Raw genomic sequence first — 71008 nt, 5'->3', positions numbered from 1 at the left:
TAATAGAATGGGGCTGCCCTTTTGGGAGTCGCAACTTTGGACCCTCTGAATAAACTTCACCAAACCTGGCTAGTCTCATCAGGAGACTCTCCTGATGATACCAGCCAGGTTTGGTGAGGTTTGGGTCAGGGGATCCAAAGTTATTGATGCCCAAAGGGGTGCCCCATACGGCAATGTTTTGTGGAAGCTGATAGTAGGTGCCATTTCTGATAATATCCCTCTTAAAATCTAAGTTGGGTTACATTTGGACACACAGATGATGATGAGGAATCCAGTTTTGAAGGATTTTAACTCTTGTGTTTTAGCTTGGTTGCTGGTTGAGCTAAGGTTTTTGTACTTTTAAAGTTATTGTTGATACCATATTGTTCTTGTTGACCCTCTTTTCCACTTACAGAGCCAGTCTACTGTTTTTCATTGAAATAAATATTCAAAAACATTTAACCTACTGATGCCTCAATTGATGCTGCATTTCCCACCCTCGACTTATACGCGAATCATTAAGTTTTCCCAGTTTTCTGTGGTAAAATTAGGTGCCTCGACTTATATGCTTGAATGGAAACTTATACTGCAGTATATACGTTTTGCCTAAGGCAGGAACAATTGCATGAATACATGATAGATAAAAGGCCCCACGGGGAGCACAACAAATACATTCTACTGGGAACTCTCAACTATCTCCGCAATGAAATTGGCGACCTCTTCACAAAGACCGGGGTCCGAGTTGTTTAACGATAGAGGTAACCTAGTCAGATCAGGCAGCCCAGATTGGAAGAAAAAAAATGTAAGTTGGTATATTTAGATCTGATGTTATCAAATGTGGTGCAGTGCAAGAGTTGGTGAGTCAGGGTTTCGACCACATTAAGTTTGTAACTGCATAAGAAGAAGAAGAAGAGTTTGGATTTATATCCCCCCTTTCTCTCCTGCAGGAGACTCAAAGGGGCTGACAATCTCCTTGCCCTTCCCCCCTCACAACAAACACCCTGTGAGGTAGGTGGGGCCGAGAGAGCTCCGAGAAGCTGTGACTAGCCCAAGGTCACCCAGCTGGCGTGTGTGGGAGTGCACAGGCTAATCTGAATTCCCCAGATCAGCCTCCACAGCTCAGGCGGCAGAGCTGGGAATCAAACCTTAGATACATGAGCTCTTAACCTCCTACGCCACTGCCTCGGCCTTCCATCTTTCACAGGTTGTTAAAATGAGCACCCAGCTTACTGGGGGTAAAGCGTAGACAACAGGGGAAGGCCATGGTCAAACTACTCTATAAACCAAATCTGCCAAGTAAACGTTGTGATGTGACATCACCCCGTGGGTCCTTCACCTTTTTAGATTGTTGGTATTTACAAGTGTCTAAAAGTACTGCAATCAACAACACAACGCTGCATATATTGCTGCAATGGCCACGTGTATTTATGCAGTATTTGAAATAATTAAACTATCACCAATTGTGCAATCCTATATACAGATGTTTAAACAATAGATTACCCTCAATCCTGCTCAAATCAATATTAGCAATATGTATAACATCTATAACAAATATATTAGCACGTGTCGGTCACAATTCAGACATGAATTGTGTGCATGCTAATTAGCTACTGAGGTCAGAGTTTTATGACCTGTCCAGAGGTGGGATCCAGCAGGTTCTCACCAGTTCCCAGGAGTGGGCTACTAATTATTTGTCTGTGCCGAGAGGGGGTTGCTAATTGGGTCTGCTTTTTCCGTTAGAAATTCCATTAGGTCCAAAAATCATAAAGTCCTGTTGTTTCCTATATAGCTGGTTAGCGAAGGTAGAAAACGGGATAATTCTCCCTGTTGGGCTGTTTTAAAAACATGTTTTAGAAATATGGTAAAGTTCCTTGTTTAAGGAAAGTATCCTTCTTTTGATTTCTAGAAACAAAATTAAGTATTTGAAAGTATTAAGTATTCGACAGGCAGTCAATTAGAGGAGAAGTAGTTGTTTCTGTGGGCAGTAGACGATAGGACTTGCTATGATGAGTTTCAATTATGGACAGAAAGATACCAGCTGGAAATTAGGAACTTTTTTTTCAGTAAGAGTTTTTTACAGTAACAGAGAAATTATTAACGCCCCGCCCTGGAATGCCCGGCCACGCCCCCGTCGTGCCCCACCCAGCCCCATTGGCGCTACGCCACTGTTTGAATCCAATCACCATGGGAACCTGTTACTAAAATTTTTGGATCCCACCACTGGGCCTGTCCATTGATTAAGCTATCTGTCAGCTAACCCCGGCATCACCTATGTGAGACTAGTCATGTTGTCAGAAGTTATAAAGTATGTTTCTTTCTTTGAGTGCATTGCAGAAGTCATTGCATTGCTACACATTGCTTGGCTAAAACTATGTAACCAAGTTAGTGCTAGAATAGAAAGTTGTTCTTTATTTTCTTCCATGTAAACCCTCCCTAATAGATAGTAAACATTTATTAAAAAACCAGCAACTGTCTCTTGGTCTCTTGCCTGCTACTCTGCTAAATATATTAAGTTAAACAGTCCAACAAAGATCCAAGCTGTAAATGAAATCCATGACAACATGGTCAGCCCACATTTGATCCTGCCGTGTCTCCTGTCTCCCACCCAGGGTGTGATCTCCTTTCTCTCTCCTCCTCCTCCCTCCTCCCTCTTAATAGCTGTGGTTGTATTTTCTTACTCTTTGGCTCCTTCAGCACATGCAGAATAATGCACTTTCAAACTACTTTCGGTGCTCTTTGTAGCTGTGCGGGATAGCAAAATCCACTTGCAAACAGTTGTGAAAGTGGTTTGAAAACGCATTATTCTGTGTGTGCGGAAGGGGCCGTTGTACTTTGCTTATCAGTTTATTAGACACCTCCCGTTGTTGTTAGTAGTGTGGAATGTAGATTGTTTTGACCCTGGGTGAGGTTGTGTCATCTCTGGGTTGTGGGAGTGGAGGGGTGTCATCCCGTCTTGGGAACTGGTAGTCAGGGGTGGGGTGACTTGACATAGGGGGTGACATTGGGTATAAGAGAGGGTGCTTTGCTGCTTATGCTTTAGTTCTGGCAACAGAAGTCTACATCCCTGATGCTGTATAAAGAAATCATCATTTTATTTGGGAGGGGGCAATCTTCGAAGCATCGATTATACAAAGAGTATAGAATGTAGGCCACGGGTGACCGTCTCACCCCATATGTCCCGGGTAGGCCTCTGCGATCGGCAGAGGCAAATTTGCTGGTGGCCCCCAGCCCCTCCATGATGCGGCTGGCCTCTACCCGGGCCAGGGCTTTTACGGCCCTGGCCCCTGCCTGGTGGAACACTCTTCCATCAGAGGTGCGGGCCCTGTGGGATCTTGGTGAATTCTGCAGGGCCTGTAAAACAGTTCTGTTCCACCGGGCCTTTGGTTGAGGCCAGCCACGGATTCCCCCTCTAGGATGCCCCTGCTGCGTGCCACACCATCATTGGCACGCCTGATATACTATCTAATCAGCACTGTCCCCTCCCGGCTTTGGGATCGGGCGCCATATAATATAATATTGTTGCTGCTGTGTTTTTATGGTTATAGATTTGTGAATTGTTTTCAATTAACTTAGTTATTATTGTGTAAAATGTTGTTTTTAGCCTGCTGTGTTTAATGTTATTATGTATTGTTGTTGCAGGCCTGCTGTACGCCGCCCAGAGCCCTTTGGGGATGGGCGGCTTAAAATCTAATAATAGATAGATAGAAATGAAAATGGTTCACGATTGAAAATGGTTTACGAATGTTTTACAAACGTTTTAGGAGGTTTGTGCAGAAAGGGCCTGACAAATGCTAACCAAGGCTGACCTTGCTTGGCTGTAGAGCTCTGATGAGATCTGGGGCTTGCCTAAGCCACGCAGGTCTGGGCCTGTCACGTCCAGCTCCCCTTTTAAAATAAAGGCCCTCCAGGGTGTGTACATCGTTACAAACCTGAGCTGGGGGTGCAGGGGTGGGATCCAAACATTTTAGTAACAGGTTCCCATGGTGGTGGGATTCAAACTGTGGCGTAGCACCAATGGGGCTGGGCGGGGCATGATGGGGGCGTGGCCAGGCATTCTGGGGGCGGGGCATTCCTGGGCAGGATCACTGCGCCAGTCCTTGGGCAGGAAACGAATGCACGTAGGCTCAGGCTGCCACGCACGCCAGTGCACCCTCCTGCTAGACTGCTTCAAGTTCTGCGCGCTACTGCTGAGAGGAGGGGCCTAACTAAGGCAAAAATCACCCATTAGTAACCCCCTCTCGGCACACACAAATAATTAGTAACCGACTCTCGGGAACCTGTGAGAACCCGCTGGATCCCACCTCTGTGGGGGTGTATTAAAAGAAAAGGAACTAAGCCCAGGAAGGACAAGAAGCACAGAGAGGTCAGGTCGCCAGAGAGGAGCTTCAGGGTTTATTTGTGTATTAGACTTCGGACAACAAATTTTGCAGTGGTACGTCGCACCGCCTCACCTGCATGTCGGCAAGCAGGGGTTCTGAGATGGATTTCCAGCTTTTCAGTGAGGATCACAGCCCTTTCCTGCCACCATGGTCTGCACTGCCATGTTCTTGTGCTTAGCTTTGGGTAGTGCAGCGTCCACATATTCTTTGGTCAACTTCCAGTGACCTCCAGCCCATCTATACAACCGCCGATATAACACGCCATGGAAATCGTTGCATACAGGCTCCTTCGGGCTTCCCATCATTCCGACAAAGGCTCTCTCTCCTACAACACCCAATTAATATCATGCCTCTGAACGTCACAGACGGGCCACGCTCCTCTGCCGTGGCTTCTGCCTGGAGTTCCCCTTGGGCTACGTCACTCCAACATCCTCGCTTGAACGCTCCGACAGGTCACTGTGAGAACCGCACAATCTCGGCAATCTACCGAAGAGAGGATTCTTTGTTGACGAGTCCGCTTTTCAGCCAGCTGTTTTTGGCTACTTGCCCCACCCCAGGTCGGGATGCTGGACTGAACTGCAACAGCTGGGCGATCAGAGCTTTGCAGGGGTCAGGCAAGGCGGGGACCCCCTCCGGGTAGAAGACGCCCTTCTTTTGGTGGCGTGGCATGCTGTGGATGTGGGTGTCGTCGAAGGGCATGCAGCCGGTCACCATCACGTACAGCACCACTCCCAAGCTCCAGATATCATACTTCTTGGGGTCGTAGGGGATGCCCAGCAGCACCTCGGGGGAGGCATAGGCGGCTGATCCACAGTAGGTGGTGCTCAGGTCCGGATAGCCACGGGACTCCCTGCCAAAGCCAAAGTCGGTCAGCTTTGCCCTGCGGGTATCTGCGGAGAGCAACACATTCTCGCACTTGAGGTCACGATGCACCAGGTCGCGGTCGTGCAAGTAGCGGACAGCTCCCACGACCTGGGAGAAGATTTCCCGTGCTTCCGGGGTGCAGGGTAGGTTCCCCAGTTGCTGCACCAGTTGCAACAGGTCGGTGGAAGCGGCTTCCATCACTATGTACAGCTTCCCGTTGCAGACCTCAATGAACTCAAAGACCCGTACGATGTTGGGGTGGCGGATGGCCCGTAAGATGGAGAGCTCTCGCGGGAGAAACTTGTGGATGAAGTCCGGGGGCGCCCGGCGTCGGTCAACCACCTTGATGGCGAGTGGTCCTTTGTACTTGGCCGAAGTGGCCACCCTCACCTTCGAATAGCTGCCCTCGCCCAACGTCTGGCCCAGCTTGTAGCCGAGTTCGCTAAGCCATTTGTCCCCTCCCGAACTTTTCGACATGGTGCAGAGTGCCTTGGGGAGCTCCGAAGGGAATGACCGGGGCTTAGATATTAAAGTTGGGGGGGGGGGAGAGGCTTTAACCCATTGTGTGCGGTAGGTGTCGATCTTCACCCCCCATTTTCCCCCACTGAGTGCTTAAGGCAGGAGGCTCACACAGGCAACTGAGGTATTATGATGTCCAAGGGGTGTCACGGGTGACTCTCTTTTTGTGTTGCTAGGGATGTGCTGTCTCTTCATGTCATCTGCCATTAGGGGACTCCCAGGGATCACTTCTTTACATTTACCAATATATCTTTTTAATGTAGGACAGGGGTCTTCAAACTATGGCCCTCCAGATGTTCGTGGACTACAATTCTCCATCAACCCCTGCCAGCATGGCCAAGTAGGGCTCATGGGAATTGTAGTCTATGAACATCTGGAGGGCCATAGTTTGAAGACCCCTGATGCAGGACATGGGAGAAGGCAATTCAGCCATATGGGGCTGGTACCCTTCATGCTGAAATTCTCTTCCTGGCCTCTCCACTTGAAAGGTAGCCCTGTTGGAGAGAAAACTTTTCTGAGTTGCTGGAGATGGCAGGAGGAGGAAGACGATGGCAGGATGAGGAAGGGTGAGGTAGTAGAAAGCAGCTTCTTGGATTCAGGTGGACATCAGAATCTTCCAAGAGGAATGACTTTATGCCCAGCAAAACCACAGGGACTTTAAGTGTTTTTCACTTCGCTTGCACCCACCTTAGCAGTCTGAAAATTCACAGCAAGGAGTGATTATTTACTGATAGCTTTAAAAGTTGGAACTTGGGGATATGGAAATGCATCTGTATGAGCAGTGGTGGGATCCAAAAATTTTAGTAACAGGTTCCCATGGTGGTGGGATTCAAACTGTGGCGTAGCGCCAATGGGGCTGGGTGGGGTACGATGGGGGTGTGGCCGGGCATTCCGGGGGTGGGGCATTCCTGAGCGGGGCTGTGGCAAGGACGCAGCCGCTGTGCCGGTCCTTGGGCGGGAAACAAATGCACGCAGGCGCAGGCTGCCACACACACCGGTGCACCTCCTGCTAGACTGCTTCAAGTTCTGCGCACTACTGCTGAGAGGAGGGGCGTAACTAAGGCAAAAATCACGTGGCAAAATCACAAATTAGTAACCCCCTCTCGGCACACACAAATCATTAGTAACCTACTCTCGGGAACCTGTGAGAACCTGCTGGATCCCACCTTTGTGTATGAGGTTGTTAAGTTTCATGCTGTGTTTAAATGGAAAGAAGCAATGCAGGACGATGACAGGCAAAAACTGATTGGAAGACAATCCTATCCCAAGAGATAAATAAAATAAAATTTAAAAATACAGGGCCCGGCTTCACCAGCTTCAAAGAAAGCCAACAAAGGTTTTGCAAATTTAAGAGAAATGTGTTGGCTATAACCTTTGAGGATACCGCAAGATGGTTGCAATGCATGAGCCGAAATAGAATTTGAAATCTCCACACCTGTTTGTTTGTTTGTTTGTTTGTTTGTTTGTTTGTTTGCTGTTTTTTTAGTGGTGGGCTGCTTAAGCCTGAAGATCAGGAGAAGTTCCCTTCTCCACAACATTGCCCTTCTGAGGGCCTAGAGGAGTGATGGCGAACCTTTTTGAGACCGAGCTCCCAAACTGCAACCCCAAACCCACTTATTTATCGCAAAGTGCCAACACGGCAATTTAACCTGAATACTGAGGTTTTAGTTTAGAAAAAAATGGTTGGCTCCGAGACGTGCGTTACTCAGGAGGAAGCTTGGTGGTTGTCGGTGGCTTTGCTTTGAAGCAAGCGTGCAACTCTTCGAACAGGTGACTCACGACCCTAGGAGGGTTTACACAGAAGCAACTGAGCTTACTTCCAGGTAAAGGATTGGGCTTAAGTTCTTCACATGAAAATCAGTGGGGTTTAACAGTGCTTAACAGGGTTACCTACACTGCTTCCCCAAAACTAGGTCTTCGGTTTAATGCTAATAATCGAGCCCTATGGCCCAGGCCAGCCTAGATGTGTGTGTGTGTGGGGGGGGGGCAATTCCCCCCCCACATGACTAACTCTGTTTGTGCGTGCCCACAGAGAAGGCTCTGAGTGCCACCTCTGGCACCCATGCCGTAGGTTCACCACCATGGCCTAGAGGACAATCTACGCATGCTGGAAACTGGGATTTCTTCAGACCCGCTGAACTTAGAATCTGCAAACTGAGCGTATGAAAAGATCTAGACCAGGTAGCTTCATAATTTTTCCCGGTTAACAAATCTACAACAGCAAGCAGCTTTCATGCTTGCTAGGTGAAATGTCCTATCCTCAGGGAGATATCTTGAAATCCCCCACTTAAGCAGCAGTGGCGTAGTGGCTGAGAGCAGTGGCTAAGAGCAGGTGCACTCTGATCTGGAGGAACCGGGTTTGATTCCCAGCTCTGCCGCTTGAGTTGTAGAGGCTTATCTGAGGAATTCAGATTAGCCTGTACACTCCCACACATGCCAGCTGGGTGACCTTGGGCTAGTCACAGCTTCTCAGAGCTCTCTCAGCCCCACCTACCTCACAGGGTGTTTGTTGTGAGGGGGGACAGGCAAGGAGATTGTAAGCCCCTTTGAGTCTCCTACAGGAGAGAAAGGGGGGATATAAATCCAAACTCTTCTTCTTCTTAAATAGATGCTGTCCTTGTGACCATGGTAGTGGCGTAATGCCAAGGGGACAGGTGGGGTGCAATACACTGGGTATGTGCCGGTGCAGGGGCGGGATGGGGGCGTGGTGGGGCGTTTCAGGGCACGGCGGGTGGGGATGTGGCAGGGGCGCAGGATGCAGGCATGCCCCGAGCACAGCTCCCCCTCGCTCCGCCCCTGGATCATGGGTGTGTTGATTCTGTTTCGCATGTTTTGTTCAATTTCCTGTTTCATGAAGACATGTGAGTCACCTTTTTACTTCTGCTTTTAAGGAGGAAGAATTTTGTCCATTAAGCATAAGATACTGTTTTTTTTAATTGAATAGCCAGAATCCAGTCCTACATAAAGGTTGCAAAATCTTCGCAATACCCTATAAACCTCCAGAAACTGACTCTGCAAGTTTAAATTTTGCATTAGCAAAATTTTGCATTAGTCTTCAGGTTTTGTTTTGTTTTCTTTTTTTCTTTTTTTTTTTGCAAGCCTTTATTGGCATAGACAGCAGTACAACAATAATAAAAAAAACAGATTAAAAAGCATATACAATACAGGATATACATGTTAGGACGAAGGAAATCTACTGGCATTTAGTAATTTCCAGGAGAAAATCTGCCACTATCATACAGAGAGAAGGATCAGGGTGGTCCAACAAGTAGTGTAATCTAATTAAATCGGGGAGATCGGGTAAATGTAAAGGAGTGAGATTCACATACTTGGATCTGATTTCCTTGAATCTGAGACAGTGAAGTAATTGGTGGGCCAGAGATTCAACTGAGCCATCGTTACATGGGCACAATTTTTTAGCCTTTTCTTGCTTGTTAAATCTGCCATGTAACAATTTATTTTATTTTATTTTATTTCATTAGGCTTTTATACTGCCCCATCCCCGGAGGGCTCTGGGCGGTGCACAGCATGTAAAAATAACAGTATAAAACAATCAAACATTAAAAGCAGCAATGAAGCTAAAATTTAAATTATGCAATATATTGGCGTCCAATTTCCAGATTAAAATTCCCCCTCCCCCGAAAAAGGGAGGCATGGTGAGTCTCGGCAGATGGTAGTGGCCTAGATGACAGGCCATAGAAAGGGGGGGGCACCATTAGCGGTCGGCTCCTCCAAAGGCCCGGTGGAACAGCTCCGTCTTACAGGCCCTGCGGAACTCGCCAAGGTCCCGTAGGGCCCGGACAGCTGGAGGGAGAGCGTTCCACCAGGCCGGGGCCAGGGCTGTAAAGGCCCTGGCCCGTGTGGAGGCCAACCGCATCGCTGAGGGGCTGGGGACCCACCAGTAGGTTGGCCTCCATCAACCGAAGAGGCCGTGCAGGGACATATGGGGTGATGCGGTCTCGAAGATATGATGGTCCCAGGCCGCGTAGGGCCTTAAAGGTCAACACCAACACGTTGAAGGTGATCCGGAACTCTACTGGGAACCAGTGCAGCTGGCGCAAGACAGGCTGGATATGTTCCCAAGTGGCGCTGCCTGTTAGTAAGCGTGCCGCTGCATGCTGGACCAGTTTTAATCTCCAGATCAGACGCAAGGGAAGGCCCGCGTAGAGCGAGTTACAATAGTCCAGTGATGGCGAACCTTTTTGAGACCGAGTGCCCAAACTGCAACTCAAAACCCATTTATGTATCGCAAAGTGCCAATAAGGCAATTTAACCCAAATACTAAAGTTTTTGTTTAGAAAAAACAACTCATACATTACCATTTTTTGTCTTAAAAGATAAACACAATGACAGAGCTTTCAATGATATAAACAACTTTATATCAACAACTTTTATGATCCGCTCCCTAATTTCTACCTTTATGGAAACTTTTTTGGAAATTTTTCAGAAATCAGCCCCGCCATTCCGAACAGGTTCCAGGCATGTTTGTGAATGTTGTCAATGCCCAGACAGCTAATTGTTGCATATAAATGCAGATGTTATTATCAAATTGCAGACGTGGGGAATGGAAATAATTATGCACATGTGTCCTGCTCTAGTGATTTTGTGGCCCCTCTGAAAGATGACCAAATCCCCTTTGCCATCACAGCAGAGTAAGGGAATTTCTGCAAAGGGCAACCTAGCCAAAGAAAAGTCTCCCTACATTTTTCCAGGGGAAGGGATGCAATTAAGAACAGCTATTGTTGCACAATATGTGCAGTTACCAACCTCCAGGTAGTGGCTAGAGATCTCCTGGGATTACAACTGATCTCCAGGTGACAGAGATCAGTTCACTTGGAGAAAATGGCTTCTTTGGAAAGTGGCCTCTTTGCCAGCTTTCTCTACTGAAGTCCCCACCTGCTCCAAACCCTGTCCCTGCTGCTCCTTTCTCCAAATCTCCAGGGATTTTCCAACCTGGGGCTGCTTAATATAAACACAGAACTGATGCAACTTACTAAACTGGTTCCTTTCTCCACACACATGCTTTATTTGTGGTGTTTTTTATGTTTTGGAAAAGCCAAACCAACAGGTGTGGAAGTCTGTTTGTCTCAAGTGGAGTTGAGGGGCACTTTCTTGCTCAACAAGGTAGATATGAACTAGACTTGCAGTTTCCACTGCAGACCTTGGGAAAACCACCCACCTCCAGCAATCTTAGGCCCCTTCCGCTTTTACATAAAATAATGCGTTTTGCAAAACCACTTTCACAACTGTTTGCAAGTGGATTTTGCCATTCTCTGCACTGCTTCAAAGAGCACTGAAAGCAGTTTGAAAGTGCATTATTCTGCATGCTTGAATGAGCCTTAGGTAAACCCCAACAACTGCTATCTAGCAGAAACTTTCAAAAGTACTCTCTCTACAAAGCCTATTTCCTGTTGTCTTATTTTCTCTCACTTGTACCTTCTACTTACAATAAAGCTGGTTTTGTCTAGCAAGCACACAAAGCATTTGTAATGAGCCCAGCTTTTTCTGCCCATGAGTGCTTCAACAAATACCTATATTACGTACTTTTTAACTGCTGCAAACTGGCTAACTTTGGCCAAATTTATCCAGGGATAAGTTTCTTACATGGGTTACTTGTGCAAAGTTGTACTCAACAGATCAATGTATGCACAGAAGACATTGGAAGAGCAGACAAACACACTGATCAGTCTCCTCCCACACTGCTGCTTAAGATATCCAAATGTACATACTTATCATTTACAAAAATGCTTTTTCAAAGGTGAACAGTTTTGTAAAAAAGGGGCAGGGAGAGAGAAGAGAACAACGCATGCAACAAGTAGTACTTGTGAACTTCCTACTATTTTTTCAGCAAGAAGCAAAGGGGCTGGGGCTAGTTGTCCAATTAACACACATGAGGATTAAAATCTCAAAGAAAAGTCAGTTTTTTCAAAAGACTGTTTTCATCTACACTCTTACTAGTGTGGAAATTGTTTTCATATCTACTAAATTTCACCCTTTAATGTAGCCATACTCAAGGACTTCGAAGATAATTAGCAATATACTGCAGAAAGAATATGCTATACTTAAATGACCAACCTGGACATATCAGCCATCGAGTCAGAGTTAAAAAGGTATTAAGACATCCCTTTAACAAAAATCAAGGTACACCTAAGCATCACTGTGTATAACACAATTACAATTCTAGAGGCTCTGTACACTACAGAATTGCACAATACTGCCCTAAGACTGCAGGTGGAATTCTGCCGCAGCAATTCTTTTACAAAGTAGCCCAAGTACAGTACATTTGACTTCTGCCTCTCGTGCTTACCCCTCACTGCTTAGCTGCTTCCAGCCACGGGGAACCATCCTGCCCCCATGGCTACCTCCGTCTCCCCGGAGAGGCAGCTCTTTATGCCGTCGCTTGCAGGATGCACCAGGGGGGGCCTGCAAAGGGGAGAAGACAGGCAAAAAAAAGCCCTCCAAAAGCGCCCAGTTGGAAGAGCAAGCCCAGGCACAGACAGAGCAGCAGCTGAAAAGCAGCGGCAGAGAGAGAAAGGAGGCCGGATGGCACTGGTGGCCCCAGCAAGGGCATGCCTGGAAAGCTGAGAATGCGCGCCGCTGGCCCCTGCATGGGAACACTCAGCGCAGGAGCAGGAGCCCACTGGCCGGCCCCAGAAGTAGCTCACCCGGAGCAGAGAATGGAGGTCGCAGCAGCCCCTCGCGAGAATGGCAGCACAGTATGGAAGGAGAGCTCAGGGATGCAGCGCGGCCAAGCGACAGCCCCCTCAGGGGCCACTTCATGAACTTCCCTCCAGAGAGAAGCCACCCTTGGCGAGCCCACCTGTTTGAAACAGCAGCCTGGAAACAGCAGCTGCAGAAGAGGGAGGCGTTCCTGAGGCAAGCCGCCTGGGAGAGCGCCCCATGGGCACCACGCGGGAGGGGAGCAACCTTTCTCAGAGAGCCCTTTCTGAAGCCTCTGAGAGACCGATGCCAGCTGAGGGGGGAAGAGGGAGGGGGAGAGTCGGGCACTTGCGTGCCCGGCGAGAGGCCTCCGCGTGCCACACCTGTGTACACGCGATGCCATAGGATTAGCCATCACCACGGCAATAGTCTAATCTGGGAGATGACCGTTGCATGGATCACAGTGGCTAAGTCCCGTTCGGGAGAGGAAGGGAGCCATGCCGCCGGGCCTGACAAAGATGAAAAAAAGGCAGCCCGGGTTGTATGGAGCCTGGGTCTCCATTGAAAGTGACAAATCCAGGTGGACCCCCAGGCTGCGAGCGGAGGGTGTCGGCGCCAATGTGACCCCCTCCCACACCAGCAGCTGGGAGAGTCACGCCCTCCCCCTCCCGGCCAAGCCAGAGGATCTCCGTCTTTGAAGTGGAGTTCGAGCACAGCCTGCTCATATGTCGCCAACCAACCCAGCGACCGCCTCCAAACAGTGCTGTAGAGCTGAAGGGGCAACGGTTGCTCCCCCCTCCATCAACAGAATGAGCTGCGTGTCATCAGCGTACTGATGACAAAGCAGCCCAAAACTCCGTACCAGCTGAGCAAGGGGTCGCATGTAGATGTTAAATAACAAGCGGGGATAGTAAAGACTGACCCCTGGGAGTACGCCCAGCATTGAAGTGGAAAGGCACTTCCCGGGAGGCCTGATCCCAGCACCTCACTTGCACTAGTTCCCGGCCCGGAGAAGCGAGGCTATCCACTGAAGGACAGTGCCTCGCACTCCGGAGGCAGCCAGATGGTGGGTCAAAAGGTCATAGTCCAGCACAGCCAGCGCTTTCGCGGTGAGATCTAACAGCACCAGCAGCGCCTGATCCGCCTCGATTCGGCTGAATACGGAGTGTGTCTGTAGCTTGGCGACTAGAACAGTCTCCGTCCCATGCCTTACGGAGGCTTGGACTGGAAGGGTCCAAAAGCCGATGCGTCATCCAGAAAACCTTGGAAGCTGCTCCAGCGCACTCTCTCAATTACCCTCCCCAGAAGCGAAAGATTCGAGGCAGGCGGTGAGTAGCCAGATCCCTCGGATCTAGCGATGAGTCTTTTTAAGAGTGGGTGGACCACTGCCTCCTTCAACCCATCCGGGGAATACTCCTTGCTCAAGGGAGTCGTGATTGCCCTCAACAGATGGGGTGCAGTAGCTCCGCCCGACAAGTTTTTACCAGCCAGGGCCAGACGCGGATCCAGAGGACAGGTAGTAGGTCTAACAGCAGCTAAGGCTCTGTCGACAGCGGCTTCAGAGAGCAGGGAAAACTGGGCCAAACAAAGGGCCTGAAGAGCCGGCAAGGGGAGTCTCCAGTTCACACAGTTGTAGCTTCGCGTGGATGGAAGGTGCATTGGCGGAGCTTGATGCGATCTTATCTGCAAAAAAGCTCATAAATGCCTCACAGCTGATACTCAATTGAGAATTTAAGGATCTCTCCGATAAGGAGGTCAAAGATCGAAGTGTCTGAAATAAATTGTGCCGGGCGTGAGCTAGCAGGCGCTTGAGAGGAGGAGAAAAAAGCCCTCTGCCGCCTCCTTCGCGCCATGCATCATAGGCTTTCATAAAGCGTCCTATAAGATGTTGTGCGCAGCTTCGTCACGAGATTTCCTCCATGCACTTGCTCTAGAGCGTCCCTAAGTCCCCGTTTCATAAGAGCGCAGCTCCTCCATTGTACCATGGAAGCGCTGTCCGGGGAGCAGGGACGTGAAAGAACGCCGGGGAGCCACAACTTCGATGGCATCAGAGAGTCGGGAATTCCAATCCTCCACCTGCTCATCGAGTGTGCCGGCAGGTTCAGGGTCCCGCAGGGCATTCAGGAAACCAAGTGGATCCATGAGTCTCTGCGGGCGGGCATAAATAAGCCCGTCGCCTAGACTGGGGTGGTGCGGCAGGTCCACCTGAACCTTCAGGGCATAGTGGTCGGACCATGGCACTCTATCCGTAGAGGATACGACCAAGTTTATCCCCGACCCGAAGATCAAATCCAGCATGTGCCCAGCCTCATGAGTGGGGCCCGAGTTTATTAAGGAGAGGCCTAGCGTCGCCATGGATGACACTAGATCCGCGGCCGCCGTACACGAGGCGATATCGGCGTGGACGTTGAAGTCACCCAAGACAATAAGTCTGGGGAACTGCAACGCCCAGTCCGATACCACCTCAAGCAGCCGCGGCAGGCTGTCTCCCGGTGCGCTAGGCGGCCGGTACACCAGGAGGACAGCCAACCTCTCCGAGGCCAACCACTCTAGGCCAACACATTCTATGCCGGCGACCTCTGGGACGGGGACAGCCCTAAAGGGAATGGACTCTCGGATGAACACTGCCACCCCGCCCCCCGGCCCTGTGTTCGCGATCGGTGGAGACACGCGAAACCCGGGGGCGCGACTTCGCCCAGGGCGACGGTCTGCCAGCGCACCCAGGTTTCGGTGATGCATGCCAGGTCCACCTGCTGGGCTCCAATGAAATCTCGGAGCACCTCGGTCTTATTATTGATGGACCTGGCATTAATTAACACCAAAGATGAAGCAGAGTGTCCCTGATCCCGGCCACCATCGTTCCTCGGGATAGGACGGAGGTCAGAAGACAAACGAGCATAATTATATCTCGTGTGTCTTCTATCATATGGCCGCCGCCTACCGCCGCCTACCGCAATATCTACCCAGGCAGAAGGCATAACATTAAACCTGGCGAGCATTATGGCTCTCCTTTGAACAGGGTTTATTAAGCAGTACAGGTAGTGTGCCAAGTGGCCCCTTTCAAATGGGAGAGAAAAATACAGGGGGAGGTTTTCTTTTATTAGCTGTCATGTATACTAGTTTTCACTGGCCTGGTGGAGGTTCTCCAACAGCCTCAGCTTCATTTTTTTCATTGCTAGACGTTTCTGTCCAACTCCCCATAAGCTCTGTTGCCAGGCATTGGCGCATTCTATCAGCAGAGTTTAAAGCGGAGTCACTCTGGCAAGATGAGAAGGTCTAGCAGTCTTCTTGCACTCACTGCAAACTTCTACCCCTCTTGAAAAAGAATACTCTTCACGCAAGATGTTCTTTCCATAGGAAGGTTTTTACTTTAGCAGTTGCAAGGTTACACAAGTCTATTCTACATATGACTATAAAGACTATACAGAACTCTTCAGCAAGAACAAAGTTCAACACACACAGAACTTAGTTCTACCTCTGTATCTCAGTCTCTATCAATCTAAACTGAGCATATAATACACAAAGCATTGCTTATGCATCCAACAGGGATACTTTCCCCCACCCAGGCAACAGCCTCTCATTGGTCTAGAGTTACAGTTGAATTCACCAATCATGTAAAAGGTCAATTGTGGCTACTTCTTGCCCCTAGACTAGTGATGGCGAACCTTTTCGAGACCGAGTGCCCAAATTGAAACCCAAAACCCACTTATTTATCGCAAAGTGCCAACACGGCAATTTAACCCGAATACTGAGGTTTTCGTTTAGAAAAAATGGTTGGCTCCGAGGCGTGTGTTTCTCAGGAACAAGCTTGGTGGTAGTCTGTGGCTTTGCTCTGAAGCAACCGTGCAACTCTTCCAATGGGTGAAACATGACCCTAGGAGGGTTTACTCAGAAGCAAGCCCCATTGCCAGCAACCGAGCTTACTCCCAGGTAAAGGATCACATTTTAGTTCTTCGCATGAAAATCAGTGGGGTTTAACAGCTCTTAACAGGGTTACCTACGCTGCTTCCCCAAAACTAGGTCTTAGGTTTAATGCTAATAATCGAGCCCAGCGGCCCAGGCCAGCCTAGATGTGTGTGTGGGGGCACTCTGTTTGCGCGTGCCCAAAGAGAGGGCTCTGAGTGCCACCTCTGGCACCCGTGCCATAGGTTCGCCACCACTGCCCTAGACTGACTGTCTCCGTCCTCTGGGTTGGCAAACTTCTGCTAACTTAGAAGATGACTTTTTTTGTGAACCTTTACTCTCTTTTTTATGTATCATGACACATTCTCCATCTTGTCTAGAGCGCAGCATCTTACCCTTGGCAATTGCAGAGGAACAGGAAGGACTGAATAGAACTTTGCTATCTGCACAGGATTGAGAGCAGAGATGAGTTCTCATGCCCTGCCCCTTTCTAGGGCCAGACCCGCAGAATCATGGAGTTTTTATTGAAGACATTTTATTGAGTCAGGAATGTCTCTTCAGAGGAATTCCTCCAACTTCTGGGCTTGACTAGGAGATGGGAAAGGAGGGGGAAGACTTGGGAGGCAGAGTGGAAACGTGGAAGAAACAGGAGGTCATGGTAGCTCAAGCCGATAATTAAAACCAAAGCAAAGGAGAAGAAGACTATGTCCAAAATCTGAGGTCGGGGGAGATAGTCCAGCTTGGATCTGAATGATGCCACAATGCATGTTCTTATTTTAGTATGGGGGGAAAATCCAGTATTTGGCCAGCTGTAGGAAGCTCTTGACTTTTGAGGGTAGCTTATTAATTCCAGCTGCTTCCTGCGAATCATAGCCCCAGTGACTTTAGACGAGCTCTGGGAGAGATGTGCTTTTTAAAGACAACAAAAGATCAATAAGAGACATTTCAAATAATGCAAAGAATGCAGCTTTAATTCATTCCAAAACTTAAGGAATTTAGATTGCGGCAGATACTTCGAATTACAAAGAAATACATAACTTCACGAACCTACTTTTCTGTCCCTAGTACAACTTTTTCCTATCTAACTTATAAAGAAATAAAAACATAACTTCACCTTTATTAAAAAAACAAGATCAGAAATGGAATAAATCATTTCTGACTCCGCTATCAGTATCCCAACGAAGCATCCATGGAGCTACCCAACCACAGTTTTGCTTTTATCCCAGAACCAGGTTCTGGAATTGCCTGGCCACATATAAGCACAGACCACATATTAGTCCTTATGCTAAAGCCAAAAGCCAGTCAAAAACTGGGAAAATAGGCAAGCCGGAAGCTGGAGACACAGAGTTCTATTGCCTAAAAAAAAGTTCAAGAGAAATTTTACTCCTTCTAGCCAGGGCTGAGCCACAGTAATCCAGGCTACATGTTTGTCTGCTTGGGTGGCGAACTCTTTGGCACTCCAGGATAGTTGTGGATTACAATTCCATGTCAAGCCCCTGCCAGCATGGGCCTACAATTGAAAGCCCATGCTGGTAAGGAAACTGGGATGAGAGAATTCAGTAGTCCCACAACATCCTGGAAGTGCCATAAGGTTCGTCTCTCCCCTGCCATTTAAGTCCCTGAGGAGCTTCTCAAACCGATGGCAGGAAAATCTCTTTCGCTTCCCGGCAATGCTTTATCAGCTCATTAGATACCTGCTGTTGTTGTTCTGTCAGTAGTGTGGAATGTGGGTTGTTTTGACCTTGAGGGTGCTGCTTCATCTCTGGGCTGTGGGACTGGAGCGGTGCCATTGCCCCTTTCTGGGGGGGACTGTGGCAGGTAAGTAGCCAGGGCAAAGAGGTGCAGTGTTGTGGCGTGGAAGGTATCAATCATTAGAGGTGGGATCCAGCTGGTTTCTGCACCCAGTTCCGAGAGAGGGGTTACTACTTATTTATTATTGTAGCTGGAGAGGGGGTGACTTAATTGGGTCCGCTTTCTCTCCGCTAGGAAATTCCATTAGGGTCCAAAAAATCATCAAAGTCCCTGTTGTTTCCCTATGTGGCTGGTTAAGGTAGAAAACGGGGATCATTCTCTCCCCTGTTAGACTGTTTAAAAGTATGTTTTAGAGAAGCTGTATATATATATATATGTAATATGGTAGGAGTTCCCTTGTTTTAAGGAAAGTCTCCCTTCTTTTGATTTCTAGGAAACAAAATTCAAGTGCATTTGAAAAGTGCATGAAGTATTTGACAGGCCAGTCAATTAGGAGGAGAAGGCGGTAGTTATTTCTGTTGCAGCAGTAGGCGATAGGATCATTGCTATATAAATGAGAGTTTAAAATTATGGACAGAAAGACATTACCAGCTGGAAATTAGGAACCTTCCTGTTCTTTCACGGTGCAAGGAGTTTTTTTACAGTAACAGAGAAATTATTAATGCCCCACTCTTGAATGTTTTGAGCTGTGCAATACGCCTCGCCGTGGTGGCCTCGCTCCAGCCCCATTGGCGCTACGCCACTGTTTGAATCCCACCACCATGGGAACCTGTTACTAAATTTTTTGGATCCCACCGCTGGGTATAATGGAGGGTGCTTTGCTGCTAATGCTTGAGTTCTGGCAATAGAAGTCTACATGCTTATTCCTGGAGCTGTTTCATAATAAAGACATCATCTGAACACAGAGTCTCTTTACTGAACTGTCCAGGGTAGGGGTCTTCAAACTATGGCCCTCCAGATGTTCATAGACTACAATTCCCATGAGTCCTACCACTTGGCCATGCTGGCAGGGGCTGATGGGAATTGTAGTCCATGAACATCTGGAGGGCCGTAGTTTGAAGACCCCTGGTCCAGGGGCACAACAGTAGTCCAGGTGCAGGTTACTCAGTATGCTTTTCGACAAGCACGCGACAACAACATCCAGTCTTGGGGGTCGTTAGCTGTTGAAACGACACCCCAGGGCAGAACAAAGAGTACTCCGTCTCCAGGGCCCTGCTGCTGGTGGTAAAAGTCAACAGAACTAGATAGAAGCAATGTACTGCAGCTTGCTCAGGGTAAGCATGGCTTTCCCTTTGCTCTAGAGTATCCCGCCTCGGCAGAAACAGGAACTCAAGCAAGACCGACAAGGCTCGGATATATATATAAAGAGGTTTTCTATTGAGATGCTGACCTAAGTGTCAGCTGTCCCTCCCGCGACCAACACTTTCGCTGCTTGCCTAGCAGCCTGCTACAATCCACTTAAGTACACTTTCTCCCGCTGTATCTCGGGGCAGATGAATCCAAAAGACAAGCCCACCATGCCTATCTAAAACAACTAATCATTCATTTGCAAACATGCAGGAAAATCCAATCAGTGTCCCGGATAGGCATCCTCTTCTCAAGGTTTCCTCGTGCCAAGTTATAACGGGGCGAGGCGATGACATTGTCCACTGGACAGAGGGACACACAAAGGTTTTCTCCCAGGGTGCGTCCGAGGTTCAGGAAGCAAGAAGGCGATGACGGTAGGTCCCTCTTTATCTGCCTGCTGACGAAGATTAGGGCAGGGCAAGGCGCTTCTGGCTGAGGTTTCCCTTTGTCCCGTGTGCATCAGGGGACTTTTACACGTGAATGGAGATAAGTTCAGGTGGGGCAGTAGATGGCCTCTCTCGCCCTGGAGCCAAGGAGGAGGTATTCCATAAGCAAGCAGGCCACAAATACAGGGGAAACTATACCCACCGTCTATTTCTACTCTATGGCATCACAAATCACAGGGTTTTCTACTCTAAACAAATACAAGACCAGAATCAATTTTTCCAATCGTTTTGTAGTTCAGACATATTCCAGGGAGCAGGATTCTCTCCTGGTCTCACGCTATCAGAAGTGGGGAGAGGGCTTCTAATAAGACCCTGAGGTTGCTGTTTAGCTGAACATGTCCAAGCTTGTCCCTGGCAGGCGACGAAGAGATAAGACAGCAACAATGAAGAGAGCAGCAACAAGCACAAGTCCCGCCCAGCAGCTCAAAACAAACATCTCTTAACTCCGTCCAGAAAACTCCGTCCAGCAGTTTCCAGACTGCGACCCTGAAGGCCCTGGCAGAAGATGACGCCAGACGCGGTAACGAAGGAAGGGGGAATATGAGACTGGCAAAGATGACAAGTCCGGACACATAAAACAAATAACACTGCTCCGGCATTTCACGGACTACATAACTTCGGCAAACTCAGCTCCCAGACGACAAGGGCAGAAAGTTGCCATTCCGGGAAATCTCCAAGCTAGGAACCAACAAGGTTGAGAAGTCTAATGGAGAGCTGTTAAAATATATGAAATGTACCTTTTATTGCACCATGCTTTGCTCTGAACAATAAAAAGCTGCCCACAAGCAATGGCATAGGAGGTTAAGAGCTCGTGTATCTAATCTGGAGGAACCGGGTTTGATTCCCAGCTCTGCCGCCTGAGCTGTGGAGGCTTATCTGGGGAATTCAGATTAGCCTGTACACTCCCACACACGCCAGCTGGGTGACCTTGGGCTAGCTCACAGCTACCGAGACTCCTCTCAGCCTCTCACTCCTCCACCTCTCACAGGGTGTTTGTTGTGAGCAGGAGGGGGGAAATGGTAGGAAAGGAGATTGTAAGCCCCTTTGAGTCTCCTGCAGGAGAGAACGGGGGGGATATAAATCCAAACTCCTCCTCCTCCTCCTCCTCCCTCCCTCCTCCCTCCCTCCTCCCTCCTCCCTCCCTCCTTTCTTCCTCTTTCCTTCCTTCCCTTTCCTTCCTTCTCTTCTTCTTCTTCTTCTTCTTCTTCTTCTTCTTCTTCTTCTTCTTCTTCTTCTTCTTCTTCTTCTTCTTCTTCTTCTTCTTCTTCTTCTTCACAAACATCTCAATTGAAAATAGGCACCCATATCTAAAAACACGAAAAGTATCACAACATCTCCACAGCCTCTCCTCAAATTGCACTGGAAGCAACTACTAGCACAAGCCAAAAACACTTGTCTGGGACTTAAACCCCATGGGATAAACCTGGGTGGAATCCTGCAATCTGTTTGGGATCACGCTCTACACAGCACGAGGTTCTCTGAGCCAGAGGGGTGGTGGGGTGGTCATGAGTAGAAACGTGTAGCTTTTGTGTATCTATCTTGCATCCATTCCAAGGACTTGGATACCTACAGAAATGAGTTTCCACGGGATCCCTGATGCCTGTAATGTGGGAAGTGTAGCGTAGGGAGGTCGGGATGCCACCTGCAGGGGACATCTGGGGATTCCCCAGAGTTACAGCTCTTCTCCGGACTACAGAGATTAGTTCACTTCACCTGGAAAAAGTGGTGGCCGTGGAGGTTGGATGCTCCGGGGTACAATATTTATACATTACTTGAGACAAGAAAAAAAACTACCTGTGCAATAAGCAACAAATAAGTCATATTAAAACATGGCCCCCTCAGATTCAGGAAAGAGAAACAGAATAATAATATTAGGCTCATTCCGCACATGCAGAATAATGCACTTTCAAACTGCTTTCAGGGCTCTTTGAAGCTGTGCGGAGTGGCAAAATCCACTTGCAAACAGTTGTGAAAGTGGTTTGAAAACGCATTATTTTGCGTGTGTGGAAGGGCAGTTTTTGACATGTCTGCATTCCTGACCTTTGCCCCAACCAATCCTGGCAAAAGGTGAGAGCACTTGAGGATTTGTAGGCAGCTCCCTTCACAGAACTACATTTCCCAGAGTTCCCTGGAACCAGGTAAGGCCCAGAAAGGTTAACTGTAGATCTGCCCTTACCCAATTCAGGCACGGGTAGGAAGTGTAGTGTCTCACTGGATGCTGCAGATGGCACTGCTCAGATCTTATTCAGACTGGAAGGTGTAAAAAAAGAACACGCAGAAGGATAGAAGACCTGGCCCTTATCCCTGCCCCCATATAGTCGCCCCACCTCCCCTTCTGCCATTTTCTTCTCCCCATCATCATCCATTTTCAAAAGGATTTACTTTTTTTCCCCACTAACAACTTAGTGATGTAACATAAGGGCACAAACCAGTTCGAGTGTATCAGCTTTGTCAATTTCACCTCTGAAAGACCAATGTCACATGGAGGTGAAGATAGGTGTCTGTAGTTAGGAGAGAGTGAAATTGACCAGGGAAGTTACTTTTGCAGGAGGAAATTGACAAGGAACTGTCTCTTGTCCAATTCCCTCCTGCAAAAACACCTTCTCTTGTCAATTCCACTCCCAACTGCGAGCAGAGTGCTTCTTTGCCACAACTTTATATTTGCTAATTTGAGATGAAATTGACAAAGCAGCATTTTCTCCTGATGTTTCGCCTGCAACTGTGGCTGGCATCTTCACAGATGCAGGCGAAACGTCAGGAGAAAAGGCTACTGGAACATGGCCACGCAACCCGGAAACCCCACAACACCCCAGTAATGCTGGCTGTGAAAGCCTTCAACGTTATATTGAAATTGACAAAGCTGATACCATCGACCTTGCATTGCTAATTCGATGGAGGACAAGAGGGAGGAGCTGAAAGGGAGGCATGCTATTCTGCGTCATGGATGACATCCCATCGCCGTTAGGAATAATATGTTTTCAGCAGTAGCGTGTGGAATAAATGCAGCTGAAAAGATGGGGAAAATAGCGGGGAGAAGGGAGGTGAGCTGAATGATCGCACAGAAAACATTTTGAAGACAAAAGGTTTGGCTACTGGAAAAATCCTTGGTAAGTTGTACATGTGGAAAAGCTTGTCCCATGAGGGTGGGAACTGGTTTTTCCACAATATTGTGGGTGAGGAGGGGGGAGAGTTCGAAGCAAGCTTTCGTAAGGCCAGAGAAAGCATTAGCAATATGCTTGATTTTGCACTATTATGTATCATAAGAACATAAGAACAAGCCAGCTGGATCAGACCAGAGTCCATCTAGTCCAGCTCTCTGCCACTCGCAGTGACCCACCAGGTGCCTTTGGGAGCTCGCCTGCAGGATGTGCAAGCAATGGCCTTCTGCGGCTGTTGCTCCCGATCACCTGGTCTGTTTGGGATCTCACCTGCAGGATGTGAAAGCAAGGGCCTTCTGCGGCTGTTGCTCCCGATCACCTGGTCTGTTTGGGATCTCACCTGCAGGATGTGAAAGCAAGGGCCTTCTGCGGCTGTTGCTCCCGATCACCTGGTCTGTTTGGGATCTCACCTGCAGGATGTGAAAGCAAGGGCCTTCTGCGGCTGTTGCTCCCGATCACCTGGTCTGTTTGGGAGCTCACATGCAGGATGGGAAGGCAAGGGCCTTCTGTGGCTGTTGCTCCCGATCACCTGGTCTGTTAAGGCATTTGCAATCTCAGATCAAAGAGGATCCAGATTGGTAGCCATAAATGGACTTCTCCTCCATAAATCTGTCCAAGCCCCCTTTAAAGCTATCCAGGTTAGTGGCCATCACCACCTCCTGTGGCAGCATATTCCTGTGGCAGCATATTCCATATCTCTGTGAGCTGTCCTAACCACAAAGGAAAAGAAAGGAAAAAAGCACCATTTATTCCAGCGTTTAAGAGAGTTGTTGATCATGTAAGCATAAGCATAAGCATTTTATTGTCATTGTGCACGCACAACGAAATTTACAGCAGCATTCCTCGATGCACACAATTCCAGACTCATACCCCACCCTCCCTTTCCCCTTCCTCCACCCATCCCTACACAGCCCCAAACACATCAACATGAAGCCGCAGAGTTCAGCATAGCCACAGCTCTCTGTACGTATATTACATACGTTGATTATACACATCTATTTTAAGAAAATATATATATAAAGAAAAAATTTGTAGAAGATATGGGGTGTCATTTTGTGATTTTTTTTCCCCCACCTTAAAAATGTAGACCTCTCACTCTGCTCAGGGCCCACTTGAGGAGAATTAAGTTCCTAAATCAGTCAAGAGAGGTCAAAAAGGTGTCCCATTAGATCTTTCTGTGTATTTCATTGTGATACTGTATGTATGAGATAGGCCAGTGATGGCGAACCTTTTCAAGACCGAGTGCCCAGATTGCAACCCAAAACCCACTTATTTATCGCCAAGTGCCAACACGGCAATTGAACCTGAATACTGAGGTCTTAGTCTAGAAAAAACGGTTGGCTCCGAGGTGTGCGTTACTCAGGAGTAAGCTTGGTGGTAGTCGATGGCTTTGCTTTGAAGCAACCGTGCAACTCTTCGAATGGGTGAATCAGGACCCTAAGAGGGTTTATTCAGAAGCAAGCCCCATTGCCAGCAACCGAGCTTACTCCCAGGTAAAGGATCGCGCTTTAGTTCTTCGCATGAAAATCAGTGGGGTTTAACAGCGGTTAACAGGTAACCTACACTGCTTCCCCAAAACTAGGTCTAAGGTTTAATGTTAATAATCAAGCCCAGTGGCCCAGGCCAGCCTAGATGTGTGGGGGAGGGGAGGGCAACTCTGTTTGCTCGTGCCCACAGAGAGGGCTAGGAGTGCCACCTCTGGCACCCGTGCCATAGGTTCGCCATCCCTGAGATAGGCTATTATATGGGCCTTTTACAAGTGTGGATGATTTTAATGTGTAATAAATACGTATGGGTTTTTGACATTTAGTAGTTTTATATTTAGTGGCTCCTTACTATAATTTCCTGACCCTGAGGTGCTTAATTCTAGTTTTGTTGGGTTTGCTTTTCTCTTTTGTTTGTGCCCAGTGGAGGAATAACAGAAAGTGGCTGTTATGTTATGTTTGCCTCTGCCCGTCCCGTCCCAGGGATGACAGCACAACTTTTTTCGACATTGATAGACCTGCTACCATTTTACAGCTGAGTCTGAATGTTTAGCGACCGTCCCCTCCAGCCGGCTTTTTAAATAGCAGAAACAGTTTGCATCAGCGTTCTTTTTTACGACTGTGTGCGAGGGATTGGACCGATTGTCATAGCAACAAGAGGCAACCCGCACAGGGATGGAAATGTTCTGGAAATTAGGACGGAGGGAAACGCCGTGTTCGCTCTGAGATCTGCATTTAATCAAGGGACCGTGGGCAATGAACCGTCCTGTGACTTGAGGGTCAAATTTCACTATTTGAATTTACATCCTGCCCTAACCCAGGCTCAGGGTGGCTTACACACAGTCAATATATACTACACACAGTCAGTATATAACACACACAATCGGTATATAATATGGCTAGTCAATCTATAATACAATAAAAATCAACTTTAAAAAAATCCAGGATCCAAATCGAACAAAATAGTTAAGACTAAAAATGTTGGTGCCCATGTACTCTCCGTTTCACTCTCTAATGGGGGAATAACAAATTTAACAAAACCTAGCTGAACTACACTAGACCCTCGGGGATGGGGCGGTATAAAAGTCTAAATAATAAATAAATAAATAAATAAATAAATGAATGAATGAATGAATGAATGAATGAATGAATGAATGAATGAATGTCTTGTGGTCGCCATGAGAACTTGGGGTCATATGCCAGCTGCAAGTTTCCATCGGAACGGTTTCATTAACGGGGGTCCCCGACTTTTTTGAGCATGTGAGCGCCATTGGAATTCAGACACTGTATAGCACCGTGGTGGCGAACCTTTGGCACTTCAGATGTTATGGACTACAATGCCCATCAGCCCCTGCCAGCATGGCCAATTGGGAATTGTAGTCCATAACATCTGGAGTGCCAAAGGTTCGCCACCACTGGTATAGCAGGAGCAGCCACAAAATGGCTACCATAAAATGGCTGCCACAGTAGGTGAAGCCAGGCACAAAATGGCCGCTGCAGTTTCCCTTCAGTCATGCAGTGAAAATCCCGGTGTTGTGGCGGCAGCTGTTGCCAAAGCAATGTTTTTTTTAAAAAAAACCTGCACACAGCCGATCAAATCTCCAGTGACCTATCAGAAGTCTTGTTGGGCGAAAGCCCCGTGTGGCTTTACCCACTTTCTACAAACACGCCACATTTTTAAGAAGAGTCCCTGGCTCTAAAGCAAGTCGATTTTCAGCATGTTGCACCTCACTTTGTATGCAATTGCAGTGTTGTTTTACTAAGATCGTTTCTCTCCCTTTTCGTTGGGCACAGTGACCGTGTAGCAACGTCTGCTCCTAATTGTGCAACCCAACTCAACTGGGAAACGGCTCTGGGTGCCCTCATGAGCATTTATGAACAGGGCTTCAAAATGCTCTCACCACCATGGCAACCCTGTTTATCACACAGAAGACGGTAAGGTTGTTTAGTCGCTCTGGGCAGGTTCAGCGGCCTTCCTTCTACCAAAGCAAACAGCCCTTGGTTTGCCAACGATGATTTCACTGTCAGTTCTGGAAACGGCCAGACTCCCTGTTAAGAGGAGCGTCCTCGGAAAAGATTAACTGTGAGAACGCCATGGTTTAAGTTGAAGGAAGCTAGGTTTTTTTGTTTTGTTTTGTTCAGTCCATGTGTAAACTTTTTTTCGGGGGGGGGGGGGCAGATTTTCACTTGGCCCACAATAGGCCTAACATAGATGAGAGCAACATTTTCTCCTGTTTTGCCCTGCCCTTCCAAATCCAGACTGAATCTCTCTCTGCCATCTAGTCAATTTGCAACTTCTCCTGCCTTTAAAGCGTGGTTGCCAACTCTGGGTTGAGAAATTCCCGGAGATTTTGGGGGAAAGGATCTCGACAGGGTATAATGCCACAGAGTTCACCCTCCAAAGGAGCTCTGTAGCCTGGAGATCAGTCGTAATTCCAGGAGAACTCCAGGCTTCCCCTGCAGGTTGGCAACCTACATTTAAGAACCAGATGTTAAACTAAACATTCAACTGACGTGGCTTTTTCTAGGATGGCAGTGCAACTGGGGGGGAATCTTTGCTTGTTGGATTTTTGGCTATTACATGTGTTGGGGAACAAAAACACAAAATGATGTATCCTTACCAACTGGCTACCATTTTAATATCATTTGAGTTCAGGTTTGGTGAGTTTAAACAACTTCATTCTGAGTTTTAATGCTGATAAACAAGGAAGTGTCACCTTCAGCCACATAAAAAGACTCTGCTGGGGACTGTGGGGAAACTTCATGGGTGAAAGCAAGACTGTAATAGGAGGAAATTACTTAAAATTGAAAAAGTTGGCAGAGGAACGCTTACTATTTATATTATCCTTGAAAAATGAAGTTGTTGAGAATATTGTACATCAACTCTTAAATATCCCCATGATATACTAAATATTGGAAAAGAGGCTAAAGGGAAGAAGACATAGAAAAAAACATTTGAATATATTGTGAATAGATGATAGCAATATGTATACCCAGTGTTTAATATGTGAGAATTCTTCTTGGAAACCCAAAATAGCAATCCCTTATTCTTTTTATCGATTTCGTCTATCTGCATTTGCATAATGACAGTGTCTAATATTATTATCAAGTTTATGATTTAATACACAAGACACTCTGGAATTTTTGTGATTGTGCACCACCACAACATGACTTCCACAGGATAAAAGGGTCAACCGCAAAATATAGGGAGGTTACAACTGATTGGCAATTTCTGTCACCAACTATAGACAGGTAGTCAGTGGTGGGATCCAAAAATGTTAGTAACAGGTTCCCATGGTGGTGAGATTCAAACTGTGGCGTAGCGCCAATGGGGCTGGGCGGGGCACGACGGGGGCATGGCCGGGCATTCCGGGGCAGGGCATTCCTGGGCGGGGCTGTGGAAAGGACGTAGCCGCTGCGCCAGTCCTTGGGCGGGAAACCAATGCACGCAGGCACAGGCTGCCACGCACGCCGGTGCACCTCCTGCTAGACTGCTTCAAGTTCTGCGCGCTACTGCTGAGAGGAGGGGTGAAATTAAGGCAAAAATCACGTGGCAAAATCACCAACTAGTAACCCCCTCTCGGCATACACGAATAATTAGTAACCCCCTCTTGGGAACCTGTGAGAACCTGCTGGATCCCACCTCTGCAGGTAGTACCAAGTCTATATTTTGGCCTAGGTTACCTCAGGCTCAGGCTCACAAGTCCTCAGGTGTACCTGTTGAGATATCCTTCAAGGTTGGAATTGGACCAGATAAGGTTGAACATGCCTAATCCAGCAAACCACTTGTTTGCTCTTGCTCTGTGATTCACCTTCGGCAGAAATGCCCAAGTAGTCATGAAATTGTTAGGAACAGGTAAAACTGGTTGCTAGGTCTTACCCGAACCAGAGCCGTACCACCTCTGACAAAAAAAACAACAACCCAGATGTATCTGTATAAAATTCATCAACATTTTTTTTAATTTTCCACAACATTATAATAATATAAAAACAAGTATACAATTGAAATAAAAAAATAAAACAGATAAAATAAAACTTAACTTAGTTACACAATTCTTATTATATCGAGAGAACCAGCAGAGTTGTACAAATATGTATTCTATGAGGGATAAATTGATCAGCTAGAGATATGATCTGACGTACAACACTGTTACGGCTGTTTCTTCACAAAATTATGAAACCTATCAAAATATAAATGTCAGTCCCCCACCACAATTATTGTTGTATTCAACATTTCTGCTATGTACATTTTATTTCATGGCTTATGTTTAAAAACACTGTTAGAAATGCATTTTTAATTGGAATTCTTGATGAGGCCATTTACCAACCAAGCTTATTAATTTTGCCATTGGTTGCGCATTCCCTACAATTCATCGACTTGACTACATTTTCCTTGACGCTTGAGGAATTTTGTGATGTTTGGCTGTTACGCGTCCAGGCACCATTTTCTGTTGACGCGATTTCATTGTGCTGTATAAATTGTGTTTGCGAGCGGCTTTGATTTATTTGAGGTGACCAGCAGGGGACAGGAACACTTTCACAAAGAAACAAACATTTCAGCAGAACGCGCGTGGCACGCTGGCGCTAGCGGCTTAGCTGGTTTGTGGTGACCCCAGCCAAACATTTGTGGCGACAAAATTGCAAAGGGCTCCGGAGACAAACTTTTAACAGTGAACAGGTGGGGATAATTGGGGATAATTAGGAAAGGAGTTGATAATAAAACTGCAAGGATTGTCATGCCCTTATATAAAGCCGTGGTGCGACCGCACTTGGAGTCCTGTGTTCAGTTCTGGTCGCCACATCTCAAAAAGGATATCGAAGAGATAGAAAAAGTGCCGAGAAGGGCAACGAGGATGATTGAGGGACTGGAGCACCTTCCTTATGAGGAGAGGCTGCAGCGTTTGGGACTCTTTAGTTTGGAGAGGAGACGTCTGAGGGGGGATATGATTGAAGTCTATAAAATTATGCATGGGGTAGAAAATGTTGACAGAGAGACATTTTTCTTTCTTTCTCACAATACTAGAACCAGGGGGCATCCATTGAAAATGCTGGGGGGAAGAATTAGGACTAATAAAAGGAAACACTTCTTCACGCAACGTGTGATTGGTGTTTGGAATATGCTACTGCCACAGCGAGGTGCAGTGATATGGCCACTCAACCTGGATAGCTTTAAAAGGGGCTTGGACAGATTTATGGAGGAGAAGTGTCGATCTATGGCTACCAATCTTGATCCTCCTTGATCTTCAGATTGCAAATGCCTTAGCAGACCAGGTAAGCTCAGGAGCAGCAGCAGCAGCAGCTGCCATTGCTTTCCACCTCCCAAGGCGTGCCCAGGCCTCCCAAAGGGACACCTTGGTGGAGGCCATTGCGAGAAGCAGAATGCTGGACTAGATGGACTCTGGTCTGATCCAGCTGGCTAGTTCTTACGTTCTTAGGTGGCCACCCTGCCCTGTTACTTTAGCAGTATGGAAGTTTGTAAGCCCCTTTGAGTCTCCTTACAGGAGAGAAAGGGAGGTATAAATCCAAACGCTTCTCCTTTCTGCCACGAAGCTCACATTGAAATAAACGGGGCCAGCCATCCCGTTTGGTTTTCATAACAATCCTGAATGGAATGGAAAGCTGAGAAGCAAAGATGTCCCAAGTCACTTTGTCTAGACTGGGCAATACCTGGAGATTTGGGGGATATGGAGCCTGAGGGCAAGATTTTGGGAGAAGAAAGACTTCAGAAATGGACAATGCCAGACAGTCCGCCCTATGAAACTGCCATTTTTTTTCCTAGGGGAAGTGATCTCTGTTGCCTGGAGATCAGATATAATCCCAGAAGATCTCCAGTCACCATGATAGGCACAGGGCAAGGCCCTGTCCTCAGAGCTAAGGCTCTGTCCGGTTGTAAAAATAACCATCCCAAAAGCTTCTTCAGTGTTCAGAGATTTATTGTTTCAATTCTGCGCAGAAGAGGGAACTCTCCTCTGTTAGCAACAGGGAGGAGGTTCAAAGGGGCTGTTGCTTGTGCAACATAATTTATACCCTCTTACAAACATCCCTCCTTGTCTTCTCACCATTGGCTAGATTTGGAATACGTACACATTGCCATTTGAATCTTCACTCTTCTCCAAGGCCCACTTTGCTTTCTACAATTGGTCGTGTATTCTCTATGTCATCTCTGCCCGTTCAGAGATCTCGGCTGCTATAGTACTTTGCCCTTATCTGTGTTTTTCTGTATGCTTTATCTTTCTGGTGAGAGGCCGTACCCAAATTCCACAACATGTGCATCAGACTTTACTGAAAAGTGCAGAAATCTCCCCCCCTTCTGCTAAGCAAAGCCTCTCTACTAATGAAATTACAGGTCTTTGTTTAACAGCATCTTACTGATCTTTTATAAATTACCTCTAATATACTTTATATGATTAAATATATGGCTTAAAACATTAATGTTCATATCAACCACCTGGAGGATGGCGACTCTAGTGTGGCTGAGCATGGGTTTGAATCCAAATATTCCCTGGACCAGGTCTAACATTCTGCCTGCCCAAGACTAGACTGAGTTCAAAGAACTCACAGTCCAAGAACTCAAAATACCAGTGTGCACACAGCAATTAAACTGGCTATTCAAGATGCATGGACATCAGCTTCGCTTCGGTTAGCAAGTGTGAACTCCCCTTCCTGTCCACAGGAGCCAAAGGATTGAAGGGTGTAATAAAATAAAACAGAATGGAAAGGCGCTGCTTGGGCTGATAAATCTCCCAGGATGTTTCCCTGATCCTGTAATCTTTTGCCTGATCTCAGAAGCTAAGCAGGGTCGACCCTGGATAGCCTCTGGATGGGAGACCACAATGAAGATCAGGGCTGCTCCGTAGAAGAAGGCAATGGCAAACTACCTCTGCTTCTTACTTGCCTTGAAAACCCTACAGGGTTGTCGTAAATCAGCTGGATGACATTTTCCTTCACTCGCAGTCCTACTGATGACGAGAGATTATACGATGTGATGGACAGATTTTTTGGGGGGGAGGGGAAAGCAGATATAGATATGACACATACTTTCTACCACCAAAATATCCTACCATTTGACTATTGGATTTCCAGTGTTCAATAATGTTTTCATCTTTTTTTGTGTTTTTTCCTCTCCTGTTAACTTGTGGGACATCCTAACAAAATCTGGGGACATGGTAACCTTTAGTGAAAGGGGATTTATGAAACAGGCTGAATTTAAGAATCTCTGTAAGTATCTTTTTTTTTTAAAAAAAAAGGAACAGAAAAGGGATTACATTTTGAGTTGTATGGCCACAGTTGTGCCCGTGAGTTCACTAGTCCAATTTAATTTTTAAAAAAACGGTCATGCTGTCTGATCCTGGATACGTTCGGTCACAAATTAAACCTTGTCTGCAGTGAAAACTTACTTCCGCATCAGTGTGCATCGGACTGCAGCCGACAGAACTCTGGCTTTTCACCACCTGGTATCCCTGGACATTCAGGTTATACCGCGTCCTCTTCTGGAAGGACATTTGTTGTTCTTTCATACACAGTATTTGAATGTCATAAGGGATTACTCCTCCTCCAAGTCACCATTAAGAGAACAATACCTTAAAAGCCAATGGGAATCCTTAGGGGTGAATTGTCTGATGACGGTAGCCTGAAACATTTTGCAGGAATGGCACAACGCCTGTTATTAGTGACCTCGTTGCCTGCCAACTGTTCACTGAAGAATCTTGGCTTGAACAGAAGCTACATGGCTATAAAGCAGGCCTGCGTGGATATAGTGCATTTTAAATAAACACATTTCTTTTGTGAACATTTCGACCTGAAATTCTAGGGTAAACCTGTTCTATTTTCTCCATTGAATAGTAGTAGTAGTAGTAGTAGAAGAAGAAGGAGGAGGAGGAGGAGGAGGAGGAGGAGGAGGAGGAGTTTGGATTTATATCCCCCCTTTCTCTCCCGCAGGGGAGATCTCCCTAAAAGGGCTTTATAATCTCCTTGCCCGGTTCTTTCCCCTCACAACAAACAACACCCTGTGAGGTAGGTGGGGCTAGAGAGAGCTCCGAGAAGCTTCTGTGTGATTAGCTCCAAGGTCACCCAGCTAGGCGTGTGTGGGGGTGCACAGGCTCATCCTTGAATTCCCCAGATAAGCACTTCCACAGCTCAGGGCGGCAGAGCTGGGAATCAAACCCGGGTTCCTCCAGATTAGATACACGTCATTTTAACCTCCTAATGCCACTGCAGTAGTAGTAGTAGTAGGTGTAGTAGTAGTAGTAGAAGAAGAAGAAGAGAGCAAGAAGAAGAAGAGTTTGGATTTATATCCCCCCTTTCTCTCCTGTAGGAGACTCAAAGGGGCTGACAATCTGCTTGCCCTTCCCCCCTCACAACAAACACCCTGTGAGGTGGGTGGGGCTGAGAGAGCTCCGAGAAGCTGTGACTAGCCCAAGGTCACCCAGCTGGCGTGTGTGGGAGTGCACAGGCTAATCTGAATTCCCCAGATAAGCCTCCACAGATCAGGCGGCAGAGCTGGGAATCAAACCCAGTTCCTCCAGATTAGCTACAGGAGCTCTTAACCTCCTACGCCACTGCAGTAGTAGTAGTAGTAGTAGTAGTAGTAGTAGTAGTTTGGATTCATATCCCACTTTTCTCAGCTGTAAGGAGTCTCAAAATGTCTTAGAAACTCCTTTCCTTCCTCAGCCCCAAACAGACTCCTTGTAAGGTAGGTGGTGTTGAGAGAGTTCTGAGAGAACTGTGACTGGCCACCGTCACCCAGCAGGCGTCATGCATTGGAGTGGGGAAACAAAATCCAGTTTGCCGGATAAGGATCTTCCGCTCAGCTGGAGGAGTGGGGAATCAAACCTGGTTCTTTACATTAAAGTCTGCCGCTCTTAACCACTACACCATACTGGTTCTCAGCATGGACGAAGAAGAGTAGATCTATTTACTTGTGGAAGTAACAACTCGTTCCCTTCCCCTCTCCACAACAGACACCTTGTGAGGTAGGAGGGGCTGAGAGAGTTCTGAGAGGACTGCGACTGGTCCAAAGTCACCCGGCAGGCTTCGTGTGAAGGAGCAGGGAAACAAATCCAGTTCCCCAGATAAGAGTCTGTCGCTCACGTGAAGGAGTGGGGGATCGAACCCGGTGCTCCAGATCAGAGCCCACCTGCTCTTAACCACTACACCACCCTTGCTCAAACTGGAGGCACTCCTCTGTGGCGTAGGAGGTTAAGAGCTCGTGTATCTAATCTGGAGGAACTGGGTTTGATTCCCAGCTCTGCCGCCTGATCTGTGGAGGCTTATCTGGGGAATTCAGATTAGCCTGTGCACTCCCACACACGCCAGCTGGGTGACCTTGGGCTAGTCACAGCTTCTCGGAGCTCTCTCAGTCCCACCTACATCACAGGGTGTTTGTTGTGAGGGGGGGAGGGCAAACCCCTTTGAGTCTCCTACAGGAGAGAAAGGGGGGATATAAATCCAAACTCTTCTTCTTCTTTTTCTATTTGCTTCATTTTTACAGCCTTCTTTTCTTCCCTTTTCCTCAACGAGGACCCAAACCGACTGACAATGTTGGCCTTTCCCCCATTTTATCCTCACCACGCCTTTGTGAGGTAGGTTAGGCTGAGTGCAGGTGATTGGCCCGAGGTCACCCAGCAACCGTCCACGGCAGAGTCAGGATTTGAACCGGGGTCTTCTTTATCACTACACCAGACTGGCTCTGACCCAACAGGGAACACCTGATTGTATAAATGAACAAGGCAGCTGCTCAGATTCACACAAAATCAGTTGGCACCGTGTCGAATCCAGTAAGGTTGTCTTCCTACGCAACCTTTCCGCCCTTTAGAATCCGCAGGAATATTTCAGATGTCTGAGGCCACGTTCTCTGCTGTTGAAAGATTCTCTCGTCTTCTCTCAAGCTCTGGTCAACTGTGGCAAAGTGGTTAAGAGTGGCGGACGATAATCTGGAGAACTGGATTTGTTTCCCCGCTCCTGCCCATGAAGCCTGCTGGGGTGACCTTGGGTCAGTCACAGTTCTCTCCCTACTCTATCCACCCCACCTACCTCACAAGATATCTCATGGGGGACAAGAAAGGAAAGAAGAAGAAGAAGAGTTTGAATTCCCCAGATAAGCCTCCACAGCTCAGGCGGCAGAGCTGGGAATCCAACCCGGTTCCTCCAGATTAGATACACGAGCTCTTTACCTCCTATGCCACTGCTGCTCCAAGTTTGTAAGCCACTTGGAGACTCCTTACAGGAGAGAAAACTGGGATGTAAATCCAAACTCCTCTTCTGCCACATGACCTTGGGCTAGTCACAGTTTTCTCAGAACTCTCTCAGCCCCACCTACCTCACAAGGTGTCTGTTGTGGGGAGAGACCGGGAAAGGAGCTTGTGAGCCACCTATAAATCCAAATTCTTCTTCTCTTCTTGTTATGATTTTGGCACTGTTAACAGCCGGCACGGTATGACGGTTCAAATGTCAGGACACAGAAGATCCAAGTTTGAATCCCCACTCAGCCCCACTGCGTAACCTTGGGTTGTCAGTTATTTCAGCATTCTCAAGGGGTGCAGAGTCAGACCAAAGATAAAGCAGCTTTTGGCACCCTGCGTCCCTGCCACGCCCCCAGAATGGCCCCGCCCCACCCCTGGAATGGCCCCTACACACCCCGCCCCCATAGCTGGGCGCTGCGTCTCCGGCGCACCCCCATTTGCCCACTTCGCCCCCTTGGTGCTTCGCCACTGGCTTCTGGCTGGTCCAGAGGCCGAGAAAGTTATTGAGTGCCTAAGGCTGAGAATTAAAACCAGGCAAGGCCTCCCAGGCTACCAGCTGCCCCCAGCCCACTCAGAAGTCTTACAGCAGGAATCAAGGGAAAGCTGAGATGCCAACTGATCTTTCTCAGGCCTCGACACGCATGTTCTCTGCCTAGCCTACCTCACTGCGTTGTTGTTGCAGGGGTCTTCAAACTATGGCCCTCCAGATGTTCATAGACTACAATCCCCATGAGCCCTACCACTTGGCCATGCTGGCAGGGGCTGATGGGAACTGTAGCCCATGAACATCTGGAGGGCCATAGTTTGAAGACCCCTGCTAAAGATTCAGCTGAGAGGAAAATGATGTCAGCTGCTCTGGGCCCCTATTGAGGAGAATAGCCGAGGGTAAATGAAGTAAATGAACTCTGTGCAAGGGAATATTACAATACACACAGTCCCCTTGACACACGCCGCCCTCATTTGATGTGAACGTTTCCCAGCTTCGGCACGTGCAACTCCATATCCAGACTTTTGGGGAGAGTCTTTGGTTGCATGTATTTGTTTACTGGCAGCCAATTTAAGTGTGGTATTTCTTATTTGTATAATAAGGAACAATGCTCATAACATACAATAATATAATTCACTGTTGTATCATCACATGAATTATTTTTCTCTTTTTTCATTCAATAATCTAAACTAAACCTTTTCTCTTTTTTCATTCAATAGTCCTTTCAAAGGTGTATCCACATTCATATAAATCCAAATTCATATAAATCCAAGTTCTTGCAATTGATAACAAAGTTCAGTCATAAATATTGCAGTCTTCAATTCATTGCTGGCAGGAACGCATCGCACGAAATTGCGCTCTTCGGTGCCTTCATCAGTGCCAATTTGCCATTTACTTGTACATGAGGTGTTCTATAGGTAATCTGTCAATGGATATTACATCATATCAATTCATAGCTCTGCCTAGCCTAGATGTAGGCTGTGCGGAATGGCAAAATCCACTTGCAAACAGTTGTGACAGTGGTTTGAAAATGCATTATTTTGCCTGTGCGGAAGGGGCCGCAGATTGAGTTAGCACTGCTTCCTAACATGTATGGGGATTTAACGTTTTGGGCTGGAAGGGGCCGTCTCCCTATTTATCTAATATTACTTTGCCTCGTTTCTGATGGGCTTTTTCCAAAACCCAATTCTGCTGTCCTCTCTGGTAGATTTCAGCGTCAACCAAACAAGATGCACGAAAGTGCATGCACCGCGGAAGCGGTGGAGTCTCTGTTCCACATTCTCCTGGATTATGAGCTATATTCTGAAATTAGAAGGATTGCCTTCAATCCCTGGATACAATCACTTTGGCCATTTAAATCACTCTGATGCCACTGAAACTTTTATAGCTCCAGTAATAGCTCCAGTAATATATATAGCTCCAGTAATATATATCCTGGAGCTATATACATTACTGGAGCTATATATATATGTATATATATTACTGGAGCTATATATATTACTGGAGCTATATATAATATATATTAATATATAATATACAATATAATATATATATATTATAATATACAATATAATATGTAATATATAATATAATATATTATATATATATAGCTCCAGTAATATATATATTAGTAAAATATATCCAGTAAATATATATCTATATAGCTCCAGTAATATATATAGAATAGAATAGAATAGAATCTTTATTGGCCAAGTGTGATTGGACACACAAGGAATTTGTCTCCGGTGCATATGCTCTCAGTGTACATAAAAGAAAATACATTTGTCAAGAATCATAAGGTACAGCACTTAATGATTGTCATATAGGTCTAGTAAGCAATCAGGAAACAATCAATAGTAATAAAAACTTAACATGTAATATCATAAAATAAAATGAAATGTCGGCACAGGCTATAGCCATACACAGTCCTTAATTGGGAGGAGGATGGGTATTAGAAATTATTTTAGGTGAGTGCAGTAATTATATAATAAATATATAATAAATAGTTTGACATTAATTGAGGGAATTATTTGTTTAACAGAGTGATGGCATTCGGGAAAAAACTGTTCTTATGTCTAGTTGTCTAGTTGTCTATATATATATATATATAGCTCCAGTAAAATTCTGCTTTACAGCCTCCAAGAAAAGGAATTCTTTGTGGAATATGGGTCATGTTAATAGCTCTGTAAATACATAGCCGATATATGATGATATATGATGTTACATAACATGGCATTTGGTATTTTTCCATGCTGAATGTTGGGGTGACATTGCATGTGTATTCCTTTTTATAATGTGTACAGTTATAGTTGCATATGTGTTTTTTTCCCTTTTTTAAAAAAGGCTGGGCAAAGGCCATAACAAACAAAAAGTTGAAGTAACCACTGAACAGCGTTCTTTTGTTGGTCCTACACAAACCAACCTTGGATGATCCCTCCGCTTTCTTTAAAAGAAAACGCCTCGGGCCCAAAACAATTGAAAAAAGCAGAAACAGAATCAAAGCCTAATATTGAAGACACAGTGGTGGGGTTCGAAAAGATCCCCATTGGAACTCCAAACTTCAATACATTTGCTCAGAAGCAAGTCCCCTTTAATTCCCGAGAGGAACTTGTGTCAAAAGTCATCTTTTCCCCCTAAAGCGATTTGCTTACTTACTTCCCATGTTCGACATCTTAAAAACCCCTTTTCCAGCAACTCTACATTTCTGGTAACATGTTCCTCCTTGAAGAGACTTCCTGTGATAGGAGTCTTGGTTGACCCCGGGAGTAGGGCCGGCTGTCCCATTTAGAGGTCCCCCTTCAGCCAATGGCCGCCATGCGACGTGCGTCTCACGCTAGCCGGATCTAGGGACTGAACTGACAGCACACCCACGAAAGCATTTTGCAGGGCCTCGGCTAAATTGGCTGGGCTCTTCGAAAACACGGGCCCTCTCTTCTGGTGACAGGGCATGCTGTGGATATGGGTGTCGTCAAAGGGCATGGATCCAGTAATCATGACGTAGAGCATTATGCCCAGGCTCCACACGTCGTATTTTTTGGCATCGTAGGGGATGCCCATAAGAACCTCGGGGGATGCATACGCCATACCCTTAAGGCGATGGTGCCTTAGTTCCGGTATCCACGCCAATCCTTACAAAGCCAAAATCGGGCTCGCTCTGACCGTGCCGGGCCGCCGGGAAGTGAGCAACACGCCTTCTACCGCACTTGAGGTCCACACGGTGCACCAGAGTGCGATTCTGCGGAGGTTTATCGCCACGGCCGACGACCGGGCGGCGAATGTCCCGCGCTTCTGGGGCGCAGGGCAGCTTCCCTTCTCGCTGTACCAGTTGCAGCAGGTCCGTCGAGGCCGCTTCCATGATGATGTAGAGCATCCCGTTGCAGACCTGCGGCTGAACTGCGAGGAGCTCTCCACGAATGATGCGCGGTGCCGGAGATCCAGCGCCATGAGGGATGGACAGCTCCAGCGGTAGCAGAAACTTGTCGGACGAAGTCTCGGGGCTCGGCGTCGTCCACGGTTTTCATCAGCCAGGGGAGCCCTTGTACTGGGTGGAAATTGGTACACCTGACCCTGGACCACGCTGCAGCCATGGGGTTTGGCAGCTGCTTGAACCCCAGGTCAGCTTGTGTTCTTCTGTCTCCCTGGACCTCTTGGATGCATGGTGACCAGGGTGAGGGCCGTAAGGTGTCTCTAGCTTGCTTTTCCTTTCTTCTGGGACTCAGTGCTTCAACCCATTGTAATATGCATCTCCAGACCTTCACTCCCCATGTGCCTACCAAGACTCCGGCGTCATTCTACTACTGTACAGGTACTCCATGTAGTGCTTCAATGGGTGCCGGGTGGCTGATGTCTTCCTATGCGCACTTAATCAGTGGTGCCGTAATGCTCTTAACCCATATAGTGCCAAACCTCAAGGACCCTCCAGATGTTATGGACTACAGTTCCCATCATCCTGTTCCCAAAGGGGTTAGGTCACAGGTGTCAAACTCGTGGCCCTCCAGATGTTATGGACTATGGTTCCCATCATCCCAAAGGGCATCATGCTGGCAGGGGATGATGGGAACTTAGAATATGTTGTCCCCACAAATGTACACCTTGTGAGGTAGGTGGGTGTATGAGAAAGTTCCGAAGGGAGAACTGCGGGATCGGGTTCAAGGTCCAACTAGCAGGCTTCTATGAGTAGTGGAGCTGGGAAGTCAAAACCTGGTCTCCAATCTGATCCAAAACCTTTATTAGGTATAAAACCAGAAGTACTCATACATTCCAAGTACAAAAACAGGATCATTGTTATGTATCATGTAGAACATGGATTAAAAATGTAGCAACTGCTTCAGAAACCCCTTTGGGAACGGAGCAGATAATTTCAGTTTGGCCACAACCACAACGAGGTTTGAAGACCTTTCACCAATTCTGGACGATCTCTCGGCCTTTTCAGTTCTTATTAGCTCCAATTCTCTTTGAAGAAGAAGACAGGTTGGGACTTATATCCCGCTTTTCTCAGCTGTAAGGAGTCTCAAGGTGGCTGACAAACTCCTTTCCCATTCTTGTCCCCACAACAGACACCTTGTGAGGTAGGTGGGTATGAGAAAGTTCAGGGAGAACTGTGATTGGTTCAAGGTCAACCAGCAGGCTTCATAGGAGTAGGGATGGGAAATAAACCTTGGCCTAACTAACTGATCCAAAAAACCTTTTGGCTAGGCATAAAGTCCAGAAGTCCTGGCTACATTCCAAGTACAAAAACAGGATCATTGGTACATATCATGTAGAACATGGATTAGAAATGTAGCAACTGCTTCAGAAATTTCGACATGAGGGCTGTTCAATAACTTAGACATTTCTAGTTTGTCTGAGAGAAACATAAATTCTAGAGGTAGTAAAGCTCCCAGATCGGTTCCAATATCATTATACTCCTCAAACAGTAAAGCAGGATTCCATAAGCTGCTGGGACAGCACTTACCGACAATAACTCTCGCTTTGTAGGATGTTAAGGAAACTACCTTGAAGATAGATAGACGGGGAATGAGTTGCACCTTGGTTTTGTCATGACCTATCTGCACTTTATAATTAATAAGCTGTTCTAAGCATACAGAAAGTAGGGCTTAGATTTGAGTGGGGTCCCCAAAGTTATAGAAGAGGAACATAGGAGCTTTGTGCAGCACCTAGGAGAGATTAGTATTCCCTGGTATTTACAGTCTGATCTTTAGATGATGAGTAAATTTCCGTATGGCGGTAAGCATATGAAGAGACTCCCATGAGAAAACCTGGCGAGGAAGTGATTTTTTCTAATATGGAGCCACCCACTAAAACCCTGAAGTTCCCTCTATATTTCTAGCAAAATAATCTGGCCTACCAGGATTAGGAGTCTGGTAGCCTCGTGTGGAGGAGCGGGGACTCAAACCTGATTCTCCGGCTTACACTGCACCGGTCTTAACCACTACACCACTAATTATGCACAGGGACACATAACACTCAACACCCTCAGCACTTCACAATGGCTTTATGAGTTGTGATGCCTTTGAGAGGTCGACAATCTGCCTCCAGATTCTGAAAGCGGGCTCACTGAATTCCTGGGCTTGATGGATGGAGCTTGTCAACTCCAGGCTGGAGGAAAAGATCTGGAGGATTTGGGGCTTGGAGGCAAAGGGGAGGGAATTTGGGAAGCGAGCACCTCAGTGGAATGCCCTAGAGTCCCCCCCCCCTCCCAAAGTAGTCATTTTCTCCAAGGGAACTGATCTTGATCTAAAGGTCAGCTCATAGAAGTGCCACCTGGAAACTGGCAATCATTGCAGGGGGTGGACTTGATGGCCCTTGGGGGTCTCTTCCAACTCTATGATTCCATGATTTATCTTGCAATCAAAAAATCCCCTTCATATATAAGTTGGGGAGAAGGATCCTATTTTTCTTCCTGCAAGCATGACTTGTTCTATTTCACGAGGAAGTGGTCCAAAGGAGCAGAAGTGGCATAGTGGTTAAGAGCAGGTGCACTCTGGATCTGGAGGAACCCGGGCTTGATTCCCCTGCTCTGCCGCTTAAGCTGTGGAGGCTTATCTGGGGAATCTTAGATTAGCCTGTGCACTCCAACACCACGCTAGCCAAGTGACCTTGGGCTACCTACAGTTCCTTCTGAGCTCCTCCTCAGCCCCACCCACTTCACAGGGGTGCTTGCTGTGAGGGGAAGGGAGAAAGAGCCTTGTAAAGACCATTTGAGTCTCCTATAGGAAAGAAAGGGGGGATATAAATCCAACTCTTCTTCTTCAAATCTGCCTTTCCAAATTATTTGTGACTACAGAATCAATTTACACCATGAATATTCTACAGAGAGTCCAGATTATGGAAACAGGCCTTTAATTTGAAGGTACGGAGGCTCTTGAACCTTTATCGCTAAAAAATACATATATATATATATATGATATATATATATATATATATATATATATATATATATATATATATATATATATATATATAGAAGAAAAGAGTATATATATATATATATATATATATATATATATATATATATATATATTAGCATCACCATTTATTCTAATGTGTGCTATTTATAAAGGCCACTGATTTTATCGCAACAAAACCTAAAAGACATCTCTGTGGGTCCTCCAGATCAAACGTCCAGCAAGTAAAAGGAAGAACTTTAATTCGTTCTGAAGGAAATCGGACAAATAAACGTTTTACTCTTCCATTAAAGGATGCCTTGATTAGATATCTCCTTCAGTCTTTTAGGAGATGGGACATCTGAGTAGCTTAATCCTTTGTGGTGATAAGAGTCTAAATTAGATGTACAGCTGGTGCATTTGACATCTTTCAGCTTCGCTTTGCAAGATCTCACTGTAAAATCACAACTATTCATCAAGAGTTCAAAATGATTTTTTTAAAAAAGAAACCTTTACCATTTCCAAAGGAAGAAATACTTCTAGAACCCATTCATTCTAATTCTAATATGGTATTTCCCATTTGGATTTTTCCATGAAAAAAGAAGAATTGGATTTGAAAAACGCACGCCATTGCATGAAGAAAACGTGTCCTTTTCTGTTTTTGGCGAAGGGAAGTAAATGTTTTTCTCTGACATTTCCTAGCTGGTTGTTTGGTTATTTGACTTGTACACAAAGGCCCTTTCCTGACAGAAGTCAGGCTGAACCAACAACCAACAAATAATATACAATTAAAATGATACGCTATACAATGTGTAGACGTGACATTTAGAATTGTGACCAACATTAAAATTCTAGATAATAACCAGTCAGGAATTAATATAATTCTAACTGCAGTTAATATTTATTCCGAGAAAAATGTATCACTCAAGACAGACTTAGTTCCGTGCTGTTTAACAGGACAGGCACATGAAAAAATGGGTCATAAACACAAAATGCTACAGCAATTTTGGATACTTTATGCATATTTGCAAAGACGCATGACTTAAATTCCTTGGGATACCCTGGACCTCTTCTTTCCACATTCCATATTCCAGAAGTTGCTACTGCAACCTTGCAGTTTCCAGCGCATTAGTGCAGTGGCGTAGCAGTGGCGTAGTCGCTAAGTGGCTAAGCAGTGGCGTAGTGGCTAAGAGCAGTGGCTAAGAGCAGGTGCACTCTGATCTGGAGGAACTGGGTTTGATTCCCAGCTCTGCCGCTTGAATTGTGGGAAGCTTATCTGGGGAATCTAGATTAGCCTGTGTGCACTTGTCACACCTAAAGCTGGGTGACCTGGGGCTAATTAAAGCAGAGTTGAGCTCTCAGCCCTTGCACCCACCCTTACAGGGTGGTGTTTTGTTGTGGGAAGGGCAAGGAGATTGTAAGCCCCTTTGAGTCTCTTATAGGAGAGAAAGAGGGGATATAAATCCAAACTCCTCCTCCTCCTCCTCTTCCTCCTCCTCCTCCTCTTCTTCTTCTTCTTCTTCTTCTTCTTCTTCTTCATACCAAAATTGACATTTAGCTATTAAAGTAGTTGTTTTGAAAATGCTGGAAAGCATACTATGTCATGGGTAAAATGATCTTTAAGAAGCCTCCCATAGTATAATTATTATAGTAAAAGTACTGTTAATGGTTTTGTTATTATTTGGTGTTAGAACACTAGAATATAGTGTTCGTATAGTTTTCTACATGTGGGCAGGCCAGCAAAACACTGTGGAGGTAGTGGATTAAATTCACGAAAACAGAACTGCTCGGGAAACTCTGTCCCTACCATACCGCTAAGGATTTTATGGAATGTCATTGCTTTCTAATACTAAGTGACTCGGTGACATTTAGAATGCTGCTAAGTATATTAGAGATCGAAGCTCTATTATCCCTTGGCTTGGATGGGGAGGCGATTATACAAATCTAAACAATAGATAAATAAATAAATTTAAATCCCTGTTAAAGGATTTACTGCTCAATCTGGGGGGGCGGGGGTGGACCCACCTCCGGATCCGGCACAGCTCTGCCCCCAGTGGTGGGATCCAAAAATTTTAGTAACAGGTTCCCATGGTGGTGGGATTCAAACTGTAAGCATAGTGCCAATATGGGGATGTGGGTGGGGCATGACCAGGGGCGTACCGGCATTCCAAGCGGGTACACATTAATAATTTCTCTGTTACCAAAAAAAAAAACTCTTTTGAAAAGATCCTAATTTTCAGCAGTGCTTCGGTATCTTTCTGTTTTATAATTTAAAACTCATTATAGCAAGTCCTATCGCCTCTACTGCCAACAGAAACAAATCTTACTTCTCCTCGACCACTGCCTGTCAAATACTTTACATAATTTCAAATACTCTAATTTTGTTTCCTTCTAGAAATCCAAAGAAGGATACTTTCCTTAAACAAGGGAACTTTACTCATATTACTAAAACATGTTCCTTTAAACTAGCCCAACAGGAGAGAATTATCCCGCTTTCTACCTTCGCTAACCAAGCCAAGCATAGGAAACAACAGGACTTGAGGATTTTTTTGGACCTAATTGAATTTCCTAACGGAAAAGCAGACCCAATTAGGTGGTAACCCTCTCCCTGCACACACACAAATAATTAGTCACCCACTTTCCGAACTGGTGAGAACTCCTGCCGGATCCCACCTCTGCTGCCCACCCTACCAGGGCTAGGCAAATGTATTCGCACAAGTAGAGCCTGCTGATAATACGAACAGGCACTACATGGTTGGCTGCGCTTGGTGCTCAGAAATGGACACCTCAGTGCAGGGGTGAGTGAGGCTGGAGCCAGGACTCGGGTCCCGACCCCCCGGGCAGAGCCCTCATTAGTTGTAGCTATTCCCATCCTCAGATTTGAGGTCAGCTGTGGTTATTGCCGCAGCCTCGCCCTGGACTTGGTCCCCCAATAGAGGAGCTTTCTCTGTAGAGGCAGGAGTCCCCATTTTTCCCCATTTTCTCCTCCCTCCCCTCTCCATGCCTCTGGAAAGTCCTCTGGCGGCCACAAGGCAACAGCTTGTCCCCTTAGCTGCCTCCACAGTCCATACATTAGCCGTTAATATTCTTTTTTTGTATTGAGTATTTTTCTCTTGTATTTGTAAATGGGGGTTCTTTCTTTCTCTTTCTTTCTTTCTTTCTTTCTTTCTTTCTTTCTTTCTGTCTGTCTGTCTGTCTGTCTGTCTGTCTGCTTTTACCCTGCCCTTTTCCTGACATAAGTCAGTGTCTCATGGTGGCTAATGACCAGCAAATAACATACAATTAAAATAATGCCCCATACAACGTATAGGTGTGGCACTGATAATTGGGACTGGCATTACAATTCAAGGTCGTGCCCCTATAATGACCTAGAATAATTTATTTTACCATTATTTTTTTTTTCGGCCACTCCAGCACAAACATCTTGAAATCTCAGCCTGCCCAAAGTTTTTGACGGCCTGTTTGCAAAATGTTGCACCGACAAGCAAATCTCTAGACAGTCAAGCTGGGGGCGGAGGGCTAAAACTGTGCCCTAGATTGACAGCTTCTAGGGGGCAGCAAAGGCGGCTGGGCGGGGGAAGGGCAGAGGGAGAGACAAATAAAAGATGCGTTTTCTAATCCACGTTGGGGGAAGGGAGAGGAAATAAGAGATGCAGTTTTTAATCCGCATTGGGGGCAAAGAGAAAACAAAAGATGCCTTTTGTAATTCACATGGGGGTGGGGGGGAAGAGCAAATAAAAGATGCAGTTTTTAATCCGTGTAGAGAGGAAAGAGAAAATAATAGGTGCGTTTCCTAATTCGCTTCTGGGGCGGAGGGAAACTGCATTTTCTAATTCGCATTTTTTGGGGGGAAGGGGGGGGGGATACTGAGAGAGGAAGTCGGGGCTCCAGGGCTTTGCATTAAAAAAAATAAAATAACAATAGTCGAGCATCACGATGACTCCGCACCTGGACTGACTCCCACTTGCTCGAAAAAGCCGGGGAGGGTGGGGGGAAGGGGGCGGGCCGTGAAGATTCCAGGCCAGAGGACAAAAGCGGCCGCGCCAGCCAATCAGCGCCTCTCACGGGGTGCTTTGTCACACTCGGTTCCATTCTGGTGTCTCCGCGTTCCAAAGGGCGCGTCCATTCCGCCCCGCGGGGGGGGTGCCCCACCACTTCGGGCCGCTCCAACTGCAAAGCGGGTCCAACCCGGACACAAGGGGAATCCCAGAGTGGAAATCACGTGGCTCATGCCTCCCCTCTGCACAGATTTCCCGTCCCCCCAAAAAATTCTTGGCCTCCTCCCCCCCAACCCTGCCCGCTCTCCCCTCAGCGCCGATGAAATGGTCCGGCCCGCCTGCTTTAAAAGCCCCGCGCAGCCACATGCTGCCTGGAGAGAGGCAGGGGCGAGCGGGCTGCGTGCGCGTGTCGGGGGCGCACGTGTGAACGCGGCGTCGCTGCGGTTCAACCAGGGAGTGGCGCGTGTGTGGGAAAGGGGGGCCACAAGCGAGACCCCAGCCCCAGTTGCTGTCAAAGAATAAGGGCGAGAGCTGCGGATCCGGAAGGTGCCGGCTCCTTCCTTGTCTAAGCAGCCCCGAATCACCCCCCTCCCGTGGCCGTGCCTACTCGCGAGGAGAACCTTTGCTGGCCCCCCCCCCCACCCCCTTGTTCCCCGGGCTGGTCCCGATCCGCTCCTGGCAGCGTGGTCGCGCGGCCCTCTTTCCCGCACCTGTGCGCTCCTCCTCGCGAGTAAGCCGCAGCGCCATGGCTCACGACACGTACCACTTCATAAAAGACATAAAGCCCGGGCTGAAAAATCTCAATGTCGTCTTTATAGTGCTGGAGATCGGTAAGTGGGAGCCGGTAAGCGAGTGGCTCTTAACCCACCCCCCCTCCCCTTGTATAGGTTTCCTTGGGAGCAAAGTGGTGTGTAAAAGAGAAATCGGGACACGTGGTCTGTTGCCGTGGGGAGGGGCGAGGGAGATCCCCCAGGTTGGGCTGCTTTCTTGGCCCCAAGCTGGCAGCCAAGAGCGGGTTTTAATGGCTGCAAATATCCATCTTTAATATTTTTATTATATTTTAGATAAGTATATTTAGTTCCATATATTTGATAAATATATATATCTATTTAATATACGTGTATTCTGTTTCCCTGAATATAAGACATCCCCGGAAAATAAGACGTCGTAGAGGTTTTGCTGAAGTGCGAAATATAAGGCATCCCCCAAAAGTAAGACATAGCAAAATTTTTGTTTGGAAGCATGCCCGACGAACAGAACACAGAAAAATAAGACATCCCCTGAAAATAAGACATAGCGCATCTTTGGGAGCAAAAATTAATATAAGACACTGTCTTATATTCGGGGAAACACGGTATATATATTTAATGGCTGCAAATATATTTATGTATGCAGCTATCAAATCTTATCTGTCTAAAAATGCATCTTATTTGCACCCATTGAATCCTGTTTGCTGCCAACTTGGGACCAAGAAGGGGAAAGCGGCCTCCAGCTTACCCCCAAGTTGCTGGGGGGAGAGTAAATATATATTCCCTATATATGCTGGGAATATATATAAGGATTTCTCTTGACCCAATCGTTCTTTTAACAAAAATGTTCCTGGATTTTAAGCAAACTTTTAATTTTTTTTGAAAAGGTGTTCATGTTAAGCTCTACGAGACCCATTCATTTTCTGCTTTTCTCTGCCCTTCCACTCAACTTTCCCCCCCTGCAGGGCGGGTCACTAAGACCAAAGATGGGCACGAGGTGCGATCCTGCAAAGTGGCCGACAAGACAGGCAGCGTCACCGTCTCGGTGTGGGACGAGTTGGGCGGCTTGATCCAGCCGGGTGACATCATCCGGCTGACCAAAGGGTATGTGGCGGACTTTTTTACTTTTAAGAACCGTGTTTTTATTTCATTTGCCTATGTCCCGCCTTTCTCCTCAGTGGAAACCTGAGGCACTTAATATCCTCCTCATTTTTTAAATCCTTACAACAGTCTTGCGAGGTAGGTTCGGTTGAAAAACATGACTCGCCCAAGGATACCTAGCAAGCTGTCATAGCATGTGGGGATTAGCAACCTGGGTACTGGTCTGACAAGGAGTGGTGTGGCGTAGTGGTTAAGTGCTTGCGCTGCCTCTCACATGGTCAGGAGTTCGAACCCCCTGTGGGTCAGATATCCGGCAGCTGGCTCATGGTCAACTCAGCCATCCATCCATTTCCTTGGTCGTAAAATGAGTATTTATATTAGGAGGATTTTATAATTCCAGATGTTATGGACTACAATTCCCATCAGCCCCTACAATTGGGGCTGATGGGAATTGTAGTCCATAACATCTGGAGTGCCAAAGGTTCGCCACCACGGACCTAGCACATAGCTAGGGGGTAAAGAATAGCCGGGGAAAGCAATGGCAAACTACCCCACAAATACGGGTTGCCTATGAAATCACTTCTTGCAGTGGTACCCCAAGGTCGGACACGACCGAAGGGGAAACTTTACTAGTCTGACACTCTTAGCGGTTGCTGTGTCACTCTAGGATCTGGGATGCTCCAGGTTTGGATCCTTATTATCCCTTGAGTGACCTTGGGCCGGTCACATTCTCTCAGCATGCTCTACCTCGCAGAGTTGTTGTGAGGATAAAATAGGGGAAGAGGGAGTGATGTCAGCTGCTTTGGGTCCTCGCTGAGAAGAAAAGGCAGGAGATGAATAAAGTAGATGATAAAGGAGTTTAATAGGGAGAAGAAAGAGGACGGGAACAGGATTCTTTTGGCCGGCCACTGCGGAGTTTGTCTGATTCCCATTGTGCCTCAGAATCAAAACTTCCTATTTCACCTTCCTTGTCACGCAAACTGCTTCCAGCAAAGTAGACTCGAACCCACAACAAAATTATTATTTTTTTCTCTGGGGCGCCGGGGTTCCCAACTGCAGGGTCCGACATTCCTTCCAATTTGAGGTCGGAGCCCAGGGAAGGCAAGTGGAAGGCCGTAGAGTCCACCCTACAGAGTAGCCATTTTCTCCAGGGGAAACTGATCTCCGAGGATCCCTTGAAATCCTGGAAAATCTGCTGGCCCCACCTGGAACCTGGCCACGCTGTCAAGGTCTTCAAAACATGGGCTGCCCCAGAGATCTATGGGGGCTGCTGCTGCTACTGCTGCTTTGGCAGCCAGCGGGTTTTATTTATTTATATATTGTTCGAACTCCCTGTGGGTCAGATATCGAACCCCCTGTGGGTCAGATATCGAACCCGCTGTGGGTCAGATATTTTGAGATATCAAAACCTGCCCACTCCACTCCTGTGGCTAGCTGCGTCCCACAAGAGTAGTTGGCAGTCTAGGGCAGGGGTGGCCAAGCTATGGTGCTCCGGATGTTCCTGGACTACAATTCCCAATTCCCATGGGAATTGGCCATGCTGGCAGAGGCTGATGGGAATTGTAGTCCAGGAACATCCGGAGCACCATAGCTTGGCCACCCCTAGTCTAGGAGACGGGTGGGGCCTTTCCAGGCCAAACGTGGCTCTAGATGCAAGGTAGAGCCAGGCTTGGGTTTCAATCCTCCCGTATCTGGCCGTGTTCCCAGTGAGGCCTCTTAACTAGGCCATTGTGTGACTCACTTCTTTGAAATGCGGTGGCTTAAACAACACGGCCGTCAACTTCCTTTTCCTGTCTGCCTGTTCCCTTTTCTTTGCTGAGGTATCTCGTGCAAGGTTTTCAAAGCCGAGGGTGGCAACTTCTCGAGCTCGAGCTTCACTAGCAAGGCGGGAGGGGACCGATCTTTGTCCCCTTCCCCATATTTTTTAGAAGAAGAAGAAGAAGAGGAGTTTGGATTTATATCCCCCCTTTCTCTCCTGTAGGAGACTCAAATGGGCTTACAATCTCCTTGCCCTTCCCCCCTCACAACAAACACCCTGTGAGGTAGGTGGGGCTGAGAGAGCTCCAAGAAGCTGTGACTAGCCCAAGGTCACCCAGCTGGCGTGTGTGGGAGTGTACAAGCTAATCTGAATTCCCCAGATAAACCTCCACAGCTCAGGCGGCAGAGCTGGGAATCAAACCTGGTTCCTCCAGATTAGATACACGAAATACTGGCCCTTTTGTCCAGGTAAGATTATTTCCAGATGCTGATTTTCCACCCTGATAAAAATGGCTGCGGCCAAGTACGTGGTCTGAGACACTCCATTTTCTTTCCTCCCATTTTCAGTTCTTCCTACCTGGGATGGTACAGAGCCAACTATTTTGGGTCTGAGGGGACGCTCCTAAGAGTTGCAGCCGGTACCCTGCATTGGTTACAACACAGGTGTCAAACTCTCGGCCCTCCAGATGCTGGCAGGGGATGCTGGGAACTGTGTAGTCCATAACATCTGGAGGGCCATGAGTTTGGCACCTGTGGGTTACAAGCATGATGTGGAAGTTTGCAGAAGTTTGTGTGCACGCGTAGAAATATTTTAGAAGGATGCCTAGAACATATTTCCAGCTGACATCGATGTTATGAGTGGTCCGTTACTAAAGCTGAAAATGTCAGGCTTTTGGTGGTCCCGTCTGTTCTTGCAAATGCCCTATAAAAAGAAAAACTGGAGAAACAGGCCTTTGTAATACATAATATTTCTAAAAAATATATATTCTGCTTGCACTCCGCTTTTCTCACTTTTGACTCAAGGTGGACTACAGAGAGTCTAACGCAGCCAGCAAGCCGAAACGTTCCATAAACAAGGAAATAGGATTTGGGTTGCTGAACCAGTCAGAAATCTTCACAAAAGAAGCAGCTAGGAGGTTTAATGCAACTTAAAAGAGGCCAGCTGTGTTAGCATTGTGGGAGGCTTCTGTCAAAATGGAGTTTTTTGCAGGACTGACGATCTGGTGTCACGCTGAGGTTTTCAGCAGTTCTTTCTTATTTATTTAATTTTTTAATGTTTCTATATATTTATTACCCACCCGTTAGCAAACTCCCTGGTTCAGGAACAGCAGTGGCGTAGTGGCTAAGAGCAGTGGCTAAGAGCAGGTGCACTCTGATCTGGAGGAACCGGGTTTGATTCCCCAGCCTGCTCGCTTTGAGTTGGTGGGAGGCTTATCTGGAGGAATCTAGGCTAGCCTGTGCACTCCTACACACGCTTGCTGGGTGACCTTTACACAGCAGAGCTCTCAGCTCCCACTCTTACCTCTACAGGGGGTGTTTTGTTGTGAGGGGAAGGGCAAGAGATTGTCATTCTTGAGTCTCCTGCAGGAGAGAAATGGGGGATATAAATCCAAACTCCTCCTCCTCCTCCTCCTCCTCCTCCTCCTCCTCCTCCTCCTCCTCCTCCTCCTCCTCCCCCCCCTCCTCCTTCTTCTTCTCTTTCTTCTTCTTCTTCTTCTTCTTCTTCTTCTTCTTCCTGTAGCGATCAAACAATTTCTCCCTCCTCCTTTGGCGGCTACCTTTAAGCAAAACCAAGAATCTGTTGTAGATTCTACCGATTAGCAGAGAAGACATTATATTCTCTCCTCTGGTGCCGTCGCTCTGTTTATCACAGGGGCAGAGGAACACAGGCAGCTCAGAGTTGCCCTTTTTCAAGGTTGTTCTGAATATGTGTCCAAAATACGTTTAGCTGGCATTCTTAATAGCAGGCGCATCTGTTTCAGTTTTCCACTTTCAAGGGTCCGATTGCCTTGCCTTGTCGGTTTGCATTGCAATTTAATTTAACTTGTCTTGGTCTCCTTCCGTGGTTAAGTGATTCTCAGGCCAAGGGAGCATACTGTTCAACCGGTTGCTGATCAAGCAAGCATTTGAATAACTTGGGAGCGGACCCGTTGTTGGCTGACCGATTGGCTCACCGTTTTGTTGTGTTTGAGATAGGATCTGTCCACAATTAAGCCTGGAAGGATCCAGTCAGTTCCAGCAGCTGAGGGTTGATCGTGTGCCAGACGCGCCCATTTCAGTCGGTGGGATCCGGATGAACAAAACGTTGTCCTGGCAAACTGAAGCCGCTGCCCAGTTTCCCTTCTAATGGTGCCGCTTCTCTCTCGGACAGGTACGCATCTCTCTGGAAAGGATGTCTTACGCTTTACACAGGAAGGGGAGGAGACCTTCAGAAAATTGGGGAGTGAGTATCTCGTATTTACATTTGCTTGAAGCCTGGCGCTGCAGGCCTGATATGGTAGGTACGGACTGTTCTGTATGGATGGGCCGGAAGGAAATATAACTCCACCCCCCCAAAAAAAATCTTCATTGGTCTAAAGGGGCTTTAATGTCCGTGTCAAAGGTTGATTCTGCAGAGGGCAAATATAATGGGTACAGGATGCTATATAACCCGTTTTTTGGGAGGGGGGGACTTCACACACAAACGAGTCTGCCCTTTTTATTTCCTTCAACCCAGGATTTTTGAAAATCACTAAACCAGTAATCCTTTTCCAAAATCCTGGGTTGGAGTTGCTCCTCTGCAAACAACTCGGCAGGAAGTATTTTATTTCCCTCTCTTCCACCGCACCGTCAGGGAGAATTTTCTGAAAAATTTTGTGTGTGTGTGTGTGTTGCACCTGCATAGCTACACAGGTGAAGCTGGTCGGCATGGCTGTGGGGTTAATTTCTGTGTGCCTGCGCAGCTACCAATAATGCTGGCTGGTGCAGAAAAAATGAAAAGAGAAGCCGTCCCGGCATGGCGGCACGAAAGCCGCCTGGATTGTTTCCACAGGCTGCAGTCGCTACCTGCATGGCACGCACGTGAATGGAAAAAAGGAAAACAGGTTCGGGTGCTGTGTGGTTTCCGGGCTGTATGGCCGTGTTCTAGCAGCATTCTCTCCTGACGTTTCCCTCTCTTCCACCGCACCGTCAGGGAGAATTCTTTAAAAAAATATTTTGTGTGTGTGTTGCACCTGCATAGCTACACAGGTGAAGCTGGTCGGCATGGCTGTGGGGTTAATTTCTGTGTGCCTGCGCAGCTACCCACGCGTTGCAGAAAATTAAAAGAGAAGCGTCTCCGCATGGCTGCAATTAAAGCCCGCCTGGATTGTTCTTACAGGCTGCAGTCGCTACCTGCATGGCACGACGTTGAATGGAAAAGAAATAAGCTCAGGAAGTTGTAGCTCTTCGGAATTTAGTTAGTGCATTCGACGTTTATTGAATTTGTATTGGCATACAGAGGATCCTCTGAAGATGCCAGCCACAGATGCAGGCGAAACGTCAGGAGAGAATGCTGCTAGAACACGCTTCATTATTGTTCGAAACCACATACAGCACCCGCTGATTCCACACTACTATGGAGGAGCCAGTCTCGGCTAGGGGTGTGAAGGTTAATTTCTGTGTGCCTGCGCAGCTACACACGCGTTGCAGAAAATTAAAAGAGAAGCGTCTCCGTGCGAAGGCACGAAAGCCGCCTGGATTGTTTCCACAGGCTGCAGTCGCTACCTGCATGGCACGCACGTGAATGCGAAAATAGCCTGGTGCTGTGGTTTCGAATATGGTCGTATTTAGTTAGCATTCTTCCTGATCGTTACCGCATCTGTGGCACAGATGCAGGCGAAATGTCAGGAGAGAATGCTGCTAGAACACGGCCATACAGCCCGGAAACCACACAGCACCCAAGTGATTCCGGCCGTTGAAAGCCTTCGACAATACAGAAAACAGGTTCCTTTATCACAACTGCAGCCCATTAGATGTTTGCTGTGCAGAATCGACCAAAGAGTTTTGGTTATGAGTGTCCCGCTCAAATAAAAGTATGGCATTGGTAGTTGGGGTTAAGGGATGAATTGGGTTCTGCTGGGCTAAGGTTCTTCCTCTAAACACACCTGTGAACAGGTAAGTTGTAGGCATGTCAGCGGTTGCTTCAGGGTTAAAATGTCGAAGGGACTTTCAGCTTTAAAAACTGAAGTCCTGTATTTATCCACAGGGTAGGTACGGTAGAGGCAGCCGCATTGCGAGCTTCCACACTACTATGGAGGAGCCAGTCTCGGCTAGGGGTGTGAAGGTAAATTTCCCCCTCTGTCTGGTGGGTTGTAACAGTGGTCATGCAAACTCTTGTTTTCTTTACTGGTATATTTTTTTAGATTGAATTACAGGTTCTGAATCAGCGCTTGGGGGCTCATTCGCAGCTGGATGCTCAGATAGTGACTTGACTTGAACGCAGCCCCTGCAGGAATAACAGCACATACAGAGTATCTGCGTCACCTTGCGTTGTTTTCCGTGCTTGCTGGTACTTGGTTGGTACCTCGCAGCCGTCAGTCTCCCAAGTGATTTGTGTTTGTGAGGAAACCAGGCCAAAACGGGCTGTAATGTTGGGGATGCGGGCTTTGTACCTGTAAGGGAGTGGACAGAAACTGCCTGACTAACGGCAGCGTTTCTACCGGACCTTTCAAAACGTCGCCACTCGCTTTTAGTAGAAGCTAAAGTGGATGAATATCTTGAGAAACTTGCACTCTTAAAGGGAAAAATAGGCAAGTTTTTAAGAAGAAGAAGAAGAAGAAGAAGAAGAAGAAGAAGAAGAAGAATTTGGATTTATATCCCCCCTTTCTCTCCTGCAGGAGACTCAAAGGGGCTGACAATCTCCTTGCGCTTCCCCCCCTCACAACAAACACCCTGTGAGGTGGGTGGGGCCGAGAGAGCTCCGAGAAGCTGTGACTAGCCCAAGGTCACCCAGCTGGCGTGTGTGGGAGTGTACAGGCTACTCTGAATTCCCCAGAGTAGCCTCCACAACTCGGGAGGCAGAGCAGGGAATCAAACCCGGTTCCTCCAGATCAGAGTGCACCTGCTCTTAGCCACTGCTCTTAGCCACTACGCCACTGCTTAAGTTGGATGAATGGCTTGAGAGAGAAATTGAAGCCCTTTTTTTGGCGAAATTGTTTGACGATCAAGTGGGCTGTGTTTGGTAGCGTTTTACTCATGCACAGAGATCCATTATCCATCACTGTCTTCTCTGCTGAATCGATGCTTCGATGCTTTACAGCCGCTTGCCGTACTCTGTACTCCCTTCTATACTTGATGCTTCAAAGATTGCCCCCTCCCCAAATAAGAGAACAGGGAAATGCTGGAAATAAACAGGTGAGGGAGAACTGAGTGAATTCAGAAATTGGTGCCAAGGAGGATGTTGAGGGAAGCAGAGAAACAGCAGAACATAGTCAGTAGATTGTGCAGCAGCTGAAGATGCTTTCAAAACGTTTCAACCAGAGAGTCCTTTTAAAAGGGGACGCATTTAAAATGTTTGGAGGCCGGAAATAAAACGTTTTTTGGGCGTAAAAACAGTGCGGAACTCCACGAAGGAAATGTAAAACACCCTGTGTTTGGAGAGGAGACGTCTGAGGGGGGATAGGATTGAAGTCTATAAAATTATGCATGGGGTAGAAAATGTTGACAGAGAGAAATTGTTCTCTCTTTCTCACAATACTAGAAGCAGGGGGCATCCATTGAAAATGCTGGGGGGAAGAATAAGGACTAATCAAAGGAAACACTTCTTCACGCAGCGTGTGATTGGTGTTTGGAATATGCTGCCACAGGAGGTGGTGAGGGCCACTAACCTGGATAGCTTTAAAAGGGGCTTGGACAGATTTATGGGGGAGGAGTCGATCTATGGCTACCAATCTTGATCCTCTTTGATCTGAGATTGCAAATGCCTTAGCAGACCAGGTGCTCGGGAGCAGCAGCAGCAGAAGGCCATTGCTTTCACCTCCTGCAGGTGAGCTCCCAAAGGCACCTGGTGGGCCACTGCAAGTAGCAGAGTGCTGGACTAGATGGACTCTGGTCTGATCCAGCAGGCTAGTTCTTATGTTCTTAATATTTCCTGCCTCAAATCGTCTTAAACGAATTGTAGAAAAGCCCAGTGGCTGCTATCTTGAGACCCCAGTCCTTAGAGGAGTCCAATGCGACCATTTTGGGATTTTAGTCTGGGTTAGTTTTGCCTGGCTAGCTGTGTCGGTTTGCAGTAAGCTGAGCAAGAGCCCAGTCTAGGAGCACCGGGAGATCAAGAGGGTTTCCAGAGAATGCTCTTTCCATAGTCAAAGCTCCCTTTATCAGATATCTCCTTCTAGAAAGCTTACGCCCATGGGAAATTTTCCAGGTGCTTCTGGAACTCTAGTTAGGGTTAAAGTTTTGTTGGGAGCCGCAACAGGGCCAGGCGGGCGTGCGCTTCCCCCATGCTTTTGGAAATAAAAGGAACACGCCGCCTCCAGAAGCGAAGCAAGGCCGGAATCTGTGCCTGGGGTTCCTTGCTGCAGCTGATGGTTTGCGTTTCTCCTTACAGGTTCTGCATGGTGTACTCCGAAGTGCCCAATTTCAGCGAACCCAACTCCGACCACCTTGGGCAGCCTAGCAAAGTGGTATGTTTGTTTCCAGAAGCTGCGTCAAAGGCCCCCTGAGATGCAGGGCTGCCGGATGGGTGGCCACGGGCATTTCAACCGAAACAGCCCACCAAAGGTCATTTGAGTATCTTTTGCAGGCTCTAGGGCGCAGGCGTCAAACTTGCGGCCCTCCAGATGTTATGGACTACAGTTCCCATCATCCCCTGCCAGCACGATGCTGGCAGGGGGTGATGGGAACTGTAGTCCATAACATCTGGAGGGCCGCAAGTTTGACACCAGCGCTCTAGGGGAACCATCTCCACCTTGCGGTTGGTATCTTAACTTGTCTGTCTCTCTGTATTTCTCTAAAGGGGCCAGGTGAACAGAGCAATTCTCTACCGCCAACTAATACGGGTACTTGTACCTTTGGCCCAACTGGTAAGTCGCTTTTATTTCAGTCTGTGGAAAGGAAGTTCAGGAATGCCCCTGGTTGGATCCGAGCTATCCACGCATCACGTCTTCTGCTTACAAATTGTTCTTTGCCATGTGCTAGTGTGAGAAATTCTCAACCATACTTGTTATCCTGCGCACGTGTACTAATAAGTACCTCTCTGGCCTAAGGGGAATGTCTCTTTTCAGGATAAGTGCTCGACAGGAGCTTTACGCAAATCCCCAGTCCAGGTTTATTAATTAAAAACTGGGCGTAGCCTCCACGCAACTGATTTATATTTCCATTCGGATGCAGCAGCGTTTTAATACTCGGAGCTAAGACGTGCATAGAATTCTGTGAAAGTAGGACGAATCAGCACAATCCTCCCGTCCAACAATTTAAAAAAAGGAAATAAACTTTTGCTAGCTTTTATACAGCCCAACTCGGAAAGTCAGTTACGTGCCAATCACAGAACTAATACGGAGATACGTGACCGAACAACCTACAGACTACAACTCCCATCATGCTGTGTCTTAAAGGGAGAATACTGCTTTTCCTTTCTGTGCATTCATTGTGACTAGAAGTAACTGAATTGTGCAGAGATATTCAGAAGTGGTTTGCCACTGCCGCTGCGGAGGCAACACAGGTACCAAGGGACATGCATAATTCTGCAGCAGTGGCGTAGGAGGTTAAGAGCTCGTGTATCTAATCTGGAGGAACCGGGTTTGATTCCCAGCTCTGCCGCCTGAGCTGTGGAGGCTTATCTGGGGAATTCAGATTAGCCTGTGCACTCCCACACACGCCAGCTGGGTGACTCCTGTGGCTAGTCACAGCTTCTTGGAGCTCTTGGCAGTTCTGCACTCCACTCACAGGGTGTTTGTTGTGAGGGGGGAAGGGCAAGGAGATTGTCAGCCCCTTTGAGTCTCCTGCAGGAGAGAAAGGGGGGATATAAATCCAAACTCTTCTTCTTCATAAATATGGAGGATTGGATTATAATTGCGAAGATTTCTTTCCATTGTACATGTGGATTTAAGAGAATGCTATGAGACCTTCCAATTACAGCACTGCATGAGCTATTCATTTATAGTTACTTCTAGAACAGCATTAGCTGCTTGCTTTACTGTAGCCTTATACAGTGGCATAGCACCAAGGGGACGGGGGTGCGTGAAGCACCGGGTGCGGGGGCATGTCGGGAGAAGGGCGCATGCGTGCTTCAGGCGCAATTCCCCCTCACTCCGACCCTGGCCCTATATGCGTGGAAACAGGTTTTTTTAAAAAGATGTTGAGGTGTTTTAGCTAATTATGAGAAATAGCATTCCAAGTTTTTAATAAAATCTAGGGAAGGTGGGTCTGTTGTGGTTAATACTTGAATGGAAGACCACCAAGGAAGCTCGGCTCTTACGGGGAGGCAAACCACCTCTGAACATCTCTTACCTTGAAAACCCTCTGGACAAACACACACACACACACACACACAAGCCTTAAGGGTTACTTGAAGACCGAGTTTCTTTTACATCTCAGCAGGTAGCTAAATTCTGTATGCTGGCACATAATAAGCGATGAATCATGTTAGGACCAAGCGCCAGACCACATGATGGTGACCGCAATAATGCTATAAGCTGATGATATTTTTTGTGTATAGACTTATACCATGGATTTCTGTACGAATTCGATTTTTTTGTTCTTCTTTTCTCTTTTTTGCTGGCTTAATGGCCTTAATAAAACTGACTAAAACTGACATACATAAGCCTTTATTGGCATAGTCAGAAAGAGTTACATAAATCGGGAACAATCGCATGAATACATGATAGATAAAAGGCCCCACGGGGAGCACAACAAATACATTCTACTGGGAACTCTCAACTATCTCCGCGATGAAATTGGCGACCTCTTCACAAAGACCGGGGTCCGAGTTGTTTCACAATAGAGATAACCTAGTCAGATCAGGCAGCCCAGATTGGAAGAAAAAAAATGTAGGTTGGTATATTTAGATCTGATGTTATCAAATCTGGTGCAGTGCAAGAGTTGGTGAGTCAGGGTTTCAACCACATTAAGTTTGCAACTGCATAGCCTTGCGGATTTGAATCATTGTTCTTTGCCACATGCTAATGTGAGCAGTTGAAGCGCGTGAGGCGTGGGGGTAATTTTTACTTGCCTTGGGAAATCGGGCGTGGCACTCTTGTCAGTATATCACACACCACACTTACAGCTTGTGGATAAAGTTGTCTTTCGCTGTGTGTAGTTCACTGTAAAGTCATGCATTTGGATAAAGCTGAGCCCCCGCCCCCCCCCCCCCAAATCCTTGCGTCATGAGACCATCATTTGCCAATGTGTTTAAAAAAAAACCTGCACAGCCAATCAAATGGCTGATAGCCCTGTGGGCCTGCCCACTTTCTAAAGCCATCCAATGAGCATCAGGAAAAGTGTCACCTGGCACTATGGCCCCCAGGGCACCATGTTGGGGACCCCCTGGCTTAAGCCAGTGATCTCGTGCCCCCGTCTCTTGGTTTTCTTTTGGACTCCTGTTCCTGGTTGTAAGCTAGTTCCTTTTGAATTTGTGGCAGTGCTTGAGCTTAAAGAGAGTTCTGAGAACGCACGGATAAATATCTGCCACATACAGTGGGTTGTTTGTGTGCTGGCTACCCTCGTGTGAATGTTTGGAAAAGCGGCCCGCCCTTTGAGATGTCGTTGCCTGAACTGACGCCATCCCAGTCTTCCCGATGCGGAGTGTTCCTGAAGTAGTTCTGACTTGTTTTTCCCCTGTCCCATCTTTTGTCTTTTTCCAGGAAATGGCTTGCAGACGGGGTCTGAGGTGAGCGGGTTGTCGTCAGGGTACAGTAACCCCGCCTCCTGTGCAGGTTCGGAGAGGGCCAGCAGACGGGGCCCCGCCTCTTCGTCCACGCCGGTGCCGTCGGGTAATCCTCGCCCCCTTCGAGGCACAATGAGCAATGGGAGAGACCCTCGCAGGGCCTCTAAGAGATGACCAAGTCCAAACACTTTGCTGTCTGTCTAAACTGTGCGCCCTACTTGAACACTCACTGCACTTTTATTTATGGTAGCTGTGAACACGGTTGGCCCTCCCAGTTCCTGCTTGCTGTTGTATGGAGAGAAGGATTCTGTTGCATCCCACCCACAACTTTATCCCCCTCCCTAAGAAAATGTAGTGAAGCTTCTATGTCTTCTATTTCAAAGAGGAACAAGTCTTACAAATAGGGGTCCTAGTTTAAAAATCAGGGATTCTTTGTTAAAAATTAGAAGTTTTTTTTCTTCCTAAAACGAAAGCTGCTTTTTTGTTTGGGTGCCTATTTTAGAGTTCTGTTTTTATTTTTTATTTTTTTTGGTTCCATTTGAGCCGAGCCATCTGTGCAGTCTTAAATTCTCTCTTTTTCGGGGAGTCCCGTGCGGCTCACAGGATACTCCAAACGAAGAGGGCGGCCAGATCCGCATCGTTGAGCCTTGTCAAAGCGACCTAGCAATAAATGCAGTCAAAGCGCCTGGTGCTACTAGCACTGAGAAGAATGACGAGTTCTCTGTTTTGGGAAAGATGTTTGATTGGAGGCCAGATTTCTCTTGCCAAAGCGTTCATGTTGCTCCCCCCGTGATCCAATGTGAAATACCCCTGACTAGGTCCAAGCGGATTCCTTTTTGAAACTCTCTTGGAAACAGAGTTCAGTAAATCTCCTGTTAGATGAGATCAAGTAAACATGCCTCGGAAAATTCCAATAAATGCTAACCATGCATTTCAGGACTGAGTTCTAATTCTCCCAAAGGTTGCTGTGAAACATCTTCAGAGTTCCTATCGGGTCAGCTGTCATCTCGCTGAGCAATAAGTAAAGGATGCGCAAAGGCAGAGCTAGACTTCTAAGTCCTTTGTGGAGCTAGACTTCTAAGTCCTTCGTGGAGCTAGACTTCTAAGTCCTTCGTGGAGCTAGACTTCTAAGTCCTTCGTGGAGCTAGACTTCTAAGTCCTTCGACGCAGACTTAGCAGGGTGTAACTCTGCCCAAGATGGCCATGGCAAATCTAACGCTTTCAGTAAAAGGGGTTCAGTCGAGGGGAAACTTGATTGCCTTCGGCTGATTTGTTTACGTTGGGCCAAACTGCTCAGGTGAGAAGATGCGACCCCCCCCCCCGCCCCCACCCCCCCCCCCCCCAACCTGGTCAGTGCTGGCAGGGATCCCTTTTGGGCGACTTTCCAGCCGAGTTATCGCGTGCCTGATAGACACACGCCCAATTTCACTTGCAAAGTGAATACCTTGATTTTGAGAAATGAATTGTGCCAGTTAATGCAGGTGGCTTTTGAGCGACTGAGTATCGGAAGGAAGTCAGCAGACTCCAAAGGCCTGGCCTTGCGAAGAGACAAGCGGAGGTTTTCGGCAACGTAGATATTCATGGGGGTTTGTCCAGATGACCCTGAGCATCAAGTTTGTCTAGTCCATGTTAGTGGATCACGTTTGGAATTCATTGGAAAGCTGTACAATGGCTGCGCCCAACTTTTGTTTATATTGCATTTTTCTTGAAGTGGACCTCATTAATAAAAATTGCACTAACCACATTTCAGAAGGAAAACCTAACCTTTTTTCCCTCCTTGTTAAAATAGCCCCTCAAACAGATCAACTTGGAGATTCTATTTCTTTCTTTGTCAACCCCGCCTGGTACTTCCTTGGAAACACATCCTGTTGACTGACTTATAAGCAAGCAGGCTTACGAGTCAGATGTGCTTCATTCACACACTTTAGAAAACTGCTTTGTATCCCAGCTTTTGTGACGCTTAAATGTTTCTAAAGCAGAACACTTCATCGTTAAAAGTTTATTATATTCCTGTTGTGGGTTTTCCAGGCTGTATTTGCTGTGGTTTGATAGTTTTTGCTCCTACTGTTTCGCCCACATCTGTGGCTGGTAAGTGAAACTAGGAGCAAAAACTACCAGACTGTGGCCACGCAGCCTGGAAAACCCACAAGATCCAGCTGATTCCAGTTGTGAAATCCTCCAGGCACACATTTATGTATTATGTAGCACTTGTTGAGTGGTCACATTATGAGAAGACAACATTGAAAAAGACAATCATGCTAGGAACAGTTGAAGGCAGGAGGAGGAGAGGAAGACCCAACATGAGATGGATTGACTATAAAGGAAGTCACAGCCTAAATTTTTGAGATTTGAGCAAGGCTGTTAACAATAGGATGCTTTGGAGGAAATCAGATGGGTTGCTCTGGGCCAGGAGTGTTTTGATGGCACTTAAGATATACACACTAAGTGGAAAAGAAGGGCATGCTTCCTGGTGAGATAGTGATAACCCCTATGAGTTGGTCCTCATCATTGGGGAATTGGACCTTTGTGGTCTTTAGGAATTAGGAACAGTACCACAACATATAATGGAATGTTTATTTTTTCCACACTTAAGAACATAAGAACAAGCCAGCTGGATCAGACCAGAGTCCATCCAGTCCAGCTCTCTGCTACTTGCAGTGGCCCCCCAGGTGCCTTTGGGAGCTCACATGCAGGATGTGAGAGCAATGGCCTTTTGCGGCTCTTGCTCCCGAGCACCTGGACTGTTAAGGCATTTGCAATCTCAGATCAAAGAGGATCAAGATTGGTAGCCATAAATCGACTTCTCCATCAATCTGTCCAAGCCCCTTTTAAAGCTATCCAGGTTAGTGGCCATCGCCACCTCCTGTGGCAGCATATTCCAAACACCAATTATGCGTTGCGTGAAGAAATGTTTCCTTTTGTTAGTCCTAATTCTTCCCCCCAGCATTGTAGAGACTTGAGATACGCATAGGCCTTCATTCTACTTTTAGCAAAACACAACAATTGCTAAGTTATATTAGTTATATTAGATTTGCCTGGTTTTCTTCCTCCCAGCAGAGCAGTAAAGATATTCAGGAGAGGTAGAAGAAGAAGAGTTTGGATTTATATCCCCCCTTTCTCTCCTGCAGGAGACTCAAAGGGGCTGACAATCTCCTTGCCCTTCCCCCCTCACAACAAACACCCTGTGAGGTGGGTGGGGCTGAGAGAGCTCCGAGAAGCTGTGACTAGCCCAAGGTCACCCAGCTGGCGTGTGTGGGAGTTCACAGGCTAATCTGAATTCCCCAGATAAGCTTCCACAACTCAAGCGGCAGAGCTGGGAATCAAACCCAGTTCCTCCAGATCAGAGTGCACCTGCTCTTAGCCACTACAACTGTTTGCAAGTGGATTTTGCTATTCCGCACAGCTTCAAAGAGCACTGAAAGCAGTTTGAAAGTGCATTATTCTGCATGTGCGGAATGAGCCCTTGTCTCTTCTGGAAATAAGAATATACAGAATAGCTTGTTCCTTAAGCCAGGGGTCCTCTAAGCTTTCTGACCCTGCACACATTTTTGAAATTTCAACATGGTATGGTGGCCGCAGCCACAAAATGGCTGCCACAGGTGGTGGAGCCACCACAAAATGGCTGCTGCATTTTCTTTTCAGTCAGACTGAAGATTCTTGCGCTGTGCTGCTAGCTATTGCCAAAGCAACATTTACAAAAAAATCTGTACAACTGATCAACTTTCCAGTTTCTTAGCTAAAACTTCGCTGGGCAAAAGCCCTGCTTGGCCCCTCCCACTCTATAAATACTTGGGGAGCACTTGGGAAAGTTTTGACTGGTGCCATAGTCACAGGCACTGTTCCGAGGGCCCCCGCCTTAAGCAATTCACACGTTTTACAGAACTTGGGAGAAAAAGTGTTGAAGCAACCACACATTGGTTGAGCCATCGACCTTCTGGTTGCGGGACTTCTGTCCAAACTGCATTTTGTGTCCAGATGTTGGAAGTCCTTGTTTTTCTACCCAGGGAGTCCACCGAATATGAATCTTTCAGATATTCTAGTGATAATAACAAAAAAGGGAAGCTGTGGACAAAAGAACACCCTCTTTTCAACAGTTTTGTCATATATTGTCAAAGGCTTTCATGGCTGGAATCACTAGGACAGTGATGGCGAACCTTTTCAAGACCGAGTGCCCAAATGGCAACCCAAAACCCACTTATTTATTGCAAAGTGCCAACACAGCAATTTAACCTGAATACTGAGGTTGGCTACAAGGCGTGCATTACTCGGGAGTAAGCTTGGTGGTAGTCGGTGGCTTTGCTTTGAAGCAACCGTGCAACTCTTCCAACAGGTGAATCATGACCCTAGAAGGGTTTACTCAGAAGCAAGGCCCATTGCCAGCAACCGAGCTTACTCCCAGGTAAAGGTTTGTGCTTTAGTTCTTCGCATGAAAATCAGTGGGGTTTAACAGTGCTTAACAAGGTTACCTACACTGCTTCCCCAAAATTAGGTCTTAGGTTTAATGCTAATAATCGAGCCCTATGGCCCAGGCCAGCCTAGATGTGTGTGTGTGTGGGGGGGCACTCTGTGCGTGCCCACAGAGAGGGCTCTGAGTGCCACCTCTGGCACCCGTGCCATAGGTTCGCCATCACTGCACTAGGATGTGGGTTTTCTGGGTTGTATGGCTGCGTTCCAGTAGTATTTTTTCCTGCATCTGTGGCTGGCCACAGGTGCAGGTGAAACATTAGAAAATACTACTGGAACATGACCATACAACCCAGAAAACCCGCAACATTCTAATTCTGTCATAATCTTGCTAGTCTGTGAATGAGGGTTGGAGAGCATTGCTTTGCCCCACTGTCTTTGGACACACTGGCTTCTAGAAGCCACAGTGAGACATAACTTCTCAAAGCATAACTGATGGGAGCCCCATAAATGTCAAAATCCCTGTAGGTGGAAAGTTTAATAGAATGGTTCATTGCAAACCTTTGCTAGAGATATTCTATTTTAAAATGTTGGGCCCACGCAGAGTCCGTTAAGGACCACCTCGATGATATGTGGATGTTTATTATTTTATTAAATTGGTTACCCCACCCTTTTCCAGCCAAAGGCCTGACCCAGGGTAGATTACAACACACATTTAAATGCCATACATTCAGATATAATCAACAATCAAAAGCAATAAGATCACAGTAAATATTAAGCACGCTACCCCAATTTCAAAAGGAAAAAAAACCACTTTCACATCACCACGACATCAATACAAAACAAAAATTTGAAATACAGAAAAATAAACACAAAGGAATTAAAACATAACTCGTACATTAACTGGACTCATCCCATTATAACCAACTGCACTACACACCATAACACCAAATAATGACTTTCTGCAATCTCATTGTTGAATTCTAATCCATTCTAGGTTCGTGCATCTATTTAAAATGGAACAATTTATCAGTTACACACACTCTTATCATTTCTAATATTCTGTTTCAATTTTCTGTTTTCTTTAAAATCCCAAACCCCCAATTATTTCTCTGCTATCAAACTTTTTCCAACGGTCTGTAAAAAGTTTCCAGTTTTCTGCAAACTTCTTTGTATTGCTGTCCCTTAGTAAAGTTGCTAATTTTGCTATTTCTGAATATTCTGTGATCTTCTGTATCCAATCTTCCTTTGTTGGTATTTTTTTTCATCTCTTCATTTCCATGCATACAATGTTCTTGCAGCAGTACACAAATACATGAAAAGCAGTCTGTATTGATTTGGGATGTCATCTCGCATTAGTCCCAATAGAGCAGTGATGGCGAACCTTTTCGAGGCCGAGTGCCCAAACTGCAACCCCAAACCCACTTATTTATCGCAAAGTGCCAACGCGGCAATTTAACCTGAATGCTGAGGTTTTAGTTTAGAAAAAATGGCTGGCTCTGAGGCGTGCGTTCCTTGGGAGTAAGCTTGGTGGTAGTCGATGGCTTTGTTTTGAAGCAACCGTGCAACACTCCATGAGAACATAAGAACAAGCCAGCTGGATCAGACCAGAGTCCATCTAGTCCAGCTCTCTGCTACTTGCAGGGGCTCACCAGGTGCCTTTGGGAGCTCACATGCAGGAGGTGAAAGCAATGGCCTTCTGCTGCTGCTGCTCCCAAGCACCTGGTCTGCTAAGGAATTTGCCATCTCAGATCAAAGAGGATCAAGATTGGTAGCCATAAATCGACTTCTCCATAAATCTGTATAATTACACACTCCATAAATCTGTATAATTACACACTTTGAACGGGTGAATCACGACCCTAGGAGGGTTTACTCAGAAGCAATCCCCATTGCCAGCAACAGTGCTTACTCCCAGGTAAAGGAACATGCTTTAGTTCTTCTCGGCCCCCCATGATGAACTCTCTGTGTGCTTGCCCACAGAGAGGGTTCTGAGTGCCACCTCTGGCACGCGTGCCATAGATTCACCACCACTGCAATAGAGGAATTTCAGGCTCTTCTCCATTGTTATTTTCAATATCTTGTATTTCTTTGAGTATCATGTCCGTGGGGATAGAGTTTGAGGAGAGACTTCAATGGGGTATAATGCTATAGAGCAGGGGTCTTCAAACTATGGCCCTCCAGATGATCATGGACTACAATTCCCATCAGCCCCTGCCAGCATGACCAAGTGGTAGGACTCATGGGAATTGTAGTCTATGAACATCTGGAGGGCCATAGTTTGAAGACCCCTGCTATAGAGTCATTTCCACCAGGGCCTTGTGAACATTGGCGACCCCAGTGCTGTCCCTGAAGGAGTTGCAGGGAAACTCTGTGCAAGAAGGAATGTACGTGTCTTTCAGGAAGGTGGCTGAATATGGACAGCTGCGTTTGAGTGCCTGGTTTGCGTTGTCACACGCCTCCTGCTTCCCTGTTGAGCCTGGTAGACTTCAACCAGACTCATTTGTAGTGTGGATCGTGGGGCAATTTTTGCCTGGTGATGCCAAGCCATTGTGGGGAAGAAGGAATGACCTGTGTAACCCGTCCAGCCCTGTAGTCAACCGTATAATTACACAGAGTGCTTTTTAAAAAAAATGCTTTATTATAGAAAAGAAAATTGAGAATAATACAAGAAAGGAAACAAAATTATAGATAGATATACAAAAATTGATACATCATTATATCACACAAGTTAGTAACTAATAACAGATAGTCAAACAACAGAGAGAAAAAAACACATTCAGAATAATTTAGCGATTCTATCCATTACTCTTTAATTGTACTTCCTTCTGTGTGTACTCTATTTTTAATTTAGTAACTTTTACTTAAATACTTTGCTTTGGATATGGTATTTCTTGTTTATATACATTTTCCATTGTTCCCATTGATTTTTAGTATTATAATTCTCTTCTAACACCTCCTGTCCTGGCAATTGCGAGATCTTAATCACTTCTAACATCTTCATGTTCCAATCAAATATAGATGGAATAATTGAACTTTTCCAATTTTTAGCCAGAACTATTCTAGCTGCTGTTGCTAAATATTGAAATATTATTCTTTTTACCCATATCCGTAATGTTATTACACATCCCCAGCAAGTATAATTCTGGGGAACATTTTATTTTTATTTTAAGCATACTCTGTACCTCTATATGAATTTGTGTCCAAAACTTCTTAATTTTCTTACAAGCCCACCATTGATGAAAAAAGGAGCTTTCTCACCACGTAGAATGGCAGGCGCCTCTTAATGGAGAGGAAATAAAACATTTTTAAAAAGAGTCAAGAATTAAAAGTGCAGACAGAGTCCTTGTTGTTGGGCTATTCTGTAAGGAGCGGTTAAGGCACACGCCTACCTGTGCCTTGATCACATGAGGGACTGGCATGCCGTGTAGTCTGGCGGCCTGCCAGGGAAACGTTCAGGGGCGATTTGCCACGGCAGGCTTCCATATCGCAAGCCTGGAATCCCATGGAAGTCTCCCATCCAAATACTAAGGATGACCAACCGTGCTTATCTTTTAAATCTGACAAGATCAGGCTAGCCTGGGCCTATTCAGGCGAGGGCCATTCATTCATAGGGTTGCCATACTTTGACAGAACTTCGCATGTGCATATTGTAGAGCACGTTTTGCCTTTTAAAATTTTTTTTATTGCATAGAATATTGTTATATTTGTTACATTCAATATGTTTGTTCCAACTATACATTTTTCCTTTTTCACCCCCCTCCCCCCCTCTTTTCCACTGATTATTTCAAGCAAGCAGCAGAAGGTTCATTCTTCTTATTCTCTTATTCCGTGGTTCTTCGTTAAATCTGGCTTCTTCCATCCATTTTTCATACAATGTCCATAGCTTCATAATATCGTCTAGTTTCTCTTGCCATAGTGTATTTTTTTTTGCCAGTCTCTCAAAATTCTCTAACTGAATTTGTTCCCAAATATATTCCAGCCATTTGGAGACTGTCCATTTCTTGTTATCTTTCCAGCCCAACGCCAACACTGCGTGTGCTGCTCTAATCCTTATTTTAGACATTGGTTCCAAATTTCTGCTCACTCTTACATCATCTATTATCCCCACAATTAATAAAATCATTGTTTACATCAATTTTTTACTTTTACTAACTGTTCTACATATTTCAAAATATTCTCCCAAAACTTTTTTTACCACTTTACATTCCATCCAACGTTTTGCCTTTTGATATGGCTTCTAATGCCTGCTCTTTCTCTGCCGATGTGGGGTGTGAAGGGGAGTCTGAAGCAAGAGATGCAAATATTTTGACATCGGCAAACTGGTGATGCAAATCCCAACAGAAGTTGTTTTAATAAGTGACACATCGTGTTGTTTGTGCAGGGTTTTTTTTTTAACTACTGTCATAATATCCAAAATGGAAAAAGTGTCCAACAGCGCCATCTGTGGGACAACTTGCACAAATTAGATTGCTGCCTGCCAGCAAAGGGGGGGGGGGGGGTCCAATGTAAGATGTTGAAAAATGTTTTTCTTGGGGCCAAAGGAGTTGGGTAATTCTGAGAAAGCCCATGTCTGCACTGCCTGTTCATAAATTTGATCCCTGGTTTGACCAAAGGCTGTGACAGTCAAATGGTCACAGTGACTGATAATGAGATCAAATATAACCTCTTTTTATCATTGATCTTTGTTAGGTTTCTTAAAAATTGTTTGACATTTAACAAAACATTTATGACATCACATACATAAATCCGTCAATTAAACAAAAACAAAAACACATTATCACAAATCTCTAAGTCTACAAAAGATGATAGAATATATGGGATACGATAAGCTGTCAATGGGGCTTTCCGCACTACAGAAGGGAGCTAAGGTCGACTCGGTTCCCTTCAGAGGGGGGCGATTCCAGGCTGTCCGCACAGCAACTTACTTGGCCCCCTGGAACCGAGCTAAGTGGGCGGGATCATCTTGGTGCCTGTTTCGCTCCTTGATCGTGATTGGAGCTTGTGTTACCATGGGAAACGGGAGCGTTCTTTTTTTTACAGTTTACAGTTCCATGCCCGTTCTGCGCATGCCACAAAAGCAGCTCCTGATTGGTTGAACGGATGAGGTGTCGTTTTGATGCGTCCGCACTTCGAAGCTTCGAAGCGGTATCAACCTTGTTCCAGCAGAAAGGTGCAGTTCATAACTGCAACAGGGATGTTGCAGTTCTGAGGGGGGGCGGGCTGAGACAAAACAACGTTGAGCTCAGTTGCAGTCCGGATACACTGAGGTGAACCTAGATAGAAACCAGTACAACTCTGTCAGTGCGGAAAGCCCCAATGATAGTTAAAAATGGAATGATAGATAATTTTGTCAATGATTGGAAACCGTTGCTGGAATATATGGATAAGATGGAAAGACAATCAGAAATTCTAAGTTTATGTAAATGTTAAAGGGAAAATAGAAGATGAATGATATACCTCCCAGTTTATGTTGTGAGAAAGTAACGTATATACATGGTTTAGAAGTTTGGTATTGAAAGATGAGTCGTAAGAATAGTTAAATATGGGAAGTGATTATATTTTTTGTTATGAAACATAGTTGTAAGAGAAGTAATACAATATGAAATGTATGAAAGTAGAAAATATTATTTAGAACATAGAAATTTTTTAGACTTAGAGATCAAATATAACCTCAATATGTAAGCGCAATATAACTTCAAAACAGATGAAATCAAATACTAAGACAGTTTTTAAAATCAAATACAGGCATCGCTCAGATGAGATATATTTCTGGCTCGAATTTTCTTAGCTGCTAGGGCAAAGAGTGACAGTTACTAAGAAACAAGGGGATCATTATTGTAGAATCATAGAGTTGGAAGAGACCACAAGGGCCAGTGATGTAGGCATAGATTTTTTAGGGGGGGTGTTCGGGGGTGGGGCCACCACCCACCTGCCCCTGGGAGTGTGGCCATGCCTCCCCAAGCCCCGCCCCCAGCCTCAATGATTATAAAAGCAGTTCTCTGAGGCCTGGGACAGCAGACTCCCCTGCCCCCCCCACCGACTTGGCTCCCAGCTGGCAGCCGACAGTCCCTTCTACCCTCCTCTCCAAGCAGAGGCATAATTAGGGAAAATGGAGCCTGGTGCAAAATCTGAGTTTTGTCCCTCCTCCATGGGCGGCTGCTGTGATGCTGGAATCCACCCCCAAACAGCATCACTTTCAATGGTGTTTAAACTAGGGAGCCCAAATTCTCCTTTTAAATCCACCTTAAAGGGAGAATCTGGGGTCCCCAGTTAAAACAACATTGAAAGTGATGCTGTTTTGGGGTGGATTATCCCCCACCCTGAAACAGCATCACTTTCAATGCTTGGGGACCTCAGAGTCTCCTTTTAAATCCATGCCAAAGGGGGTGGATTTAAAAGAAGAATCTGGGGAAATTTGGGGGGTGTCTGCTGTCAGGGGTGCAATTGTTAAGCTAGCAGCACCAGACTTTCAGGGTATCTTTCAGAGACTCTCCTGATGATACCACCCAGGTGTGGTGAAGTTTGGTTCAGGGGGTCCAAAGTTATGAACCCTCAAAGATGCAACCCCCTTTTAGTTCCCATTGGAAACAATGGGGATGGGGCATCCCCTTTGGGAACCGATAACTTTGGACCCCCTGAACCAAACATTACCAAACTTGGGTGGTATCATCAGGAGAGTCTCCCAAACAAACCCTGAAATTATGGTGCTGCTACCCTAAAAACTGCACCCCCTGCAGGCCAAAAACAAAAAAACACAAAAAATACAAAAAAACACAAATGGGGGGCGAGGCTTCGGACATGTAATGGGGGGAGGATGGAACCCGAGAACTCCCGCTGTGGCGAAACAGGCTTGCTTATGGCTTGCAGGCCCCATTTCACCCTCTGACCTCTCCCAGAGTTGCCAACCTTTCCCTGGAGAGGGCTATCTTATTTCAACAACAAATAAAAAACCTTTAATGGCATATCCAGTTCGTTCCTCTTACAATATTCAGCACAGCAATTTAAGAGACGAGTGAGACCAACTTTAGTGTGGGAAAGAAGAACGGTGTCGTCAGCATACAGTAACGCGGGCACGTGTTTAGTGCTTAGTTTGGGAACATGCCCATTGGCCTTCTGGAGGGTTGGCACTAGATCACTAAGGAATATATTGAACAAAGTGGGGGCCAGTGTACAGCCTTGTTTGACCCCTCTGGTTGTGATGATATTTTCTACTTGTGAGCGGTCCTTTTGTTCTGAGCTCTTATTCTGCAGCTAGTGCAAGTGTGTAGCTGTTTTATAAAGAAACAGTAGTCTGGGGTCCCATGTGTAACGCATCAATAATTTCTACTCCACAGTAGGGCTCTAGATATGGAGGTCAAAATGCCCCTTTTAAATCCAGGAAGGCTGCAAACAGTTTACGGTTATTATGAGTTATACTTTTGTTAGCTAAGTGTGCTAAAACTGTTACATGATCCAGTGTTGATTTATTTTTAGTGAATCCAATTTGCTCCTCGTCCTATTACTTCTGCTTGCTTGACTCCAATCTTCCACTCTCCTAAGGAAGTAG

General features: G+C 46.5%; 3 protein-coding genes across 4 annotated transcripts; 1 reads left to right on the top strand and 2 right to left on the bottom strand.

The window, feature by feature from the left end:
• Nucleotides 1-4841: 4841 nt before the first annotated feature.
• On the bottom strand, nt 4842-5699 carry LOC125427335 (testis-specific serine/threonine-protein kinase 6-like). Its single transcript, XM_048486612.1, has one exon. It carries the CDS (start codon nt 5697-5699, stop codon nt 4842-4844), a length of 858 nt encoding a protein of 285 aa, XP_048342569.1.
• Nucleotides 5700-38003: 32304 nt separating this feature from the next.
• On the bottom strand, nt 38004-38806 carry LOC125425891 (testis-specific serine/threonine-protein kinase 6-like). Its single transcript, XM_048483644.1, has 3 exons — nt 38786-38806; nt 38341-38694; nt 38004-38306 (listed from the first exon to the last, which is right to left on the bottom strand). The coding sequence occupies exons 1-3, from the start codon at nt 38804-38806 to the stop codon at nt 38004-38006; spliced, it is 678 nt and encodes a 225-aa protein (XP_048339601.1).
• Nucleotides 38807-45987: 7181 nt separating this feature from the next.
• NABP1 (nucleic acid binding protein 1) lies at nt 45988-60799 on the top strand. Of its 2 annotated transcripts, none has more exons than XM_048486680.1 (6): nt 45988-46433; nt 47318-47456; nt 51583-51654; nt 55780-55855; nt 56188-56230; nt 59033-60799. In XM_048486680.1, the coding sequence occupies exons 1-6, from the start codon at nt 46349-46351 to the stop codon at nt 59227-59229; spliced, it is 612 nt and encodes a 203-aa protein (XP_048342637.1). In that variant the 5' UTR covers nt 45988-46348; the 3' UTR covers nt 59230-60799. The 2 variants fall into 2 exon arrangements, with proteins under 2 accessions (XP_048342637.1, XP_048342636.1); XM_048486679.1 differs by having other exon boundaries at nt 56188-56254.
• The last annotated feature ends 10209 nt before the right edge of the window (nt 60800-71008 follow it).

Source organism: Sphaerodactylus townsendi, linkage group LG02 (assembly GCF_021028975.2).
Source record: "Sphaerodactylus townsendi isolate TG3544 linkage group LG02, MPM_Stown_v2.3, whole genome shotgun sequence".
NCBI lineage: Eukaryota > Metazoa > Chordata > Lepidosauria > Squamata > Sphaerodactylidae > Sphaerodactylus > Sphaerodactylus townsendi.
Note: the sequence above shows the minus strand (reverse complement) of the source record. Positions and strands in the feature narration are given on the sequence as shown.

Bases quoted from the DNA above. Each gene is read 5' to 3' on its own strand.
- LOC125425891 (XM_048483644.1), bottom strand. From the start codon at position 38,806: ATGGCTGCAGCGTGGTCCAGG. The intron at 38,695-38,785 runs GTCAGGTGTACC...TCGTCCGACAAG, and splicing joins TGGCTGCAGCGTGGTCCAGG to TTTCTGCTACCGCTGGAGCT. The intron at 38,307-38,340 runs GTGGATACCGGA...CATCGCCTTAAG, and splicing joins TTGGCTTTGTAAGGATTGGC to GGTATGGCGTATGCATCCCC.
- LOC125427335 (XM_048486612.1), bottom strand. From the start codon at position 5,699: ATGTCGAAAAGTTCGGGAGGGGACAAATGGCTTAGCGAACTCGGCTAC.
- NABP1 (XM_048486679.1), top strand. From the start codon at position 46,349: ATGGCTCACGACACGTACCACTTCATAAAAGACATAAAGCCCGGGCTG. The intron at 47,457-51,582 runs GTATGTGGCGGA...TCTCTCGGACAG, and splicing joins ATCATCCGGCTGACCAAAGG to GTACGCATCTCTCTGGAAAG. The intron at 56,255-59,032 runs GTAAGTCGCTTT...GTCTTTTTCCAG, and splicing joins TTGTACCTTTGGCCCAACTG to GAAATGGCTTGCAGACGGGG.